General features: G+C 38.6%; 1 protein-coding gene across 1 annotated transcript; it reads left to right on the forward strand.

Annotated features, from left to right (window-relative positions):
* Positions 1-21874: 21874 nt before the first annotated feature.
* Positions 21875-47889, forward strand: LOC136311142 (F-box only protein 21-like). The gene is given in 10 exon segments (XM_066240374.1): positions 21875-21881; positions 26982-27122; positions 29971-30045; positions 32844-33072; positions 43182-43287; positions 45611-45709; positions 45772-46913; positions 46915-47063; positions 47066-47155; positions 47453-47889. Coding segments are annotated over 10 exon segments (2475 nt in total).
* Positions 47890-72089: the final 24200 nt, after the last annotated feature.

Consider the following 72089-nt stretch of genomic DNA (forward strand, 5'->3'; position numbering starts at 1 on the left):
TTTAAGTGATTTAATTAAAATGATAATATAACACATTCTCATGCAAAAAAAAACCCCAGGAAACTAGTATAAAGTGAAAGTGCCTTTCCCCATTTTTACTATTATTACTCTGAATTTTAATAGGTAATTCCAAAGTGCCTTCTAAAAGGTTTGTACCAGTATTCTTTAAATATAGTTACAAACAAAAGTACTTAATAACTTGTTATTCACTTACTCAGGGCCTTTCCATCTTTATTAGCTATTAATCTAATTTAGGTTCACAGCCTTCCTATGAGATCAAGGTATTAATCTTCTAATTTTATAAATCAAAAAAAATTTAAAATGAAGACACTTTAAGTTATTTACCAGTAACTCCATGGTATGCTAGGAACTAAAACTTCCTACCTTGTGGCAACACTGTCTAGCCGCTCGCTTATACACTCAGGCTAGTTGGGAAGGAAAGAAGGTAAAGTCTACAGAAAGTCATTCAATGATATTTAAACATTGAGAACCTGGTAAGCATCAAATCTCATCCAACTATTCCAGTCACCTAATTTTTTCTCAGACTTAGAGTAAAATTCACATTTATGATCAATTTGGTATCCTTTCTAGATTTATATCAATTGGGACTCATTAGGCAACAGTATAGACTAATAAAGGTGCTCACTGGTAAAAGGTATAACACCCTAGAAACAATGCAGTTCCTGTGTTTTAAAAATCCTGGGAAATGCTATTCCTTTAGTTTCACATCTCATCACAAGATCTCTGTGGTACCTAGGTGGTCACTGTGTCTAGTTCTGTATTATTACTTCAGAGACAATCAAGTCCCTCTGGTGTAGAGCAATTATGACTCTGGAAGGCTCAGTCCTGACCTCAACTGTGACAGTCATTCTATAGATTATCCAGAAACTAGATAAAACTTATATGAGGATTAGTTACGGCCCCGCTCTACCATAAAAATCCGATGGCCACAACTGTCTCTCCTAATGTTCCTTAGGCTGTTAAATCAAATTGTGCCCATAGTTCTCACTCAAATGTTTTAAAAGAGGCTCTTACCCTGCTGCTATTACCTCTTATGTTCACACTTGGCCTTCACAGAAGTGACTTAGGATAGGAATTTATAGTACAGGGATACTTTTGAGTAAGAAAAATGGATGTCTTCCTCTTTGTTAAACTAAATAATAACCCTGTCTTAGTAACAGCTTTAGAACTAGGTTGTCAAATCACCATTACATTTAATTCTCTAGATCTAAACCTACAGAACTAAAATTGAATTTATTCAGTTGATGTTTATAGTTTCCTGCAAGGTATTCTTTGGGTGAGAAGTGAAAACATTAGGTAAATATCTTGAAGGCTAAAAACAAATCTGGATATTTGGGGAATATCCAGGCAACAAACTCAAACTCAAATTCAAATTCACTTTGAAGCTGAACTTTGGAGACTATGTAGGCACAACCTCAGTGTCCTCATATGAATATGGAAGAAGCAAGAGAGCGGCTGAGCTTTCATACCAATCTAGTTTACCCCGTGAAATTTTCTCTCTCATTAACAGCTCTGCATTCTCTCATTTTGATGCTTTTAAATCTCTATTATTAAATCCTAATGGTTTCTGATAGTTTCTGAAGGATTGGATTGGGCCGGATTCAAGGTATCAAGTGCAGCTTTGGTTCTTCTTTGTTTAATTGTGTGTTTGGATGAGAAGTAGCTTTCCTAGCAGAACTGGGAATACAGTCAAGAATAGACTAATGTATGAATGAGCAGATGGGAACCTGACCTTGTCTGGATGAGCTAAAAAAAAAATCAGTAGCCTGATATCTCGCCTCCATCTCTATTTTCAGCTTTAACCCTATCCTGTATGGCTTTGGAGAGAGATAGAGCAAGTCTGCAATTTCAGTTCTGTTAATTTATGAAGGAACTTAGGCAGGTTACTCACCCTGAGTGCCAGTTTATTCATCTGAAGGATGAGGACATGACAACGCTTGTGGGAATTACAGAATACATGCATATGCCTAGCGCACAACAGGCATTCACTGTATAATAACTAATTGTAGGACTAGTTAGAAAACAGTAAACATAACCACACTACCAGCTGAAACATAGACGTTTTTCTCACCAATCCGTCCTAGTAGATTATTTCAAGTGGCCAGGACCCATAGAAACATGCAGAACTAGCCTAAAGTTTGTAAGGAAAAGAAAGGGGAAAGTTCATTTAGTTTCACATTTCCTTTCAAAGATATAAGCAAAGGGGAGGACACAAAGCTGCCAGCCTCAGCCATAAGGTAAGTCAGATATCACCGTATCACATGCAGGGCAGGTATATACCACAAGGTGTATGGAGTTAAAGTAGTATAGAGCTCTGAGAAAGAACACATTTCTTTCAGCTGAATTACCAGAAAATATTATATGAAAATGGTAAGTTTAAGAAGGGTGTTGATATACAAAATGATACAGTGACTAGACTAATTCAATTTGACTCAAGCATGGCCTGGATGAAAGGGTCAAGTGTGAGATAAGATGGAAAAAAAAAAAAAAAAAAGGTAGAGTTGGACCATGCTGTTGAAGCATTACAGTAGAAGGCCAGGATAAGGAATTTGAGATTTTTCAGCAAAGGGATAATATGATTTATATGACAGTATAGTTCATATACTGTCATATACTAAGTATATAGTTTTACTAAGACATAGTTTTACTAAGACATAGTTCATCTGGAAGCTTTGTAAAAAGAAAGAATGGAGGAAGAAATGGCAAGTCCAGTTAGGAGATTGAACAGGTGAAAGACTGTACGGTGCTGGTTTAAGGTAAGAGCAATGGAATTAGAGGGGAAGGAGCAGATTCAGGAGTTGGAGGAAACAGAATGTACAGAGATTAGTGAATATGCTATGGATCAGTAAAGAAAGGAGGGTAAGATGGTATAGTCCATTTAGCTTCTTTTATCACCATAAAAATGTATGTTCTGTCTGATTCTCCTTTTATTTACATTAGAATATTAGACTATTTTTAGCTGTATGTTAATTAACTGCATAATAAATGTGTGCTGTTTATTATCATTATTTCACTAGGAAAATAAAGTAAAGTTTAACCCTATATAATGACTTCTCTATTTTATTCTTCCTAAGAGTACTGGACTTTCCTCATTCCTAGAATCTCAGTCCTGCTGCTATTTAAAATTCCCTGGAGAATATTTTTAAAAATTCTAATATATGGGGTCCAGCCCTTGACAAGTGAATCAGAATCTCTTGGAACTGGATTTGGGCATCAGTATTTTCCATTTTACTCTCCCCAGTGATTCCAATGTATAGCTTCAGTTGAGAACTATTGACCTGAACTAGATATACTGTAGTCTCTAAACAAGCAAACATGTGCACATTGCTCTCTGTGTATTCACTGTAAAACTCACCAAGCACATTCTTTTTTTTATTATTAACTTTAATGGGGTGACATTGATAAATCAGGGTATATATGTTCAGAGAAAACAGCTCTAGGTTATTTTGCCATTTGCTTATGCTGCATTCCCATCACCCAAAGTCCAATTGTCTTTTGTCACCTTCTAACTGGTTTTCTTTGTGCCCCTCCCCTCCCCCATCCCCTTCCTCTCCTCCTCCCCAACCCGTAACCCCCACACTCTTGTCCATGTCTCTCAGTCTCATTTTTATGTCCCACCTATGTATGGAATCATATAGTTCTTATTTTCTTCTGATTTACTTATTTCACTCAGTATAATGTTATCAAGGTTCATCTATGTTGTTGTAAATGATCCGATGTCATTGATGGTTCATTCCCAAGTCGCAAACGAGGGGCAGCTCCCCAGAATTGCTTGAAATTCAGCATTCCTTGCTGGTCTTTCCCTACTCCATAGTACTCCACCTGGGGAGAGTAAATAATCTCCCAATTCTTACTGGAAATACAAATATGATAAAAATTAAAAAAAAATCCACCTGAAGATAAAGTAGACACCACTGATAGCACAGAGCAGAAACAGAAAGAACGTGGGTCCTTGGGGAATTGAACTATTCTATCAATCAATCCAGGAACTTAATCAACCACCGGACTTCAGGTTACACGAACCAAGAAATTTTACTTGTATTAAAGCCATGTTGAGTTGGGGTTTCTGTTACAGCTAAAAGAAAATCTTAGTATATTATCACTCTTTTATGCTCTTGAAACAAATGGTTTTAGATCTTATCTGTTGATATCAGACTTCAGGAATGACAAACTGCAAACCCGAAATGTGACATCTTTTAGATGGTATCCAGCAATGATAATCTTGTCTTAGGAGCATAAACACTTGGGCTGTAAGTGCTGCACAGCTTTGAAAACCCAGGCTTTGAAATCGGGAGAGTGACGTCACGGAAATGGCGCCGTGAGCAGCGCGTCCGACAGCTCTCCCCTAAATCACAACAAATTTATCAACTAGAAACAGAAAAATTTATCCTCGGAGCATTCCAGAGTTCCACACAAACTGATAGCGAAAGGACTGTTATCACTTGAATCTGAGAGGAGGGTGTGGAGGAATCTACCACAGGGACGTTCTTTCAAACCGCAAGGAAGTGCGCCTGTGGTGAGTCAGCCCATATACTTGGGAACTGCGAGCCGCCACGAGCCGCCACCGCGAGCCGCCGCGAGCCCCCGCGAACCACCGCCGCGAGCGGCCACCATGAGCCACCGCCGCGAGCCACCGTGAGCAGCCGCGCACGCGCCCGGTCCGGTTGAGCACCGCTGACGTTCCCAGCGGCCGCACACTGCGAGTGGGGGTAGCCGGCCACCGGTGCCTGGAGCGCCCCATTCGCGCGCGTGCCTTGGGCATTCCACGCGCCCAGGGCGCCCTGCTGGCCCACACACCCAGGGGGCTCCATTATCCTGCGCCTGGTGCAGTCCAGCCGCCAACGGCGGGGCGAGGGGGAGAGGCTTGGGAGATTCTCTCCGTGGGCGGGGCACCTCACCCAGCCATTCAAGCTAACAATCAAGCGTTGGGGGAGGGGCGCGCGCAGGCAGTCTAAAATACCTTCGGAAGCACAGCTGCGACCCAATCACTGAAATTAGCTTAACCCATGAAATCTGCGCACCCTTGGTTCTAATTGATAAGATCTCTCTCAATTCAGCGTTCCAAGACAAGAGGCGTGATATTTTTTAGTGCCTCTCGCTAAAGGGGCGGGGGCAACTTCTGATTAATAGAGCCTCCATATTTAGGGATAAACGCTAACAAGAAGGACTTGGCAGATAATAAGGTCTATACTACACTAGTCGTAAGCAGAGACTAGTGCCTCTTCTTCCCTGCAAAAACAGGCTACAAAGTGTGGAAAGCCTGGGTTGAGAGGTCCAACTAAATGATAGGCGCTGAACAGTCACCTTGACAACAATTGACTCCCACCCCCGCCTGATTACACTGGAGGCCCTGACTCTCAGAGCCTTTCCCAAAGCCTTGCACTGAGTGGGGATAGAGTGGGGATTTCCCAGCTCTTTGAGCCTCTTACTCCCCAGGCAGAAGCAGTTGCAGCCTTATAGCTGGATCACCAGGCTGCTAATTCAGAAAGGGGGGACTAGGAGAGAGAATCCAGGAAAGCAAACTCTCTCATCGTTGGACCCTGCAAACGCCAACAAGCCTTTACTTCCAGCAAGACTAAAGCCAATTATATGACATTGCCATAGAATCCCATCAACTGCAAATCCCTACCTAAGAGTGACACAGGGGCAGAGCCTGGGGTACAGAGTCACCGACCAGGAAGAGGGAGAGAAAAGAAAAAGGAAGAAGTTAACCTCTCAAAATCAAGAAAAACCCACAGACTTTACAACTTGATCCACTATTTTTTGTTGTTGTTGTTGTTGTTTGTTTCTTCTATCTTTTTGCCTTTATTTCCTCCACCTCGGTCCTTCTATTCTCTGCCCATCTTATGCTTCCCCTTTCTTGAACTACACTACCCATGAGTGTTGCATTTTATTTTTCTTCTTCATCCTCACCCTCCTTTAAGGTTATACTCCAAAACACTTAACTCTCACTCTCTCCTCTTTTTTTTTTTTTTTTTGTCTTGCTTTATTTTGTTTTTTTCTCTTCCTATTTTATTTCTTCCTTCGTTTTTCTCTTTTTCTTATTTTTTCCTTTCTATTCGTTTTTTCTTTTCTCATTTTACTTTCCTCCCATATAATCCTCAATCACGAACAAATTAGTTAATTTGGGACTCAAGGCTTTTTTTTGGCTTTATTTCTCTTTTTTGCTTTTGTTTTTATTTTTTTTTCTTGTTTGTTTATTTTTGTGGCATTTTGGGTCCTCCCAACCCAAGGTCTCCATTGTATTTAGTCTTCGCTCCACTTAATACAACAGATTTTTACTTATTATTTTTATTTTTTCTTCTTTATTATTCTTTTTTGGTCCTTTTTTCTGGTTCCCTCTTATCCCTCTCATTATATCTCTTAGTTGACCATCACATACAAGCAAATCATCTTATGCTTGTCTAAGATTTTCTTCCTTTTTTTTTTTTTTTTTTTTTTTGCATTTAGTAGGTCCCTACTCCCTTTTTTTTGCCCCTTGAACTCTTCACCCCAAATCAGGCCCTCCATTATAGGCACGATATTTCCCTGAGGAGGGGAGAGGAGGGAAAGAGAAGAGAGAAAAAAAGGGGGAAATAATAAATTATTACTGTTTTTTTTTGTGGGGTGTTTTACCTTTTTTTTTTTTTTTTTTTTACTTTTTACTCTTTATTAATTCTAATTAGTGCTATCAATAAGACCACCCTCAGATGCCAATAAGAAAGAGGAAATCGAATATTATGGATACAAAAGAAAGAGAGGTAACACAAATAGATGTGGAAAAATCTATGGAGAAAAGACTTAACATATTGGAAGCCTTGGAGCTAAATGACAGAGAATTTAAAATAGAAATCTTAAAAATACTCAGAGATATACAAGAAAACACAGAAAGGCAATATAGAGAGATCAGAAAACAACTCAATGAACACAAAGAATATATTACCAAGGAAATTGAAACTATAAAAACAAATCAAACAGAAATGAAAAACTCAATTCACGAGCTGAAAAACGAGGTAACAAGCTTAGATAACAGAACAGCCCAGATTGAAGATAGGATTAGTGAAATAGAAGACAAACAACTTGAGGCACAACAGAGAGAAGAAGAAAGAGACTCAAAAATAATAAAAAACGAGAAAGCCCTACAGGAATTGTCTGACTCCATCAGAAAGAATAACATAAGAATAATAGGTATATCAGAGGGAGAAGAGAAAGAAAATGGAATGGAGAATATACTCAAACAAATAATAGACGAGAACTTCCCAAGCCTGTGGAAGGAACTAAAGCCTCAAATTCAAGAAGCAAACAGAACACCAAGTTTTCTTAACCCCAACAAACCCACTCCAAGGCACATCATAATAAAGATGACACAAACCAATGACAAAGAAAAAATTCTCAAGGCAGCCAGGGAAAAGAAGAGTACAACATATAAAGGAAGGCCTATTAGATTATCATCAGATTTCTCAGCAGAAACTCTACAAGCTAGAAGAGAGTGGACCCCAATATTTAAAGCCCTGAAAGAGAGGAACTTTCAGCCAAGAATACTATACCCATCAAAGCTATCCTTCAAGTATGAAGGAGATATAAAAACATTCACAAATACAGAAAAGATGAGAGAATTTATCAACAGAAAGCCCCCACTCCAGGAAATACTAAAGGGGGTTTTCCAACCAGATTCAAAGAACAAAAGAAAACAACACCACAAGTAACAGCTCCACCAAGAACACAATAAAACCAAACTTAAACTGTGACAACAAAGGAAAAAAAGGGGGGAGAGGATGGAGATTAACAGTAGCAAAGGATGATGAAGTGCAGAAATACTTATAAGATAGGGTACTACAATGAATATGGTAGGTACCCTTTTCATTACTTAATGGTAACCACCCTTAAAAAAACCACCACAAAAACACTTGACTTAAAAAAGGTAGCAACAGAGGAAAGAAGTATGGAACACAAACAAACAAAAACAAATGATAGAAAAACAAAAGAGAAGAATCAAACTAGATACAAAACTAACAGAAAGCAATTTATAAAATGGCAGTAGGGAACCCACAAGTGTCAATAATTACACTAAATGTAAATGGATTAAACTTACCAATAAAAAGACACAGAGTAGCAGAATGGATTAAAAAAGAAAATCCAACTATATGCTGCCTACAAGAAACACATCTAAGCAACAAGGATAAAAACAAATTCAAAGTGAAAGGCTGGAAAACAATACTCCAAGCAAACAACACCCAAAAAAAAGCAGGCGTAGCAATACTCATATCTAATAATGCTGACTACAAGACAGAAAAAGTACTCAGAGACAAAAATGGTCATTTCATAATGATTAAGGGGAAGTTGAATCAAGAAGACATAACAATCCTTAATATATATGCACCAAACCAAGGAGCACCAAAATATATAAGACAGCTAACAAAACAAAAACTAACAAAAATACAATCATACTTGGAGACCTCAATACACCGCTGACGGCTCTAGATCGGTCATCCAAACAGAGAATCAATAAAGATATAGTGGCCTTAAACGAAATACTAGAACACCTGGATATGATAGACATCTACAGGACACTTCATCCCAAAGCGACAGAGTATACATTTTTCTCTAGTGTACATGGAACATTCTCAAGAATTGACCATATGTTGGGCCACAAAGACAATATCAGCAAATTTAGAAAAATTGAAATTGTACCAAGCATATTTTCTGATCATAAAGCCTTGAAACTAGAATTCAACTGCAAAAAAGAGGGGGAAAAACCCACAAAAATGTGGAAACTAAACAACATACTTCTAAAAAATGAATGGGTCAAAGAAGAAATAAGCGCAGAAATCAAAAGATATATACAGACAAATGAAAATGAAAATACGACATATCAGAATCTCTGGGATGCAGCAAAAGCAGTAATAAGAGGAAAGTTCATATCACTTCAGGCCTATATGAACAAACAAGAGAGAACCGAAGTAAACCACTTAACTTCACACCTTAAGGAACTAGAAAAAGAAGAACAAAGACAACCCAAAACCAGCCGAAGAAAGGAGATAATAAAAATCAGAGCAGAAATAAATGAAATAGAGAACAGAAAAACTATAGAAAAAATCAATAAAACAAGGAGCTGGTTCTTTGAAAAGATCAACAAAATTGACAAACCCTTGGCAAGACTCACCAAGGAAAAAAGACACAGGACTCAAATAAATAAAATCCAAAATGAAAGAGGAGAGATCACCACAGACATCATAGATATACAAAGAATTATTGTAGAATACTATGAAAAATTATATGCCACCAAATACAACAATCTAGAAGAAATGGATAAATTCCTAGAACAATACAACCTTCCTAGACTGAGTCATGAAGAAGCAGAAAGCCTAAACAGACCAATCAGCAGGGAGGAAATAGAAAAAACTATTAAAAATCTCCCCAAAAATAAAAGTCCAGGCCCAGACGGTTATACTAGTGAATTCTATCAAACATTCAAAGAAGACTTGGTTCCTATTCTACTCAAAGTCTTCCAAAAAATTGAAGAAGAAGCAATACTTCCAAACACATTTTATGAGGCCAACATAACCCTCATACCAAAACCTGGCAAGGATGGCACAAAGAAAGAAAACTACAGACCAATATCTCTAATGAATACAGATGCTAAAATACTAAACAAAATACTGGCAAACCGAATACAACAACATATTAAAAAAATAATACATCATGATCAAGTGGGATTCATCCCAGAATCTCAAGGATGGTTCAACATACGCAAAACGGTTAACGTAATACACCATATCAACAAAACAAAGAACAAAAACCACATGATCTTATCAATAGATGCAGAAAAGGCTTTTGATAAAATACAACACAATTTTATGTTTAAGACTCTCAACAAAATGGGTATAGAAGGAAAATATCTCAACATGATAAAGGCCATATATGATAAACCATCAGCCAACATCCTATTAAACGGCATAAAACTGAGGACTTTCTACCTTAAATCAGGAACAAGACAGGGTTGTCCACTCTCTCCACTCTTATTCAACGTGGTGCTAGAAGTTCTGGCCAGAGCAATCAGACAAGACAAAGAAATAAAAGGCATCCATATCGGAAAAGAAGAAGTAAAGCTATCACTTTTTGCTGATGATATGATCCTATACATCGAAAACCCAAAGGACTCCACAAAAAGATTATTAGAAACAATAAACCAATACAGTAAGGTCGCAGGATACAAAATTAACATACAAAAGTCCATAGCCTTTCTATATGCCAACAATGAAATATTAGAAAACGAACTCAAAAAAATAATCCCCTTCACGATTGCAACAAAAAAAATAAAATACCTAGGAATAAACATAACAAAGAACGTAAAGGATCTATATAATGAAAATTACAAAGCATTGTTAAGGGAAATCGAAAAAGATACAATGAGATGGAAAAATATTCCTTGTTCTTGGATAGGAAGAATAAATATAATCAAAATGGCCATATTACCCAAAGCAATATACAAATTTAATGCAATTCCCATCAAAATCCCTATGAGATTTTTTAAAGAAATGGAACAAAAAATCATCAGATTTATATGGAACTATAAAAAACCCCGAATAGCCAAAACAATCCTAAGGAAAAAGAATGAAGCTGGGGGCATTACAATACCTGACTTTAAACTATATTATAGGGCCACGATAATCAAAACAGCATGGTATTGGCAAAAAAATAGACACTCAGACCAATGGAACAGAATAGAAAGCCCAGAAATAAAACCACATATATATGGTCAAATAATCTTTGATAAAGGGGCCAACAACACACAATGGAGAAAAGAAAGCCTCTTCAACAAATGGTGTTGGGAAAACTGGAAAGCCACATGCAAAAGAATGAAACTCGACTACAGCCTGTCCCCGTGTACTAAAATTAATTCAAAATGGATCAAAGACCTAAATATAAGACCTGAAACAATAAAGTACATAGAAGAAGACATAGGTACTAAAATCATGGACCTGGGTTTTAAAGAACATTTTATGAACTTGACTCCAATGGCAAGAGAAGTGAAGGCAAAGATAAATGAATGGGACTACATCAGAATTAAAAGTTTTTGCTCAGCAAGGGAAACTGATATCAAAATAGACAGCCAACTATATGGGAACTGATATTTTCAAACGACAGCTCAGATAAGGGCCTAATATCCAAAATTTACAAAGAACTCATAAAACTCAACAACAAACAAACAAGCAATCCAATAAAAAAATGGGAAGAGGACATGAACAGACACTTCTCCCAGGAAGAGATACAAATGGCCAACAGATATATGAAAAGATGCTCAGCTTCATTAGTTATTAGAGAAATGCAAATCAAAACTACAATGAGATACCACCTCACTCCTGTTAGATTAGCTATTATCAACAAGACGGGTAATAGCAAATGTTGGAGAGGCTGTGGAGAAAAAGGAACCCTCATTCACTGTTGGTGGGACTGTAAAGTAGTACAACCATTATGGAGGAAAGTATGGTGGTTCCTCAAAAAACTGCAAATAGAACTACCTTATGACCCAGCAATCCCTCTACTGGGTATATACCCCAAAACCTCAGAAACATTGATACGTGAAGACACATGTAGCCCCATGTTCATTGCAGCACTGTTCACAGTGGCCAAGACATGGAAACAACCAAAAAGCCCTTCAATAGAAGACTGGATAAAGAAGATGTGGCACATATACACTATGGAATACTACTCAGCCATAAGAAATGATGACATCAGATCATTTACAGCAAAATGGTGGGATCTTGATAACATTATAAGGAGTGAAATAAGTAAATCAGAATAAAACAAGAACTACATGATTCCATACATTGGTGGAACATAAAAATGAGACTAAGAGACATGGACAAGAGTGTGGTGGTTACCAAGGGTGGGGGGGGAGGGAGGACATGGGAGGGAGGGAGGGAGAGAGTTAGGGGGAGGGGGAGGGGCACAGAGAACTAGATGGAGGGTGACGGAGGACAATCTGACTTTGGGCGAGGGGTTTGCAACATAATTTGATGACAAAATAACCTAGACATGTTTTCTTTGAATATATGTACCCTGATTTATTAATGTCATCCCATTACCATTAATAAAAATTTATTAAAAAAAAAAAAAAAAGAAATCGGACACATTTCCCAGCTGTATCCTGACTGTGTTCTTTTGTTTTGTTTTTAGCAGCATGAATTACATTGCATGAAATTTTCTTATTGTATTATTTTAATGATTTCAAAGAAGAAAACAGTTTCAAATTTTAGTCTCTGAGTATACCCAGGAAATTTAATCACACCTATAATATTACCAGAAACTAATTTTATCTACTAAACTTTATATGTGGAAAATATACTGAAAATTCATTTCTTCACAAGATCCTTCTTAAGATACAAAAGACATGAAAAAAGGGAAAATAATAATATATATATAATATATGTAAATATAAATGTAGATTTTTATTTATATGTATTATAATATGTATGTATCAGGAAACTCTGAAAGGAAGAAATTATAAACAATGCTTATTTCCAAGGGGAGAAGTAGGGATGGGCAGATGAGGATGTTGGGAGGAGACATATTACTATAAACTTTTTATACTTTCTGGTCTTTGAAATAATGTGATTATATTACCTATTCATAATTATAATCAAAATATCACTTTAATGAAATTAATTAAAATGTTTAAAATATACTTTTTACCAGAAGTACCCCAAAATTAATGATTTTACCAAGAACTCACCAACATGAGAAACCCTTACCATCTTCACTAAATCCTTTATTAGACTTTTAGCTAAAACACTAATAAATGAGAAATTTAAAAGTGTTTCTGTGGGATGTTCTTCTTAGTAATCCAATTCTATTAACACTCAAAACATTAAGCGAGCTATCAATGGCCCTGAAACCACATAGAGGAAACAGTGAATGTCCAAGATGGGATAAAGCAGTTAGAATAAAGGGAGAGGAGACAGGCGTAAAGATGAACAAAGGAGGCTGAGTTGTCGCTCCAGCCCAGAGTGCCTGAAGAACAAGCACACCTAACAACTGGTGTCTTACAAATGGCACATGAGTATTGATTGGTTATAGCTCATTGAAGGTTGTTTACATCACTGTCCTCCAATTTGCCCCAGCTGCCATTTCAAACAAGATCTTGTTCTTTACTTTCTCATCTCTAGGGATAGATAATGGAGTCCAATTCTAATAACAATATTAATAACACCAGTGAACATTTATTGATTGTTTATTATACTCATCTCCTACCAAGTATATATTTCAGGCTTAAGTTAAGCATTTAAGAGGCACTCATAAACACAATCAGATCACTAATAAACTTAATTTTTAAAAAATGTATCCTTGAATAGATTTGTATATAATACTATAACAACACTTGATAATGGTATAAAGCTGTTAAAATAACTTTGGCAACTATGTTAAAATAGGAAAATATATAACATAAACAATTAAATCTAAAAAAGCAGAATGTCAAATAGTATGTAAACTCATAATTATGTAGAAACGTGCATGTGGATGAGGCTCAGAAGGTAATGTACAAATTTTAAGGTAGTTGTATTAGAAAAGTGAGATTTCAGGTGTTTCTTTTTCTTTTCTTAAAATTTCTTTCAATCTTATTTTTACCCCATGTATTATTTTAACATATCAGTCAGCACATATTCAGCTGTATAACAAGATCCAACATATTGGCAAATTTAAAAAGATTACAGTTTATTTCTCTGTCACATTACAGTCATGCAGAGCTGATATGGTAGTTAAACTATGTGCTACCTAGAAATTCTGTTACTAAGAATGGGAGGTGGACTGTTGGGAGTCAACTAGGATATTTTTGCCTCATTATTCCTTACTTTTTCTAAGGGCACAGGAACCAGTTTACAGTTAATTTCAAATCCATATAAACTGCAAGCTGTCCATCTATCCTTATCTAGTAACTAGTTCTTTAAACCAGTGATGCTTTACCTGTTAACCAAGCATACCAGATTAAGTTTTATGTTTTCCCAGACCTCATTTGAATGGCTTCTTATCATTCAGGTCTCTGCTCAAGTGTTGCCTCCTCAGATACACCATTCCTAAACTCCCCTATTTAAAACAGCCTCTCATACAGACACTCTTACCTTGTTTTTGTTTTCACAGTCTATCAGTATTTAAAATTAGTTGTCTTTATGATTTGCCTTCCCCCAATTTAAGTTCCATGAGACAGAGACCTTGTTTGCCTCACTCAGGAAGAAGACAAAAAAAAAGAATGAATAAATGATTGACCAACCTTGTACTAACTCTAGTGTTGAAAGGGCCCAGCAGGGAAACAATAAAAGATACTTGACAATTACTGGATATAGGCCTCTGATGTTGTCTCATTGACCTTAGAAATATTGAGGGAAGCGGAGTAAGATGTTTTGCAAACTAGTGGGAAGATATCTGATTGTTACCTAAACTCATTTAATCTTGAAGGAGTGATTCAAAATGCAAGCATATGCTTCTCAATAGAAATGGTGTATTGCTCAGTTCCATTAAAGCCCTTCATCCAAACTCCTGGCCAGTTTATCTTCCTATAACCTTCAGAGTTCAAGGTCATAATTGGTGGTGTTAAACAGGAACACCCTAACTAGAGCCACAATAAGGAATATCAGAAGTATTATAGGTGAATTGTTATTTCTCTTCCTTCCAGTCTGAGGCACGTACAATATCCTCTGAATTCAAGGGTACATCGCAGGGTGGGTCAATCGGTGGGTGAGGAGAGTAGAAGTGCTGCTGTCTGGAAAGGAGATCTTGTTCTAAATTTAATTGGCTGGCTTTCCGAACAAATTTAGCATTATGTTAATTTTAATAATAGCTCTTAGTGCTTGTCCTGTAGATAAACCGGTAACAACTTCTTTAAATATGGATAGGAAGTAATTCTAAAATATACAAAGCTAAATAAACACAAATGTGAAGAGATAATCTTCCTCCAAATTATCAGTAATCATACCTTAGATCCTACACTTCCTGCTAAGGTGTGAAGGGATGTTAAGGGTTTCAGAGAGTATCTGGCATGTTAATATTGCTAATGGATTCTTGTGCTGAAAGCATATAACATAATTCATTACATATTATATGACTTCCTGGCATGGCACATAGGAGACCACTTGAAAGTCAAATTATTCATGTTATTGCCCCTGGAGCAACATAAAACTTTAGCTTTCATATAATCATTGATTTAAGGAATCTGTTCTTGAGAAAATAATTTTTTAATAAGCTTGAGAATAAAATAGTCACCAGTTTCCTAAACAGAAGGCATTACTTTCCTTGTGAACCAGACCTTCCTCTTGGGTTCCACATTAGTTAATCTTTCCAGGCACCTGGTGGCACCTACTCTCTTTCCCACGTTTCCAATGTCCCTAGAAAGTCTCACAAGTGCCTTCCTCATCTACTTGTAATTAGGTAACAACTAATAGCTTCTTCACTCTTCTCCCTCCCAACAGCATAAACCTGAGTCCCTTTCTTATGGCATTCCAAGTGCTTTCAAACTTGGATTCATTTTACTTCCCACCATTACCTCTCACTACAGACTCCCCAAAGCATAGTTAAAAACGGTCATCATTCATACTGTTTCCAGAGTCTGAATTGCTAAAATATTATCCCTTTCCTTCTATTCCTTCTTCCTGTTTATCTTCTAGTGCTCAACTCAGTGGGCACTCCTTAGTGCGCCTTTATCCAAATGTCATCAGTAGGAACTTCTTCTACCTTGCTCCCATGACATTTTGCTTGTTTATAACAAAATTTTTTAATATTTTATTGTTGTTACTATTATTATTATTATTGCTAAGGCCTTACCATGTACTAGATACTTTGCTTAGCAAGCATTAACTCCCTTAATCATCACCATTATTATTCTCTCTTATAGAGGCTTCTACAAGATTAACCCATTTAAACCCATGCAGTTAGGAAGTGGGGGATTGAAATCCAGACCCTCCAACTCCAGAGAGCATTCTGCCTGATGTTACAATTATTGAATAATATCCAAAACTCTGTCTCTCCATCCAAACTGTTAACTCCTTGAGATGCTGGATCGTGCTTTTGTAGCTCTGCATCTCCAGAGTCTAGAGCTGCTTTGTGCCTCATAGCTGCTCAGATTCTTTAACGAATAAACAAAAAGGAGGATGTGGAAGTTTGAAAACTCTAATAGAGTACATAGTTTCCTGACACCACTCTCTTTGCTACCAGCCACCTTCCCAGCTCCATTGTACAGATTACAAAAGCTGCATATAATCTATAAACAGAAGCTGCCGCCACCACAGAGCTCTGAGACCCGCATTAGCTGAAGTACCCCGAGAAGTGAGGCAGTAGGGGTATCACAGATGAGCAGCCTAACTCAGCCTCATCACTTGAGGGTCAGCTAGAAATATGACCACGGTTTGAGCTAATTTCCACACAACTGGCAACAGTTTAGTTGAAGCTGCATGTATCTCAGCCCTCCAAGCATTACTGCTATAATATTTATTGAGCAATAACAATTGCTAGATGCAATTCAGAATGTTGAATTAGACACCGTCTTTACCCGGGAGACTGGTAATTTAAATTCTACAGACTGACAGAAATATAAGGAGTACCCCTGGATACTGAATTAAGCTCTCAGCAAAGATGCATTAAACTTACTCGGGCTGAGATGATAGCATTTGGTGTGCTGGAGTTGTGACTTGCCATGTAGACCTTAGTGTCCCATACAAGTTAGTACAGCTTCTAAATGTGATTAATGCTCTAACATCGCTTATGATGTGAGATCAAAGATGTAGCCAAGATTGACCCTAGAAAAAGATTGTAACCGAGCTAGAAATATAAATCTCACCTCTCCTAATAGCATCACCTTCTGCACTCTGGTATGTGCCCCTTTATTCCACCAGGCTCTGTCCCCTTTCTGATTTCAGCTAATCTCTGTGAAACATTTAACTGGCAATGGGCCAATTAATGCATTACATTTTAAAGTTAATTTTAATTTTGATCAAAGTAATACATACACATCATTTAAGAAGTAAAACATGACAAAAAGCAGTCCTCCAGCTCACCCTTCCCCAACCCCGAGACCGGTTTCCTTGAGTTGTCCACTTTCAGTTCTTTTAGTTGTTTCTTTTGATGTTTATATCCATTTTATACATAATGTGCTTATAATGTTATTTCTTAGTTTTTGAATTTTAACCATTATCTATTTATTCCTTCTATTGATCATGAAGAATTACCTCTTTTAACACACTACCATACACTCCCCCCCAAAACATGCACATATTTCTCCTTCTCATCTTCCCACCCTATCACATTTTTTAGGTTGAATCCATAATTGAAGTTTACATAATTATGAATTTATTCATATTGCTTGCAGCTCAGTCATGCAGTATAATTATATCTCCTGTACAATTTTTTATTTCCTACGTTTTTTTGGTTGCTTGATTTTCTATATACCTTTCATCAGCACATCCTCAAACTCTCTATTAGGACTGGAAATTCCTCTTGATGTTGTCAAATACATCATGTAATCTGTCTGTGTAATTTGTTGTAGACTTCCTGGTGAACTCCTTTGTCTCTCCATTACAACCCAGACTAACTGTTTTCTAGCCTGTGAACACCTACCAATGTGGGCTCCCCTTCACTGTCATCCTGGGAGTTCCTTTTGTCTCTCTCCTGTGTTACATCCTTAATCTTTTACATTTTCTGCCTTCCTCTTCCTTATTTCACTTATTCATTCCATGGACCATATCCATCCATGTTGGTTTTTTTGAAAAAGAGTATAGGGGCAAGTACTCTGTTGAGACTTCTTATGTCTAAAAACACATTTACCCTCATGTTTAGATACATACAGAATTTTAGTTTGGTAAGCATTTTATCTTTAAAATTTTACAGCATTTCTCCATTGTTTTCTAGTGTTTAATATTTAATAGAAAAAATTAGAGCCAGCATAATCAGTGGCAAAAATAAGCATCAAGATCACATAGCTCTAATTCTAAGCTCAGGAATATACTTCCCCTATAATACCCAACCTCTATTTACTAAAATATGAAGGAATAAAATGAAATGACTTTCAGCAGTACTATTTATAATTAGATAAACAGCTTGTTTGTAGACCTAAAGCTTGAGACAAAGGAGTGATGTTATAATGGTAAAATAATTGATGATATGTACTTAATTGAGGGACAGGACCCCTCAAATCACAGTGTATAGCTTCTATTTATACCCAGTATGTCAAGCTGGTAGCATGCCCTAGAGATTCTTGGGACTCCAGAAATTGAGTATTGAGAAACAATTCTGTATGGGTCTCTCACATTTCTGCACATTTTATAAGCAGAAAAGCTCTGAGCTATCTTTTTTTTAGGATGCATGTATAGCAAACAACCACAGGAAATACAGACAACTTTTTGCTCTGAAGCAAAGAGCAGGTGTTGTTTTCAGCCATGGAAGATAGTGTCTACTTCTGGAAGAAAAGGCAGACATACTTACTGCCCGTTACAAACAACGGGGCTCCCTAAGCTTAGGGTTGCTCACCTATAATACTCCTCATTGCTTGTGCAGTTGTCACCTGATCCTCTTCATTTTGCCCAGCAAGAGTTGAGGCTTAGGGGCCCTGGCCAGTTGGCTCAGCGGTAGAGCGTCGGCCTGGCGTGCGGGGGACCCGGGTTCGATTCCCGGCCAGGGCACACAGGAGAAGCGCCCATTTGCTTCTCTACCCCCACCCTCTCCTTACTCTCTGTCTCTCTCTTCCCCTCCCGCAGCCAAGGCTCCATTGGAGCAAAGATGGCCGGGCGCTGGGGATGGCTCCTTGGCCTCTGCCCCAGGCGCTAGAGTGGCTCTGGTCGAGGCAGAGCAACGCCCCGGAGGGGCAGAGCATTGCCCCCTGGTGGGCAGAGCGTCGCCCCTGGTGGGCGTGCTGGGTGGATCCCGGTCCATTGCATGCGGGAGTCTGTCTGACTGTTCCCGTTTCCAGCTTCAGAAAAATACAAAAAAAAAAAAAAAGAGTTGAGGCTTAGGGAGCCAGTACAAATGCTGATACTACTAGTACTGTATTAACTGTCCTTGGTTTCTGACCTAAGAGTATCATGTCTTCTGTCAGCACAGAAATTGTGGCAGGCTAACTTTTTGGCTTACAAGTAGGATAAAATTTCAGACCCTTTCCAGTACTTGAGAGAGATATATCCAAAAGTATTTAAAAGAAACATTTTAGGGTATATATGAATTATAAAGTTTCCTATTAAATTTTTTTTTGGCTTGGGAATACCAAATTCAAACCCAGTCACAGTATTAGAGTCTGGAACTGAAATATACTTGAAATTTGGCTTCAACAAGTTCAATATTTTTGCATTATGCCTGAAGTGTTACATGTTTCTTATTAGCACTCAATATTTCTATCATTGGGTGTCCTCTATTTCTGCAGAGCTCTTCACAAAGTATTGATCCTCTCATATATGACCATTTGGGAGGCATCAGGAAGAAGGATCCCTTAGAATTGGCTTAAATACCCTAACTTAAACCAAACCATAATACCCAGAATGCCTTTTGAATACATTCATTCCTGCTTTTGGCAGCACCAGCAACACCTTGTACTCTCACTCGTAAAGTGCTTCATGTTTTATATCACTGCAGGTTAAGCTTCATCATCTCATCATGCTTTAACTATCCAGAATGTGTCAAGAAGAAAACACCTGTTTGCCATAATGCAACCCAAAGAGAAAAAATTGGTTCATAACCTAGCATATATGAGAGAAAGTCCTGGAACACTGTCATTCTAAGAAGTCCATTTACTGTGCCGTCACCTCCCAGAGTCAGCCTGGTGTAGAGGCCACCTAAGAAAACGACAGGAAGGTTCCGTGATGGACAAAAACAGCAATGTGATGAAATTCTGCTAGAGCTGTGGTAAAGGGCAAACCGATTATGGAGGTAGGAGGATGCTACTCAAATTCTGGCTCTGCTCTGACCAGTCCTGAGGATGTGGGCACTATTTTTTAACCTTTTCTGAGCTCAACTCCCTTGTCTGAAAACTGGCCGTGGTAACAAACCAACAAGATTGGTTTGAGAATCACAAGATAATATTATGTGAAGTGTCTGGTACATAAAGAAGTCCCAGTGGATACTATACTGCTCACAACAATTAGGGGATATTTTATAGCTTCATAGTCAGTTTGAAATATCCCCTCATTTTTGTGAGCAGTATATTAGTTGAATCTGAATTGCAGATTTGAGCTGGAGCAGTGCTAGGCCTTCCAAATTAAAACGACACAGAATGTCCCCACCCATTCAAAACCTGATTTCTCTGTCTACTTAAAATAGGAGACAATTATTTCCTTACATAAAGTGCTTCTTCTAAAGTTAAGAAAAGTTCACTTCTTTAGAGATTGTTAGAAGGAAGGTGGAGAATAGATACGATACCTGCTCACAGGCAGCCTTAAACGCTGAGGAGGGCTTCGGGGCTTTATTCTGGAGGCGATGAGGGAGTTGTCCATGTCCCTAAACTAGAGAATAGCAGCTGAAGGAGAATTACTCTGATAACAATGAATAAAATGATCGGGTGGCTGTTAAGAGTCCAGTAGGAAAAATCAGTTTGGAGACAATTTAAATTTTTCAGAGCAAAAGCATCAGACATTCAAGTAATGGTGAAGTATTAATGAACCTGATATGAAGTAAAAAAAAAAATGATCTCCTACTGGCTACAAACTGCTCCTGGAAAATAAGTGAAGAGCTTACCCTTCAAATGATAGTGTTTATTATACATTATTAGTCCCAGTAACCATTTCACAAAATGGTTCTTTCAGGTAGTTAAGTTGATATTTTTATATACTGTTCTTAATAATACATATGTATATAAAATGCATCATGATAAAACAGACACTTTTAAGTAAATTTAATTTATTCTAACACTAACTTTTCAGTTTTGAAGGAGCAGGATAGAAAAATTATCTTAAAAGGCTAAGATACAAATTTGAGAGTTCAGTGAGACAAAATCAGAATTTTGGCTTACGCTTTTCACTTTACGAACATATTAATAAGTTTTTTATACAATTAAAATAGAACATGGGCCAAGAAAAAGATTTCTATTACAGGTCTGTGTGAAAGCAGAAGGCTCACCAGCTGCAGGGAATTGTAGCTAACAGTTCAAGTTATACAGAGCATAAGAAATTGTCTCATTATTTGTGTTCTCTTTATGACTGGAAACTCATCTTCTCAAGTATTGCCATGGTTTTCAGCAAGCAAGATCATTTAGGTTTTCTATCTTGGGGGCTATTAAGAAATATTGCGTGGACATTACTGGGTTCGTATGCTTGTTTACCTCTTTCATTTTTCTCTTTGCTGACCAAAGGACATTACAAACCATTATATTCAACTGTGCCATCATTACAGATTTATGAGAGAAATAAATGACTCCTTTGATGAAATTTAAGGATACACAAGCCTTAAGTAGATGCTTTCCTCCAAACCTGATCACTCTCAAACTCCCTCCTCCTTTAAAACTACTAATCCTGAGACAGAGAAAATAATTTTTTAAAGTTTCATATAACCTACCACTACAATATTCATTCTTCAAACAAATTTATAATTGTCTTCAAAATTCATTTTCGTAAGGGCAAGGTAAGTTTAATGGAAATTTTCAGGTGTCTAATGATTGTAAAAAGGGTCTAAAAGTTCATCAGTAGTAAAGCATGCCCCCAAAGTATGACAATTTTAAATCAACTACATATCAAATATTAAAGAATAACTGAATGTTTTTAGCATGGAATTCTCAAACAGAAACTGGGAAGAGTTCAACTTGCCAAAAGATCCAAAGAAACACAGTTTAATTAGGTACTGAGTTATACCAAATGCATAGTTTTAGTAAATCTTCACACAGCCTTGACCAGGTAGTGTAAGGACGCCAATGACTGGTAAGGCAACCAGTCAAGCTGCTAACAAGCCCAAGTCCTCTCAGTACTTGAACAAAGAAGATGAGAGAAACTGAGGTGAAAAGAGAAGAAATGTGGTAGATTGCAAAGGGTAGTTCACAAATCCTCCCATTCCTGCATGTGGGGTGCTGTGCACTGTAACTTTATATTATGTGGATGAGCCTGCACCAGTTTATGAATGGTGACAAACATGTGGCTATCATGAGCCACAGAGCAACCACCAGACATGTGGAGAGCCATCTAGATCTTCTAGCACCAGCTAAGCCAGTTTTGCTCTTTTTTTTTTTTTTTTAGAAATTTGGTATGTAAACAATTTGTAAATTTAAAAGTGAACAGTGTTACTTTGATGCATTTATACATCATAATATGATTGCCATCAAAACAATATTCATCGGATTACATCATTTTAGTACAATATTGTCTATTTTCATTATAACACCCAACCAACCCATAAAACTGTAAGAAATATAGATATTATTGTTTCCATCCATAGCTTTGGACAGTTTGTTATGCAGCAAAAGCTAACTGATACAGAAAGTGGTACTAGGACTAGAGTGTAACAGTAGCTTTGGGACCAGGTAGTAGACAGAGACTGCAAAAGTGGCAAAACAATGTTAGCCAAAATCGGGAAAATGGTACATTAATTACTAGCAGGGCCTGGAAAGTTAGTAAAGAAATTGCTTTAGCCCCCTGGAAAAAAGGGGACTCTGTTATATTGTAGTGAAACAGTGGCAAAACTGCTGTCTATGCTAACTTGGAAGACAGAAAATTTACCTAATAAATTTGTGGACTTGGCTAAGGAGAATTTCAGGCAAAATGTTGAAGGAGTAGTTTTGTTCTTAATTGTACAAGATAAGGTACAAAAAAAAAAAAAAAGAAAAGAAAAGAAAAAAAAGAAAGATGAGCTAAAGAGAGAACTGTGCCTTTTTTTCCTGCAGATTTCATAAGCAATATCAAGGAGCCCAGACTTGAGAGTTTAAAAAATAAAACTATTTTATATCTCTGGTCTCTCTAACCACTAAAAGATTCTTAAAGTAAGAACTGACATCAGCGTAAAGATCCAAATCTAGGGTGTGGCTGAAAGACCCTTTGTTAAACCACCGACTGGGTAAAGGTAGTGCCTAGAATCTTAAGGTCGAATCACAGCAACCTGATAATGCAACTCAAAGCTGAAAGTGACCTCTAAAAGTGTTGGTGATGTGGACTTTAGGGCATAGTATAAGCCCAAACTAGCTTCATAGGAGCCCACAAAGTTTTAATAGACTTGCACTAATAAAATCCTGGCCAGCTTGAACTAAAACAATTCAAAATAAAATGATTCTTCTGGGCCCCCAATTTTCTACATGCAAGGATCAGGCTGAGAAAGCAACCCAGCTACAAACATGAGCTTTTTTTGGTTGAAAAGAAAGGGTATCTCAGAGGGGAAAGAGAGAGCCCAGAGGGCAATTAAACCCCCTTTCTGAGAACCTAAAAGGACAATAAGCCAGGGAGTCAATTCTAGGAAGAAGAATTGGGCCCTGATTTTCCCCCTTTTTTATTGAATTTATTGGGGTGACACTAGTTAACAAAATTATACAGGTTTCAGGTACACAACTCTACAACACATCATCTATACCCTGTATTGTGTGTCCATCACCCCAAGTCAAGTCTCCGTCCATCACCAATTATTCTCCCAATAGCCTCCTCCATCTTCACCCACCCTTCTTTCCCCAGAAATCACCACTGTTGTCCATGAACTCAAGAACTGGGCCCTGATGAGGAAACAGCCCTGATCTGCTTCTTGATTAGGGAAAAAACAGCAACATATGCCAGGCTAAACTTCAGAATTGTTATGAACAATTTCTTTTAGGTGTTAGAAAAAGTTTACTATTCTGATTGCTACTTCCCTAAGAGCTTTAGGCTATTAAAGTACTCCAGGGTTGAGGGCTTGCTTCCCTAGTGATTGAAGCTAGAACCACACACACACAAAAAAAGTCCATCCAACATGGCAGTTATATTCTTTCTTGAATTGTAAGAAGGTGGTAACTTTGCACATTAGTAACTATGTCAGCTTACCCATTTTATTAGTAACCTTCCATTTCTAAATGATAAGAAAAACTTTGATAAAAATCTTGCCAGTTTCATTCCTTTGAATTACAGTTTTTTCTTCCCTGATGAAATCTATATGTGCTAGGATTTGGACTGCAATCCTTGTGGAAACATGATGTAAGAACATGCAGAATTAGGGTAACAATTAGAGACAGAGAGGCAACCTAGGGTGAAAGCCCTGAGTGGACGAGAGTCCAAGGGTCTCTCAGACCCCATATAGAAACGGTGCATGAAGGAAACAGCAAAACAGCAGGATAAGATTAAGCAACAAGAAATCTTTAGGCTCTCAGAACAGAGTTTAGGAGTCAGCATGTTCCTTGTTCTTTACTTTATCCCCTGAAAACTTATTTTTTTCTGCTTTCTGGAGTTATTTGTACTTGTTAATAAATATCTGAGTAAGGCTAGAAATGTGGTTTCAGTCCTTCGATCCACTGACCAGGACTGTTGCCTCCCCTCGGCCCGTTGGTGCATTTCATCTTGTCTCCAAGTAGTTTTCTGTGGTCGCGACACATCCTTATCTGGTTTTCTTACTTTATCTTCTATGTTGAATAAAAAGTGATTTGTGTTGGTAGTTTTGGGGAGAAAATAACAGGCTCTCTAAAATTCATGTTTATTAACTGTAAACAAAAATGTCACAGTTCTTCCTAGAATTGTACCCACCTAATTTTTTTTAAGTCACTTCCACTTTACATTTCTAAGGGCCATTGAGAAAGCAGTAGCAAATCATGTTAATCTGGTCAGATATGAGAGCACAAATTCAGGCCTAGTAGTGTCCTTGTCAATGAGATTAAGGATACAAGAAGTCAGGAAGGTGGGACTTCAAATAGGAGTGTTCATTATAGTTACTACGTTCTTGTCTCAGTATTTTATGTAGGGAATGAGGCCAGATAACTCCAAGAACTGGACCTGAGAAGCTACATGCAGGGACTCTCATCCACATCCAGATCAGGTATATATCAAACTTCAATTCTTATACCTTAGGATAAAATTATTGGGTTTGGGGGACTTCTAATCTGAGTGAGTACATTTTATAAATAAGAAAAATGTGAATGATCAGTGGCTACAGGCAGATTAATAAACTGTAAAAAAAAAATGGCTACATATTCTTCCCATCCATAAATGCAGTCCTTTTGCCATGTAAATTTATAGGCAGCCCATCAAGAAGTGACATCTATAGCCTGCCTCTCAAATCTGAATTTGACCATGTGACCTGCTTTAGCCAATAGTATGGACATATGCATGTACATGTCCATGTCCAGTAGCACATGGACAAGCATGATATAAACAGAGGCTTAAAAAGTGCTCCCAAATAGTTATAGCAATCTTGAAAAAGAAGAACAAAATTGGAGGAATCACGCTACCTGATATCAAACTGTACTACAAGTCCATAGTAATCAAAACAACATGGTATTGGTATAAAAACAGACATAGAAATCAATGGAACAGAACAGAGAGCCCAGAAATAAACCCATACCTTTATTGTCAAATAATATGCAAAAAGGATGCAATAACATAAAATGGGGTAAAGATTGTTTATTCAATAAATGGTGTTGGGAAAATTAGACAGATATATGTAAAGAAATGAAATTAAAACACCTTTTTATACCATACATAAGAATAAACTCAAAATGGACTAAAGATTTATATGTAAGACTCAAAACCATAAAAATCCTATAAGAAAACATAGACAGTAAAATCTTGGACATTTCTTGTAGCAATATTTTTCTCTGATATGTCTCCTTGGGCAAGGGAAACAAGAGAAAAAATAAACAATGGTACTACATTAAACTAAAATGTTTTTGCACAGCAAAAGAAACCATCAATAAAATAAAAAGACAACCCGCTGAATGGGAGAACATATTTGCCGATAATATATCTAATAAAATACATTTGGATATTTTGCAATATCCAAAGTTTATAAAGAACAATTCAATATCAAAAAAACAAACAATCCAATTTAAAAATATGTAAAGGACCTGAATAGACACTTCTTCAAAGAGGACATGCAGATGGCCAATAGACACATGAAAAGATGCTCAACAGCAGTAATCATCAGAGAAATGCAAATTAAAACATCAATGAGATATCACCTCACACCAGTCAGAATGGCGCTCATCAACAGAACAACACAGAATAAGTGCTGGTGAGGATGTGGAGAAAAGGGAACCCTCCTGCACTGCTGATGGGAATGCAGACTGGTGCAGCCACTGTGGAAAATAGTATGGAGCCTCCTCAAAAAATTAAAAATGGAACTGCCTTACGACCCAGTGATTCCACTTCTGGGAATATAGCCAAAGAAATTCAAAACAATGGTTCGAAAGAATATGTGCACCCTATGTTCACTGCAGTGTTATTTACAATAGCCAAGATTTGGAAACAGCCCAAGGGCCCATCAGTCAATGAGTGAATAAGAAAGCTGTGGTACATTTTCACAATGGAATACTATACAGCTTGAAAAAGAAAGAAATCTTACCTTTTGTGACAACATGGATGGACCTGGAGAGTATTATGCTAAGTGAAATAAGCCAGTCAAAGACAAATACCATATGATTTCACTTATATGTGGAATCCAATGAGCAAAGTAAACCAACAAACAAAATTAAAACAGACTTAGATACAGAGAACAGACTGACAGCTGTCAGAGGGTTGAGAGGCTGGGTGAAAAGGGTAAAGGGGTTAAGCAAAAAACAAAACAAACCACACACACACAAACTCACAGACACAGACCACAGTGTGGTGACTACCAGAGGAAAAGGCTGGGGGCAGAGGGACAGGGAGGAGAGGGTAAGAGGAGGATAAATGTTGACAGAAGACTTGAATTTGGGTGGTGAACACACAACACAATATACAGATGGAGTGTTATAGAATTGCACGCCAGAAACCTATATAATTTTATTAGCCAATGTCACCTCAGTAAATTCAAAAAAAATTTTTTTAAGTGCTTGTATATTGGGGCTTGCCCTCTGCTGCTGCTTGCAATCTCTCTGCCACCAGGTGAAAGAGCGCGGACCAGCCTGCTGAAGGATGAGCTACCTGGCTCCCCAGTCAGGGGAGGGACGCTCTCCTGGACCATATCCCTGCTGGCCAATCTCATACAGACCACAAGACCTCCCAATCCCCACACAACCATCAGAAGTAACTGATGTTTAATCCGCTAAGTTTGGGTATGGCGTTTACCCAGAAACACTCAATGGATATAGGGGCTCTTCCTAAAAAATGTTTATTATTTCAAAAGATTGCAGCAAGAGCAGAAAAGATAAAGGAACCTGAAACCCAGAGCAAGATTTGACAGAAAAGTTTCTTTAAAACAGGAAAGAGTAAAGCAAAAGGCAAATTAGAGAGTGGAAAACAAAAGGAAATATAATTGAATTGACACAGCCAGAATTTCATTTTTAGAGGAATGACTAGAGTCCATGTGGGAATCAATACAGTTCATGCAGCAGGAGTTTCACATGCTACAGTAATGGACAACTGGAATCTTCACCCCAATCTAAGGAGAGCAGGTCATCCAGCCATGTGTATGCACTGTTCTAGAATTCTAAGGCAGGAAAATTACTTAATATTTTTAATTTTTTTTCAGCTAGAGGGGTAGAAATAAAAACTATTGTGGCATTTTAAACAACAGAAGATTAATCAGATTATGCGATTTCCCTGAGTCTTCCAATCAATCAAGAATATATTTTAGCCTGACCTGTGGCAGCGCAGTGGATAAAGTGTCAACCTGGAACCCTGAGGTTGCTGGTTCAAAACCCTGGGCTTGCCGGGTCAGGGCACATATGGGAGTTGATGCTTCCTGCTCCTCCCCACTACTCACTCTCTCTCTCATTCACTCTCTCTTCTCTCTAAAGTGAATAAATAAAATCTAAAAAATATATTTTTTAATTAATAGATTACATTCAACAGGCCTCAGGACCTTTCTATTGTACTTGCTCTTCTGTCTCTCTGGAACACTTTCTAAGCCTCAAATATGACCTTTACATGCTCGTGTCTTCCTGACCACCCGTTTAAAATTGTAAACCGCTTCCTTTTTCCTTCCCTGCTTAATTTTTTCCATGCTTAAGACCTTCTAATGTCCTATGTTACTTACTTGCTTGGTTTATTATCTCTCTCCCCACACGAGAAGGTAAGTTTCACAAAAGTAGGGATTTGTCTCTGTTTTTCTCATTGTTATTTCCTAAAACCCCCAAAGAGTGACAGGCTTATAATAGGGCCTCCAGAAATAAATATTCTTTGAATAAAAAAATAAATTATTTTGTCATTTCATTTTTCTTTGGCACCATATTAGCAGACACTTGTGGTTTTGACTGCCAAAACAAAACAAAAAACAATGTGACCTGCATGTGGTATCCTGTTTACAGCGAAAGTGAACACTTCTACCAAAAAGAGGTAAAACTTCTATAGGAATTGAGCCACTTGCTCAGAGCCTCCTGCAAAGCTCCTAAACTGAGCAGCGTGTGCATGAAGCATGAGATTCTATTACCCCTTAGTAGCTATAACTACAATATTATGGCTGGTCATAAAATTACCAAGCCCTTTTTAATTTGTCCGTTGACTAAATCTATAACCTCCATGGTAGTAAATTCCACAGGTTGGCTACACCTTGGGTGAAGAAATATTTTCCTTATGCCTTCTTTATTCGAAATTTATATCAGCCATTAATTTTACAGAAGGAGTGACCCTTGTCTTAATAGTTGGAAGACACAAAATTAAGCAAATTGAGCCTGCAATAAGGATGTCACATTAGTCATTTTGTGTGGTCATGTTCCATTTATCATGTGAACATGTGGCTGTGTTAGAAGAGAATGAAAAGCTAATTGTTTTCCTTTCAGGTTTTCACCTTCATGGGTAGATAGAAAGGAAATGTCAGGAGAAAGATAGAGAGAACAGGAAAACAAACAAACAAGAAACATATGAGACTGTCCAGATCCTGTTCTGCTATCGTTCTATTGGATTTTTTTTAATTGCTATGGTTTAAGATAATAAGATAAAGGAAATTAATTCAATCTGTTTTAAAGCTGACTTCTTCCCGGGTGACCATAACAAGCATTTGACTACTTCTATCCCTGAGGTTAAAAGCAAATGAAAGAAGAAGGATTTGCTCTTGACAGAATCTTATTCTTAAGGCTAAGGTTGTCTCTAAAACCTGCTAACAAAGTATTTTCTAATATAATTACTGCATGGGATTTGGGGTGTGTGTCATTTTTCACATGCTGTAGTCCATTTCATTGAAATGTGTAAGGTCAGCTAATAACAGGCAGTTTGCTGCCCGCTGCATGATGAATCAGGTTGGGGACCTCAGTAGGATTAAGCCTTGGCACGAACAAGGATTGTTTGTTTGTTTGCTTGCTTGTCTGTTTGTTTAGTTTTGTAATTCAGAAGACCTTACCTCACAGTATTAATTACAAAATTTTTAAGAACACAAGATTCCCCATTATTTAAGGTTAGACTTCCACTGAATTCTTTTAGGGGTAATAGTTTTAACACAAAACAAGAAATGGTAGATACAAGAATATGAAAAAAATGAACCATCTTGTCACCTGAGTTTTTAGGGAATGAAATATGTGCATACTGATAAACAATTAACATTGTAAATTATAACATTATTTATTAATATCTACATATGTTGGCACACATGCATTAAAAAAAATTATTACAGCTGGGAAGGACTTTGAAATCCCACAGTACAATCTGAACATTTTACAGAAGAAGAAATGAGCTTCTCAGAAGTGAAGTGATGTGTTCAAGGTAATAGAGCTACTTAGTAGAAGGCAGAAAGGTGTGGCAGTCATGCTGACTTTCATCAACCACCAAAGATTCTGTCTGAGTCATACATCTTGAAAGGGGAGGACCTTCTCACATGTGACCAAAGGCAGGTCAGTTAAAGATTTTATTCCAGGCCTTGTTTGCTCAAGCCCAGAATAACTGCTGCTCTCTCTCCAGACCTGGAGCACTAGAAAGACCACTTCCCCCTGGACATGATCAGTGGGAGCAGCAACTTACAGACTTGAAGGGAAGAGTGGCAGTGGTGCTCCGCCCTTCGCGGTGCCCCTGCGGAAAGGTGAGTAGAGCAACTACAGTCTTTTCAGTGGTGTACCTGCCATTCAAGGCCTACGATAACCCTGATGAGTACATGCATCTAATACGTACAAAAACATTATTTCACAAAACATATGATTCCAGTTTTCTTTATTTATGGCACATAATTATAACTTTAGTTCACATATTGTGGGCCTGGCCAGAGACATAAAATCATGCCTGTATTGCTTCTATTATTACAAATTCTCTATTCTTTAGAGATTTTCTTATGCTTTGTGTGTCATTCTGTCACGTGGAGTATGTTGTAATGAGTATATTTATGAGTCCAGCCATTGGGAGTGGGAACTGATGTATTATGTAGCCTTGCACCTCATGTGCAGCTGAATTATAACGCAGACCTTAACAGCCAAGAAGTCTGTGTTCAGAGAAAAAAAAGAATTTCCAAACATAAACCATGTTCTTGGCACTAGCCTCGAATACTGGACATTCATAACCCACAAATGCCCAGACTATAAATTCGCAAGTTGCATTAATATGGCAGTAAAAGTCACTCTTCTGAAAGCTGCACTTGTAAAATATTTATAAATTCACATGGTTGTTCCTGGCAAATAACTACATCTGTCAGCTCTGTCTTTTTGCTCCCAACACAGCAGGGTTGGTGTCCTGCGTAATTCACAATATGTTCATAAGATATTATTTTGGAAAAATCAAGATGCAAGATATTTTGTTCTAAGGGGAAATATATCTGCCCCTTCAGTGGTTTGGTGTTACTATTTGATCTCCTGAGATTTTTTTTCTCATCAAGTCTTTATCTCTGAACAAGTTTTCATTTTATGGATCTTATCTAGTTTCCAAATTAGCAAGCTAACTCCTGTGGGGTTTTCTTTAAAATCCCACATTAATATGTACAACACAGTGTACTTTTTCCGTCCCAAGGTCAATATATATCAATGTCACATGGTGATGGAATTTTCTATGTATATTGTTATCTCCCTGTAGTATTTAGAAGACCTTTTAGATAGGGGGTTTTCTAGAGAGACCTGTCTAGATAGTAGTTTATTTTTAAGATAAGAGAAAAATAAAAAGAGAAAAGACAACAGATTGCATTTTCATACAGATGTATGCCATCTATGATTATTCTCTTCAGCCTACCGTTTCTGAAAAACACAAAGAGACAAACAAAAAAATGTCCTCTAAAATCATACCTACTAAGAGGCTGAGTACTTGACAACAAAATGTGCTGTTGTGCAAAATGGTGGGATCTTGATAACATGATACGAAGCGAAATAAGTAAATCAGAAAAAACCAGTAACTGCATTATTCCATACGTAGGTGGGACATAAAAGTGAAACTAAGAGACATTGATAAGAGTGTGGTGGTTACGGGGGGAGGGGGGAGAGGGAGAGGGAAAGGGGGAGGGGGAGGGGCACAAAGAAAACTAGATAGAAGGTGACAGAGGACAATCTGACTTTGGGTGATGGGTATGCAACATGAGTGAATGACAAGATAACCTGGAGTTATCTTTGAATATATGTATCCTGATTTGTTGATGTCACCCCATTAAAAATAAAATTATTAAAAAAAATGTGCTGTTGTGTCTATGCTTATACAATTTTTATCTAACTTCTCCTTTCCTCTTCCCCCATAAAAATGATTTCTTTATAACTGAAATATATTTGTTGCCGGGGAGGGGGCATGGGAGAAGTAAAGGCGGGTGAGGGGCTATAAATGGGTACAGACAGGGGTGAACACACAGTGCAGTGTACAGATGTGTTGTAGAACAGTGCACCTGGAGCCTGTATGATTCCGTTAACCAGTGTCATCCCAATAAATTAATAAAAAGGAAATATATTTGTTATACAGATAAAGCAGTTGAAGGTGATATCAAATATATAAAACACCAAATAGTGCTATGGTCCTTAATTTTTTTTCTGGGTAATGCATCCCTTTGAGAATCTGATGAAAATTTTAGAGCTTTTTCTCCAGAAAAATGTGAATATATGTATACACACAACACACACTTTTGCATACAAATTTTGATGTTTACAGACCACCAATACCATTTCATAGACCACCACAGAGAAAGGGGAAAGAAAGTGTATCAGGAATCTAGAGTAAAATTATCAGTGAAATTAAGTTTGGAACGTAGCTCTAAATGTAGCCAAAGCAAAATAGAAAATTCAATGGGTTGTACAGATCTCAATGTTTATCTTTTTTTTTTTTTTTTTTTTTTTTTTTTCCAAAGCTGGAAATGGGGAGGCAATCAGACAGACTCCCGCATGGGCCCGACCAGGATCCACCAGGCATGCCCACCAGGGGGCGATGCTCTGCCCCTCTGGGGCATCACTCTGTTGCATCCAGAGCCATTCTAGCACCTGAGGCAGAGGCCACAGAGCCATCCTCACTGCCCGGGCCATCTTTGCTCCAATGGAGCCTCAGCTGCAGGAGGGGAAGAGAAAGACAGAGAGGAAGGAGAGGGGGAGGGGTGGAGAAGCAGATGGGCGCTTCTCCTGTGTGCCCTGGCCAAGAATCGAACCCGGGACTCCTGCACACCAGGCCAACGCTCTACCACTGAGCCAACCAGCCAGGGCCCAGATCTCAATGTTTAATAGAGGAACACACATCAGGTTCTCGGGAAACACATTTTAGGAGAAAATTTCAGGTGGATGGACATCTAATTAATTATTAAATATTCAATAAACGATGTCTTTAACAATAGTTCTGCGAATGTACAAAACTATTTTTCACATGACCATTTTTACATTGTCTCCTTAATAAATTCTGAGGATATCCTTATTAAATAGTAATTTTTATGAGCAGTTACACCAACTGAGCCTAGGCAATCCGGCCGCTGCATCCCCCCTGACATCACAGTAAATGATTTTCCTCCAGAGAAAGCTCCAATATTCATAAGGCATCATGTGCTTGCCGTGGCCTTCTCTGGACGACAGAAACGCCGCAGCAGCCGGGGGCCTCCTGAGAAACTGTGCAGACTCGCTCACCCACACACCTGCAGGCAGAGCCTCCTGGGGAAAGGAGGTGACTCTAAGTAAGGAACCAAGAAATACATGAGTTTAAGAGACAGAACTAAACACTACAAATAGATTAGAGTGGGACTGAAGTCTTGCCTGACCTGATTTCTACACGCTGTGGAGAATCCTATAGGGTATGAGTTAAACTTTTTTCGGCCATAAAGTTTATCAGTCAGGTATACCACTTGGGAATAAGAGAAAACTGATTCCATGCTAACTAGTCCATCATTGAGGAAATAACTGGAAACCCAAAGCTCAGAATGAGTATTATTAAATCACTAGACAGAAATGGATTGTTTGATTATATTGACCCATCAAATGCTATTCTGGCAATTAGCAGTCCAAGTCATATACACATACATTAAAAAAAAACAAAACTGTTGTGTAAGCTTATTCAAAGCATTATAGAATGATGCCTTACCAAGCCAGAAGAGCAAAATTCCTGAAGATGCTCAAGACAAAAAGATCTAAAATTATTTGTCTCAAAAATGTCAAAATAGCCATTGCTTCCCTCCATAAATGGAGGGATGAGATTTGGGATTTACTTGGTGGGATTCAGTTCATTTTGCACTTGGAATAGTGTACAAAAAGGGTTCCTGACATTTCGGCTTGGAAGAACTGGGCTGAATATTTATACCGTTGCCTGGGACACATTCAGCGGCTAGAATACTTTAAGAATGGCAACCTTTCTCCAGAACTTTCTTTTGAGTGACATCTGGGGCGCATTAAGTTTCTGTTCAGTCCCGGCTTTAGCTACAGATGTGGAGGTGTAAATGTGCTTTCCAGGAACTGTAGATTATATGGTCATGATGTAGGCCACTTTTATTAGGAGCTCAAGTACCACATTTCCAGAAATATAAAGAATGACAGCGAGGAAAAAAAGCCTTTAGAGCTTAAATTACAACCACATCTAATGAACTCTGAGGTGTTTTTCACTTACTAGGGTATTGCTTTTCAACTCCTGTAGCTTAAATGAATCTAGTGATCATAACAGTAAATATGGGTTCCGAAGGTATCCCAAGAGGTATCATTAGTCACATATTACATCCTTTTCTAATTTGTACACTTTCCATGTTTCAGAGTTTCACAGGACTGCTGAAGCCTCCAGAATTTCATGTTTCCCTCAGCAGTCTACAATAACCCTTAGTCTGAATGACATGTATTATTTCCTCAGCAAACATGTGATGTGGGAAGCTTAGTAAAAGATTTATTATAAGAAATGGCTCGATGTTTTATTTCCTCCCTTAATTGAATACATTATTGCCCTGTGTTTAGAAATGCTGTGTTGATGTATTACACCTCAGAACAACTATGCACATGCCATCTGCAGCAGGAAGGTTTATTAGACTACAAATCAGGATACAGATGTTGGAGGAAAAGCTATGTATGCTAAGTCATAATACATTACAACACATTTTAAATCTATAAATCATGGTGGTCTGGCAGGTTTTTACTTTTAAAAAATTAGATATTGGTACTTATGAAAATGAAGAAACTAGAAGCCCTCTCTTTCATCATGCATGTGATAGGTAAAGTGATAATCCACAGAGGTGGTCGCTCTGTCCCTGTAGACAGGAAAAAGGACTAAGTAACTTCAAAAGAAAAATCTCACCTTCTTATGCCTTAATGCTAGTGTAAAAGATCTATATTTAAAGTAACACTCCAAAGCGAACAAGCAGATAAATCTTCTGGGAGTGTAAATGATCACATCTTTATCGATCTATTTCACAAATTTAAATCTCACCTTCTTATTCCCTAATACTAGTGTAAAAGATCCATATTTAAAGTAGCACTCAAAAGCAAACGAGCAGATAAATCTTCTGGGAGTGCAAATGATCACATCTTTATCAATCTATTTCACAAATTTAAATTTTCATCCATTTATTCAAAGAGCATTTATTGAGTACCTGTTACTTGCTAGGTGATACTGTGCTCTAGGGTTTTATTAAAATGAGACTCACTTGTATTTTGCTGCAAGAGCAGGTGTTGAACTTTCCTTTCTTTCTCCAACTATGTCAAGTTCAGGCCTACTAATGGAAAGACTGCCTCCAGAAAGTTTGCAAGACTACACCAACTATTTCATTGGTCACAAGGATTAACAGATGAAGGCTGGCCGGTGCAGCTGAGAGGATTGCTTTTCTGAGAGATGACGTGTTACTCTTCCATTAGATTCTCAAAACTATAACTCAATTGTCTCTATCTTAAATAAGTAAAATCTAGGATGCTCACACTTTCAAGAGGGATTAGTGTTCTGTAGATTTATTGATCTCCTGCACTCTTCGTAAAGCATCTGGGGGAATCATTAACAACGCTTTATTCTGATCTACTTGCCTGTCATCCAAGGCTCTTCTGGCTATCTACACGTGTGCTTTATTCACCATGCTTATTCTATAGATAAGGGCCTAGTGTTATTGGCTTTTACAGTTGGGAGGCTTAAGATTTTTAAAATTTAGACTCGATATACCTTTCAAATAGAGCGTAGATTTTCAAGACAAAGAAATCTGTTCTCCCTGGAAATATTCAGAAAAGAGTCTGCCTTTGGTTGAGTAACACAGGCAAGAGCAATTATTTAAAAACCACTGTAAAAATGCATATATCACCAAGAAAATAAAAATATCTTTATTTCCTGTTAAGCAGAGTCAAACAGATGATTATTATTAACCATATATCACATTTGTGTAACAGTTAAGTTGCAAGGCGCTGTCATATACACTGCACTGTCTCATTTGCCATAGGAAGGAGGGTATATAGTCACTCACTCCTCAAATGTGTCACAAATGCCTACTAGGTGCCAGCATCACACTAAGGTGAAGAATACACATTCTCAGCAAGCTTACTTGCCAGTTGAAAAGTAAAATGTAAGCAATTTAGATCATTGTAACATGTTATAATGTAGACATGATGAAACACTTAAGCAGCACAGGGTTACTGGTATCATACCCTCATTTTCCAGAAATGGAAACTGATTCATAGTATTAATATTAGTAGTACAGGGTAGTTTTAACAATTAAATAAGGAACTGTATCAACATACTTAGTTGAAAGCCAGCCCATAGTAAGGACTCCACAAATGTAATTACTGAAGAGGTAGCATAGACTAATAGGAACATGGACTTTATGAAACTTCTTGGCTTGATCTTTAGCTTTTATACTTCTTAGCTGTGTGGACTTGGGGCAGTTGTATGATCAATCTAGACCTGTTTCCCCAGGGCTAAGGTAGGAATAACAATTTAAACCGCTTCCTAAGGTTGTTTTTGTGAAATGGTTTTTGTTGTGAAGATTAATTTGACATACAGATCAAAAAAGGTTATCCATGATAAAGATCAAAGCTGGGCTAAAAGTCACACCAAATTTGTAGTTGATGTCTCATAAAGCAGAGATATGTGGCCCTAACTCGTAGAAAGCCCCTAAGTTTCACTATGGAGAGGAGAACCCCCCTGCAAAGAGTCCAAGGTAGGAGAAGGCAGCAAAGAATATTTGGCATCTTGAGAATTAGGGGGGAAATGGTCTAAATGGAGCAGGCCCCAAAGAGAGGGAGAACATGGAAACTGGTGGGGGTTGGGTAATGGGGCTTGGGCAGGGGTTAGAGTGGCCAAACTGGCGGGAACCGGTTTTGAGAAGGAGAGATACATCATCCACACACTTGTACTTTTTCTGGCACTGAGTAAGAGATAATCTTTCCAATAAGTCTGATCCATATTTTGCTAAGTGGGGCATTCTTTTTTGGTAAATAATTCCTAAAATGATATGAATAGAACTTAACTAAGCAAGAATAACCAAAGTAGTCCAATAATGCCCTTTGAACAAATTTAGTAGAAACACATGCTCTTTTCTCTCATTTGGGTTCCACAGGAAACCGTTGGACATGAAATAGGAGCTGATATTGCTCTATAATATGTCTCATGAGACTGAGAGGGTTTTTTTTTTGAATGAGTGATTTCAATGTTTTTTTCTGTACATGATGAGATAGGAAGTGGCTGAAGAGAGAGTCCATATATGATCTTGCAAGTGAACATGATCTAAAAACATGAATAGTAAGAGCCATAGAATAGAACTAAGAGAATTCCATTATCTCCTAAGCAGTAGCTATGATAATAAACTCCTCAAAACACCTTGTTATGTTACTTTTGAAGTCTTTCTTGGTAATTGAGCAATAAAGAATTATGGAGTTCTGAAGCTAAAAGGAAGATCAAATAATTAAATCCAATCTCCTCATTTTAAACTTGACAGAACTAAGGTCTTCAAACGATTCCTGACTTGACGGTATTTAACAGCCAGTTATAGTAAGGGCACTCCTGTCTTAATTCAGAAATAAGAGAACAATAACTGAAACTTTTATTGAACATTTACAATGAGTGGGTCAAGCACTAGTTGTTTTATATGTATTATTTATTTCTTCTCTTACAATAACCTTGTCTGAAGAGTCCTATTATAAGGAAAGTCTCCATTCTGTCTAGAAGGAAATATGAGCCTGAGAGAGGTTAACTCACCTTCGGTCACACAGCTAGAAGAGCCAGAAGTTAATAAAAACTCTAGGTCTGCATAAACTCAAAGCACAAGCCCTGAGTTACTGATGTTGCTTGTGAAGACTCGGTGGAAAGGATGCTTGGGCTCTAGTGCCAACTTTCTTGATAACCTGAAACATGGTTTTGGAAAGTCACGACCTCTCTGGTTCTCTGGTCCCAATACTAGAAAGAGGAATCATTTCCATCCTGTTAGTCCCACAGCAAAATTGTGCGAATGAAATGAGACACTAGAGTTATTTTTTTAAAGATTTCTTATTTATTCCTTTTAGAGAGTAGAGAGAGAGAAGGGGGGAGGAGCAGGAACCATCAACTCCCATATGTGCCTTGACTGGGCAAGCCCTGGGTTTCAAACTGGCGACCTCGGCATTCCAGGGCGACACTTTATCCACTGCGCCACTGCAGGCTAGGCTAGAGTTATTTTTAAAGTATTTTACAAATGTAAGGAGATGACTACAACTAGAGGATTAATTAAACAGTGGGGTACAAAGAGACATTTCTCACTCTACAAGCAAAAAAGTATGCGGCTGCTTTAATAGCAGAAAATCAATCTACTCCCTGTTACCATCTTCACTCACTAGTGGGCAGAGGCAGAGTAAGGTCAGTTGAGGCCCTGGATGCAGAAGAAAATATTGGGCCCCTTAATTAAAAAGAGAGAGACAGAGACAGTAAAAATACACGTTAACCATATTTTTAAATATATAAAAAAATTATGTACTATTAATGTTAAAATTATACCATTGAAACCAAACTTGGCGTCATTAGAAAAAAGTGTAAAGTTGGGGTTTTGCGGGGCCTTTCAGAAGTCGGGGCCCAGGGCACGCACCAGGTGCACCCATTGTCATAGCCACCTCTGCTAGTGAGTATGGAAATGTGAGCTGTGACCCAGTATGAAAGCTGTTGTGAACTGAGGACGGAAAGCTTCGTTCTCTGGATAACTGAGCTGCCCCATGACCGAGTTCAGAAGTAGGCTTCAGTTTATCCACAGGGCAAATAGCTCAGGGGCACTGCATATCACCGACTCTCCCTGCAGTAGAGTTTCTCAACCGCAGCGCCACTGACATTCTGTCATAGGACACTGTCTTGTGCATTTTAAGATGTTGAGCAATATCCTTGACATATACCCACTCAATGCCAGTAGCCCCCCCACACACACATACATTGTGAAAATGAAAAAATATCTCAGATATTGCCAAATGCCCCTCCTGCAATTGAGAACCACTGTAATAGAACTTTAAGATAATTCCATATTAATGCATGTAAACTGAGGAAAAGAAAGAATTAAGCCCATTATTGTGCTAAGAAATGATGAAGAGAAAAAATTATACCCCAAATAGCCAATGACCACATTATCAACTTCCCAGGTGAGACCAATTAATACAAAATGACATTGTCACACAGCAGCAAAATTAATAAATAGAGATCTGAGGAGAAAAAGAGAATAGGAGACACCAACATAAAAGACGGGGGTGATCTTAAAAGATGTATTGAGACAGCACACCATACAACTCACCCATTTAAAATGTACAATTCAACAGTTTTTTTAGTATATTCATAGAGCTGTACAACCATCACTACAATCCACTTTTAAAACAATTTCAGAGAAAGAAGGCATTTTAACCTGTGGTTTCAACGCTGCCAGTTAAATGGATCTCTGTTCTTATACTAGAGAGTACTGGAAGCCTCTCTCCAGAAGTAAACATCCTAACCAGCAATTACAAAGTGGCTGATCAAGACAGAGTAACTGTATATTTTACTCTTTGAGTGGCTAGCTTCCTGTGAAAAAAATATATACATTGTCTTTTATTTTATTACCTCTGGAATAATACTGGTTACATTGTTGGCTAATTTATTACACTTGGGAACATTTGGAGGAAAAAGTTCTTTAAGTTAAAGCACTTGATGTGTAATTACAAATTTCTGCTGTACATCATTATCACTAAGATGACTCATAGCTAGTGTAGCATGTCTAGGCCAGTTCAGATAGTTGGCAGAAATAACAGAATTCTTTTAATAGCCAGCTCCAGTAGGTAAACCTTTGACAAAGGCATTTATTGTTTGTTCTGTTAGCTATCACCAGTCTTTGCATACTTGGATGCATAAGCTTACAAAATGAAAATTTTTATTCTAAGGTATGTACTATATTTTGCATATGAAACAAACATTGTTTAAGTATATGTGGGGAATTCAAATGAATTTCCTCCATAAGGAAAATAAATCTGCAAACAAGGGTCTAATTTGAGATTGCATAGAGAAAAGGCAAACACATATCTCTGATATGTTGCTCAGTCCTGTCCCCTGCCCCACCTCCATTCAAATCCCCTCATCAACAAAAAGTTGTCACAGTACTTAAACATGAGAGAGTAAGAATGGTTTTTCAACAAAAGATGAAGTGCTAAAAAATTTCTCTTTAAAATTACAGGTTATTTGTTTATTTCTTAAATCAATAAGCCAGCAAAAACAGAACTATATTTGATCTGGCAAAATCTCCTGTGCTTTCAAATTCAATAAAAGGGAAAAGGAAAAGAAAAAAAAATTCTTTCATAGTCTTATGCAAAGCAAGATCACTCATTAGATGATGTTTGTTTATATATGACGATGACAGTGTTTAGATCGGTTCATTGCTCGGCATTGGAAGGGCAATGTTCCGGAGTCTTCCTCCAGTTCAATCCTTAAACAACACTCCTTTTAGTTTTCAGTGCACTGACTTGAGTCAAACCATGTCATGAATTACTTTTGTATGAGGGCTGCCATAAAAAAAATTACTGCAGAATGCTCCACTGGCAGTTAGAGCCAGTACAAGCTAATGCAAGCAAGTTACACAAGTTAAAATAAACAGCAGGGAATTGGGTGTGAAAAAATATTAATCAGGTATATCCATCTGACTGCTCTAACTTTAAAACATCTGCAGAGTAAAGCCGGTTTTGTCAAGGTCACTTGCTGTTTAGAAAGGCTTTTCAACTTCAACAAAAATATCCAAGAAACAAAATAAGGGTAAGAAAAAGAACATTCAAATAGGCGTGTTTCATTTTATGCCACTTGTAAGAAGCAAGATTTTCCATCTAACATGTGACTCCCATGTCTTATTCCTCTCTCTCTCTCTCTCTCTCTCTCTCTCTCTCTACTGTTCTGATAAGTTCTAGGGCTCAGACAAACAAGATATTTAGAAAATGCCCACCTATACCATCAACATTTCTTAGAAAGCTAATGTGGCTGTCACTGGAGGAGGTCTCAAGAACCTGCTTGTCCCCCAGACAGTTATACTAAAAGCATTCCTTGGAATCTGAAGATTCTCCCATAGCATTAAATTGGGGCTTTATGTCTTCAGAAAACCCTTGTTAAATGTACATATTCTGGGCCCTGGCCGGTTGGCTCAGAGAGTCGGCCTGGCATACAGGAGTCCCGGGTTTGATTCCCGGCCAGGGCACACAGGAGAAGCACCCATTTGCTTCTCTACCCCTCCCCCTCTCCTTCCTCTCTGTCTCTGTCTTCCCCTCCTGCAGCCAAGGCTCCATTGGAGCAAAAGTTTGCCCGGGCACTGAGAATGGCTCTGTGGCCTCTGCCTCAGGTGCTAGAATGGCTCTGATTGTGACAGAGCGACGCCCCAGAGGGGCAGAGCATCGCCCCCTGGTGGGCATGCTGGGTGGATCCCGGTCAGGCGCATGCGGGAGTCTGTCTGATTGCCTCCCCGTTTCGAACTTCAGAAAAATACCAAAAAAAGGAAAAAAAAGTACATATTCTGTATGTAAAGATTAACACCACATGCTAAGTATTTGGATCCTCCCTCTCAATCTCCATTTTTCTCACCTTCTATTTGGAGAAATCAGATAGCTAAACACATTTCTTTAGAGCACTGACTCTGGAGTCAAAACCTGGACTCCTCACTTATCTAGTTTGTGACTCTGGTCAGTTTATACTTACATAGTAGCCTTTTTCAGGACACTATGAGAAATGCTATCAAAGTGACAGACACAGAAATTGAGCTTATTGGAAATGGAAGAGCAAAATGATGGACTGCTAGTTCCTAACCAGGGAGTTGGAGCAGTTCACAGTTTCTGCAGCCCTCGTCTGGGAAGGTCAACAGAGTTTCTCAACTATAAAATAAGGGTGTTATTAATAGTACCTACTTCAAAGGGCTTTTAGCAGGATTAAACGTGATAAAGAATATAAAGTACTCAGCACATGCCTGGCACACGATAGGAGCCTGATAGATGTTAGCCACTTTTGTTCTTTGGTCCTTATGAGGCTCTGGCAGCAGGGAGAGATAATGAAAAAAGAGGCAGGAGACCACCCAAGGCAGTAGGGTGTGTACTGGCTGAAGAATTCTTTATCTCTAGTTGACGAAAAGAAAAAAAAGAACCACTAGGACTCTGCAATGAGTACATCAGAGCAAAAGATTACCCAGGGACACCCTTCCAGCTAAAGGTGGCAAAGTCCTGCAGATCTTGTTGAACCACGTTTCCGGGAGTCCCGCTGTCCCCAGTCTGGATATGCAGCCACTTTTGGATCCATTGTCACATGAGCCAGATACTGAGCCTTGTATAAGCTATAGCTTTTCTCTCTGCCCTAGTGACAAAACTCCAACCTGTATTCAGGTTGTTGGCAGAGAGAGTCGGGTGTCAGGAAGGTTAGGTCCCTATCTCAGTCACAGAAAATGAGCTGAATTAGGTCTAAATCAGCCATAGTTATCACCTTGCCCTTCTTCAGGGGTTGGCCAAAGAGTAGACTTGTGACCCAATTCTGGTCAAAGAAACATAGTGGACTCATACTTAGGCTCTTTTCCTAAATAAAAAGTAAGACTCCACAAGGAGAATGTTTCCATCTGTCCTCCTTCTTTCTGTCCTAAACATGGATGCAGTAGTTACCACCACAGCAGCTATATTCTGGGCAGGAAAATGGCAAAGAAGTTGGCCCTGAGATCATTAGCTTGAGACAGGCAACTGCCTACCTCCTGACTTCATGTAACAAATAGGAAATTCCATTTCTTTATGCCTCTACAGATGAATGTTCTATTTCTTACAGTCAAGTGTATTTCAATACAGTGCTTTGTCTGCTTATTTCTTATCACTGCCTGAACCATCTGAGAGATGGGGCAAAGCCATTTTTTCTACTTCATTTGAACAGAGGTTTTTAATAATCAACCAGAAGAAACCAGGCTGTTGATCTGCTGCTCTAATATAAAAGGAAGCAATCTTGTCCTTTAATAAGAATTTTGCATCCAACTGGTTTATAAGTTGAAAACCCAGTTTAATCAGAAAGGTAAAGCCAAAGAGTCGCTTCCTGCTTGCTTTTCATTTCTCTGTCTGCAGCATTTAGCTTCACAGAGACATGAAGAGATGCCACTCCATCATTTCTGACAGGACCACACTTGTGATGCACAAATCTGCTGAAATTTTGTAACTCCTTGGGTTCCTTGAGCAAGGTGCAGTGAGCCACTTGCCTGTTTATGGCCTCTTCTCTGTATCATCAGCCACCACCCTAACCTCTGCCCTCTCAGACATCAGTTGCCACAAGCAATCATCATCATTGTTATTCTAATGTCTTACATAGAAATGCTGTTTGACAATATTGCAGAGTGTTTCTATAAATATTCTCTTCCTGTAGGCTTACAACTCCGCCACTTACCAGCATTATTATCCCCATAAAAAGTACCGCAGAATGTTATTCAGCAGTGAAAAGGAATGAAGGAGCATTCCTGGAAGATGGCAGAGTAGGAAGCACCAGAAATCTGTCTCCTTACCTAGACAACAATTATACTGGCACAATATGCCTGACATAACTATTTTGGAACTCTGGAGTCTACTGAAGGCTTGCAACATCCAGAGGAAGACTAGAATCATTTTGATGGTAAATTGTAATTCATTTCAGTCAGTTTCAGCTCTTTGCACAGTTGAATCTACCCATGTGCCATATTTCAGTCTAGTAGCAGGCAGCTATGTATATGTTACTGGAGCAGATAGCCCACTGCTTATAGGATTCGGTGTGGGCAAAAGGACTTTGTCTTCAAAATACCACAGATCTGTGCTCTAATCACTAATTGCTGATTCTGATCACAGAGGTGCACCAAAGAGGTGGTGACCATTGCGGTTACACTTTCCCTCACTGTTGCAAGACCCTCCTCCCTCCCTCTGGCTGAAGTGACTTACTGGGAAATTTAAAGGGCCAATGCCCTCCCTTCCTTCAGTTTTCTCTTTTTTCCTCTTTGGGAGTCAAATATTAAAGAGTGGGACATTCAAAAGCAACTGTATATATTGGAAGAAATTAGGAAGTCACTATACATGTCCAAGAAAAATTGTAGACTCAAAAAAGACCTGAGACAACCTTAAGTTTGTATCTTAGGCTTATACTTCCCACTAAGATAGCCAACAACAATCTAAAAACAAACAAACAAACAAAACCCAGCAAGCCCTGAGAAAGGGGGAGAATCTGATTTCCGAGTTACCACATTATTATATTTAAATATTATATTTAAATATTCAGTTTTTAACAACAACAACAAAAAACACACACGGTATACAAAGAAACAAGAAAGTACGGACCATTCAAAGGACCAAAGTAAACCAACAGAAATGATCTCTGAGAAAAAACTTGATGGTGGCTCTGCTACACAAAGACTTTTAAATAGCTATCTTAGAGATACTCAAAAAACTAAAGGAAAATGTGGGGGAAATCAAGAAAACAATATATGAACAAAATGGAAATATCAATAAAAATGTAGAAAATGCAAAAAGAAATTTTAGAGCTAAAGAGTATAACTGAAATAAAAAATTCAATTCACTAGAGGGATTTGAGTAGGTAGAATAATCAACAAAGTTAAAGATAAGACAATGAGAATTATAAAATCTGAGGATCAGAAAAAAAATGAAGAAAAGTGAACAGAGGTTAAGAAACATCAACAAGCACAACAACATACATATTGTGGAAGTCTCAGAAGATAAGGGAGAGAGAGACAGAGAGAGAGGAAGGAAAAAAAGACAGAGAGAATATTTGAAGAAATAATGGACAACTTCCCAAATTTAATGAAAGACATGAATATCAATATCCAAGAAATTCAATGAACTCCAAGTAGAAAAAATTCAAAAAGTCCCACATGAGATACACTATAACAGACTGTCAAAAGACAAATAATTTCTAAAGCAGCAAAAAAGAATCAATACTCATCAGATAAAAGGGATCCTCAATAAGATTACCAGCAGATTTCTCATCAGAAACTTTGGAAGCCAAAAAGCAGTGGGCTAAAAACTCCAAGTGCTGAACAACAAACAAAACCTGTCAACCAAGCTGCCTTCAAAAAAAGGAGAAAATTAATATATCCCCAGATAAACAAAGGCTGAAGACATTACCATTAGAAGTATCCTAAAAGAAAGGCTAAAGAGAGTCCAGCAGGTTGAAACAAAAAGACACTAGACAGTAACTGAAAGCTGTATGAAGAAATAAAGATCTCAATAAAGATAAACCCATGGGCAATTATAAAAGCTGGTATTATTGTAACAATAGTATGTAACTCCACTTTTTGTTTTCTACATGAATTAAGAAACAAACACAATTACGTTTCTGGATGCACAATCCATAAAGATGCAACTTTGTGACATCAACAACTGAAAGGGGTGGTGACAAACTTGTTAAGAGCAGAATCTGTATGTTAGTGAACTTGAGCTGCTATAAATTCAAATTAGAAGATTAAACTTAGGGTGTCAAATGTAACCCCATGGTAGACATACACACACACATACACAAACACAAATAAGAATATACACAAAAGGAAATGAGAAAGGAATTTAAACATCTCACTACAAAAAAGATCAACTAAACACAAAAGAAGACAGTGATAAGGAAATGAGGGACAAAAAGCTATAAAGCATACTGAAAACAAATAGTAAAATCACAGAAAGCTCTTCATATCAGTAATTCCTTTAAATATAAAAAGATTAAAATTCTCCAGCCAAAAGACAGAGATCGGCAAAATAGATTTTTTTAAAAATGATCCAACCGATGACTTAATCAATCATGGTTTGGTAACGAATCCTCCATAGAAACCTAAAAGAAGCGAGTTCCGAGAGCTTCCGGTTGGTGAACACGTGGAGGGCCTGGGAGAGCGGTGCCCCTGGGGAGGCGCGGAAGCTCTGTGCCCTGTGCGTCTCTTCCATCTGGCTGTGCCTGGGTTATGTCCTCCTCTCATAAACCTGGAACCTAGTGGCCTTCCCTTACGAAACACTACAGCCCCACCGACTACGTCAATTGGTTGGAGGAGTATAAAGTTCGGCAAAAAGCTGGGTCAGAAGCCCGGAAGATTGTCGCCTCCTTTTCTCAACGATTCTTTTCTGAGCACGTCCCTTGTAATGGTTTTAGTGACATTGAAAATCTTGAGGGACCAGAGATATTTTTTGAGGATGAACTGGTGTGTATCCTGAATATGGAAGGAAGGAAAGCTTTGACCTGGAAATACTACGCCAAAAAGATCCTTTACTACCTACGGCAACAGAAAATTTTAAATAATCTCAAGACTTTCCTCCAGCATTCAGATGACTACGAATCGTACCTGGAAGGTGCCGTGTTCATTGACCAGTACTGCAACCCTCTCTCAGAAGTCAACCTCAAGGATATCCAGGCCCAGATCGGCAGCATCGCAGAGCTTGTGCGCAAGACGCTCCGGGGCGTCAACAGCTGCCACCCCAGCTCGTCCTTCAAGGCAGGCGAATCCTCCATGATAATGGAGATAGAACTCCAGAGCCAGGTGCTGGATGCCGTGAACTATGTCCTTTACGACCAGCTGAAGTTCAAGGGGAACCGAATGGATTACTATAATGCCCTAAACTTATATATGCATCAGGTTTTGATCCGCAGAACAGGGACCCCAATCAGCATGTCTCTGCTCTACATGACAATTGCCCGGCAGTTGGGGGTCCCCCTGGAACCTGTCAACTTTCCAAGTCACTTCTTACTAAGGCGGTGCCAAGGCGCCGAAGGGGCCACGCTGGACATCTTTGACTACATCTACATTGATGCCTGTGGGAAGGGCAGGCAGCTGACGGTGAAGGAGTGTGAACACTTGATCGGCCAGCACATGACGGCGGCGCTGTGCGACGTGGTCAATGCCAAGAAGGTGCTCCAGCGAATGGTGGGAAACCTTTGAAGCCTGGGAAAGCGGGAAGGCATCCACCAGTCCTATCAGCTTCCGCGAGACTCACTGGACCTGTATTTGGCGACGTACCCGGACCGGGTGCGGCTCCTCCTCCGCCAAGCCAGGCTCCACTTCCACCTGGGAATCTGGCCAGAGAAGGTGCTTGACGTCCTCCAGCACATCCAGACCCTGGGCCCCGGGCAGCACGGGGCTGTGGTTATTGGTGCAGCACACTCTGGAGCACAGTGAGCGCAAAAAGGAGGACGTGGGCGTGGAGGTGAAACTCCGCTCCGCCGAGAAGCACAGGGATGTTCGCTACTCCATTGGGCTCCTTATGAAGCACAAGAGGTATGGCTGTAACTGTGTGACGTGAATGTCCACCGCCTGCCTCATGGCCACCACCAGCCTTTCTATAACGTTCTGGGGGAGGATGGTTCTTGCAGATACGCAGCCCAAGGTCGGAGGACCGTGGTGACTCTCTGGTTTGCCAGTCCCTGGGAGACCGCTGGAGCATCGCTGGAGAACAGGAAAGTACTCCTGTTGGTGCGGAGCTGCTGGGGGCCCTGCGCCACCACCCCTCTGTCCTCGGTTGCCACCTGCTGCCTCTTTCCTGTCAGCCCCTCCACACTCCATAGCCCCGTCTTCCCTTTAACTCCACCTCAGACGCTACTGAACACGGCTGCTAGGAGGTTCTCTGGATAAAAGATGCCTCAGGAAAGTCCATCTTCACGAGAATGTGCCTCTTTATCAACAGAAAACTTGGAGTATAATGTGGAGCCTCAAGAAATCTCGCACCCGGATGTCGGACGCTGTTTCTCCGAGTTCGCGGGCACGCACTACATCCCGAACGCGGAGCCCAAGCTCCGCTACCCGGAGGATCTGGGGTCTGAGTACGAGACGGTGCAGAACATGTATACTGCAGACAGAGAGCCCGGAGTAGCGTCCAGGCGAGGACACTGTACCTTTGCTGCTAGAGAACAGGACTCCAGAAGTCTCCACAGATCCCTCCGGACTCGTCCCAGCGGGAAGCCCCTCAGCCCGGGGTGCTGGGTGCGGCCTGTGAGTTCGGCAGCCTGCACTCGCCTCCAGCCGCAGAGACCATGTTGCTCTCCGCCGACACTAGTGCAGTCTCTGGGGGCACTGTGTCCAGTGGCACGGCTCGTCTGCTCGTCCTGTGGTGACAGTTTATGACATTCTGTCTTCATGAGGTTTCACCGTCAACACTCTTCTCATCTTTTTTCTTTTTTTTTTGTTCACTCTTCATTCTGTCTGTCTTACATTTGTCTCTGAACATTTCCTTTGCTGGGAAGGTGGGGTTATAAGTTTGCAACAGTTTCTTTCTGATCTTTCCGGGGTGTGCGCAGTCCCGAGTCAGGCTGTGGGCCTTTGGAGCCTGAATTCAGTTGCTTACTCAGAGTTGACACTAAGTGGGTCCTGCCGCATCTGAGAGATTAACAAACTAATGCTAATCAGAATCATTTGCATTTATTTTTTCTAATATGTGAAACAGATTTTTGGGCTTCTTTTTCTGTATTTGAAGTAGGAGAATGAGTTTTTCTCCTAGATTTACGCTCCTATCTCTATGACTCATTAGTTTTCACTTTATTACATGAGATTCTTTGAGAAAGTGCATAGTAATGGCCTTGGTGGTGGGTTTTTCCATGTTTACTATTACCCCTTTAAAGAACTTTTTTTTCATTTTAAAACTATACTATCACAAATAGATCTTAAATCAGTGATGAGTTCTCTTTAGAGTAGAAAGTACAATCTGATGTTAAAATGTTTGCTTTTTGAAATTATACGGCCTGACCTGTGGTGGCGCAGTGGATAAAGCGTCGACCTGGAAATGCTGAGGTCGCCGGTTCAACCCTGGGCTTGCCTGGTCAAGGCACATATGGGAGTTAATGCTTCCTGCTCCTCCCCCTTCTCTCTCTCTCTCTCTCTCTCTTATCTCCCTCTCTCTCTTCTTTCTAAAATGAATAAATAAAACAAACAAACAAAGAAATTATACTTTAGGGTCTCCAAAGACCTAAAATTGAGATTTCACGTTTATAACCAGAAGTAATGAACCTTAAAAATGAAAAAAAGAAAAGAAAGGAGGTCTCCCGGGCCCCCCCCCCATCATCCCTGAGACACCGTCAGGTCCTTTCTGAACGTGGCGGGGCAGAGAGAAACAGAAGAATGCTAAGGTGGGTGGGAAGGACGAGGAGTGGGGTCTGCTTTCTCGGGTCGGGTCGCTGTGGCTGTGAAGGCTCCAGATCCCGTGGGGCAGGTCCCCCCCCTGACTCGGACCCACTGGCTTCCTTCCCATGTGACTGAGCAGTGAAAGCCGCCCCATACCCCCGTGTGCAGCTCTGGGACACCCCCCCCCCCAGCCTGCCGGGTCTCTAGCAGGGTCGTCTTGCAGTTCACCTGTCCAGGTAACCCACGTCTGGGGCCAGGGCCTCATTGCTCTGTGAGTTTGAAAGAACCCACGTTGATCTAGTGAACGAGGCTTTAGGGGGCGGGGACCCAGGCCCTCCCCTCTGCTTGTGTTCATCTGCATGCAGTATTTTCACACCACATCTGATGCCTGCCTCCCGTTGATTCTTTAGAAACCCTGGGATGACCGAGCTTTAGGGACTCCACCCTAAGACACTTAGTAGCGAGGTAAGCTGTCATTAGAGAGAAGTGGAGAGGGGGCCAGCCCGCTGCTTCCAGCCTGAATTGGTTGTCGCCCAGTGTCCACGTTCCTCGTCAAAGCTCAAGTCCAACAATTTGGGTTTGCCTTTGAAATTGTGATCACTCACAGCGCCCAGCCTGCCTGACATGGGGGTTTTACACTACTTGCTTTAAAGGGGAAAATGAGGAAGTGGGGGGTCAATACTGATGAGGTACATTACTAAGAAACGTCAGAGTGTGCTGAGAACCCTGATTGTGGGCTGTCTGGTTTGATGTCCTTTTTTCATAGAGTAATGTCAAAGCCAAGAAAGATGGTTTTCCCTTTACTGACCTGGTGTAAATATGTACCTAGACTGCTTTTAAATATTTCTTCATGAATGCTTCACTTGGTTCCAGGAGGCCTCTGTCACCTGTGTAACTTGGTATTTGGGCACTTTATATTTTTCTAAAAACGTGTTTTGGAACCTGTACTCTAATAAATCATAACTTAAAAAAAAAAAGATCCAACCATATGCTACTTACAAGAGACAATGGAGTTCTTGTTTAATGGTATAGCGCAGTGGTTCTTAAAGTGTGCGCCAGGGTGTACTGGTGCACCCTAGAAGATTTCCAGGTGTGCCCTATGGCATTCCAGAGAAATATGTGCCTGTTGGGGACCAAAAAACCAACAGGGATTTTGGAGTTTGGATTTTTGGGGGACAGAGGTGTGGGGAATTGGCTGTAAGCTGACAGTCTGCCCAACCCCCCACCTCACTTGCTTGATTAGGTTGCAAAAGGCTGTTAAACTGTGGTGCTACATTGTTTACACTACCCCCCATGTTCCCTGGAAAGACTGGAGGCAAGTTTCTTCTATCCTTTGGTGTCAAGTTAAGATGACATGTATGGTGGGGGTTTTCTGCACTTGGTAAAATTCTTGGATTGCCTTGGAAACATGATCAAAGATCTCATTGATTTGCTAATGGCCCACTCTGCCCTATATATAAAGCAAGATGCGGTTTTTGGGCACGCTTTGTTCTTGTCAACAGCAATTACAGAGCCCCCCCGACCCCATATTTTCTTAATGCTATGTATGTTCTTAATTCCTCACTGTTCCCACTTGGGACCTGGAATTACTAGCTGCACTGGTTTGCGGCATGTTCCCAGATATAAAAATAAATATAGTTACTCTGTTATACCATTTCACTATGGAAATACCATTCTTTTTGTTAACATATCATTATTATATTTATTATTAACACCATCATTATATTATTTTTAGATAAATACACCCAAATAAAATTAATAGATTTCTCAGAAAGAAGTGTGATATTGAAGAATCTGATTCTGGAAGTGAGCAAAAGTTAAGTGTAAATAAAATAGGACTTGAAGGTTGACGGGCAGAATTTAATTTATAGCATTTTCCATCACTTAACACGATTGGATTAGAAACCCATTCATGGAAGCTTCAAGTGATTTTGGTTTAACATTAACAGAAGAAGAACTGGCAGCTATATCCACTGATCGTGGATTGGTGATTAAACATAAGGAATTGTCTCTTGAAGCCTTTTGGATTTCTATAAAAGAAGATTATGTGTCAATATCTAAAAAAGCTTTGAACATTTTACTACAATTTTCAACATCCTATTTATGTGAATTAAGATTTTCTACCCTCAACACAAATAAGAGTAAAAAGAGAGGAATTCTTCAATGTATTGATGAGGAAATGAGAGTTTCCTCTTAAATATATGCCCAAATATTGAAGAAATTGCTAGAACACATCAGGCTCATGTTTCTGATAAACACAAGAATGAAAAAACTTAACACATTTGCACTGGAACCTGCTGAATTTACTAAATCTTACTATGAATGTATCTATATACATAAAAAGATAACTTTTGTCATTTTTTTATTTTTAACCCCCCTTTTTTATAAATTCTAAAAAATATAAAAAAATGTACCATAAAAATGTTTTTTAATGTCAGAATAAATATTGCCGTATTTATTTTGTTTAATTACCATAAAAGCATGTTTGGACTTTATACTTTTTCTTTAATATTTGACTTAATTATTATAACATATTTCTCAGAAATTTGTATATAGTGTGCCTACAATTATTTGTAGGATTTTAAATGCGCTTTGACTTCAAACAGTTTGAGAACCACTGGTATAGCATTTCAGTTTTGCAAGATAAAAAGAGTTTCTGTAGATGGGTGGTGGTGATGGATGTTTGCACAATATTAATGTACTAAATATTATTGAAATGTACACTTAAAATAGTTAAGATAGCAAGTTTATGTGCATTTTGCCAAAAGAAATGAATTAAGGAAAAAATGAATGAAGTATTAATACATAATATGGCAACATAGATAAGAGCTGACAAATTATGCTAAGTTAAAAATGTCAGACACAGCTCATATGATTTCGTTCATATGAAATGTCCAGAATAGGGAAATTCATTGAGACAGAAGATAAATTAGTGCTTATTGGGGCTAAGGGAGGGAGAATGGAGAATGACTGCTCATGGGCACCAAGTTTCTTTAGGGGGTACCAAAAATGTCATAAGACTGGAGAGGAGTGACAGTTACACAACTCTGTGACTATACTGAATACCACTCATTGCACACATTAAAAGGATAAATTTTCTGGTATGTGACTTATATCTCAACAGAGCTTTTACTGTCACACCTGAACCTGTACCCCAATGAAGTCAATTAAAAAATAAATAAAATAAAATAGTTCATAAGCTTTCAAAACAAACAAAACCTTTTCCTTTCACAATGTTTTTAGTGCTAGGAGGCTAATGTAAGGTGAAGCTGAGATGGAAACTTAGGTCTTGAGCTTCCTCCCCCAGTGGTCTTCCCACTACCAGTCACCCACTTCCTCCCCCAGTGGTCTTTCCACTACTCAATCACCAACTTCCTCCCCCAGTGGTCTTCCCACTACTCAATCACCCACTTCCTCCCCCAGTGGTCTTCCCACTACCAGTCACCCAGCTTCCTCCCCCAGTGGTCTGCCCACTACTCAATCACCCAGCTTCCTCCCCCAGTGGTCTGCCCACTACCAATCACCCAGCTTCCTCCCCCAGTGGTCTGCCCACTACCAATCACCCAGCTTCCTCCCTCAGTGGTCTGCCCACTACCAATCACCCAGCTTCCTCCCTCAGTGGTCTTCCCACTACTCAATCACCCAGCTTCCTCCCTCAGTGGTCTTCCCACTACTCAATCACCCAGCTTCCTCCCACAGTGGTCTGCCCACTACCAATCACCCAGCTTCCTCCCCCAGTGGTCTGCCCACTACTCAATCACCCAGCTTCCTCCCCCAGTGGTCTGCCCACTACCAGTCACCCAGCTTCCTCCCCCAGTGGTCTGCCCACTACCAGTCACCCAGCTTCCTCCCCCAGTGGTCTGCCCACTAACAGTCACCCAGCTTCCTCCCCCAGTGGTCTTCCCACTACCAGTCACCCAGCTTCCTCCCCCAGTGGTCTTCTCACTACCAGTCACCCAGCTTCCTCCCCCAGTGGTCTGCCCACTACCAATCACCCAGCTTCCTCCCCCAGTGGTCTGCCCACTACCAATCACCCAGCTTCCTCCCCCAGTGGTCTGCCTACTACTCAATCACCCAGCTTCCTCCCCCAGTGGTCTGCCCACTACTCAATCACCCAGCTTCCTCCCCCAGTGGTCTGCCCACTACCAATCACCCAGCTTCCTCCCCCAGTGGTCTGCCCACTACCAATCACCCAGCTTCCTCCCCCAGTGGTCTGCCCACTACTCAATCACCCAGCTTCCTCCCCTAGTGGTCTGCCCACTACCAATCACCCAGCTTCCTCCCCTAGTGGTCTGCCCACTACCAATCACCCAGCTTCCTCCCCCAGTGGTCTGCCCACTACCAATCACCCAGCTTCCTCCCCCAGTGGTCTGCCCACTACCAATCACCCAGCTTCCTCCCCCAGTGGTCTGCCCACTACTCAATCACCCGTTCCTGGCTACTCCCAGGCGCTCACCTGCCCCGTCATCTCTCAGACACACTAAGAGGTATAAAGGTAGCAGAAAATGACTTTACCCACCAATGGGACCTATTTAAGTCAGAGACAAACTCTGCCCCCTAGAACTGCTGCCTCTGCCTTGGCTTTGTCTAAGACTGCATTTTCCTCATAAATTACAGTAATACAAATAGAAAATACAAAATTTTTCATCTTGTCTATGCACTAAAACAAAAATGTTTCACGTGGCCTTTAATATATTCTGAGAGATAACAGCAATCTGATTTATAAATTTTTTACTTTCTCACCATTTAAACAACATCGCTTTCATTTTTTTTCTCTTACTGCTGAACAGTTAAATTTTCTTACAAAATATAAATGTCATTGCAATCTTCTCGAAATTCCATCATTAGGTTTTGAAAACTCTTCTGTCTGGTTTTAGAAGTAAATCCTCCTGAAGCCATAATCAGATATGATCTCAGTCTCATAGATTGTGTGAACTCAGACTAAAAAGAAGGGAGATAGGCAGGGGAGACCAAAGAACCCAAGGCTAAATGCTGCAATTTGGCCCAAAAGGCTGTCCCCATGGGAGGATCGTTGATCACAACTATTATCCCCTGAGACCCTAGCATTCCATAAGGTCAAAGTCCCTGCTTTCCTGCCCAGTTCATCTGCTACCTGCTATTTCAGTGGTTTATGATAAAACACCTTTTAAAAATTCTGTCCACCCCTCACTAAAGATCAGAATGTTTCAATGATTTGCCCAATATCACAGTGTAAGTGGCAGAAACAGGATTTGAACACTCACAAAGTTGGTGTTCTTAATTACTGCCAGTATTTTCCCCCACTATATGAATACACTTCCAAGCAGAGTGTAGGAAGTAACCCAAGAATGAGTTGTTTTGGGTATCCCCAGTTACTTGACTTTCTGAATAATATTTCTTAATGCTTTCTCAAACCTGACTTTCAGATACTTTATTTACACCAGGGTGAAAAATTACTAAGTTGCTGGCTTTCCCTGAATACCTCAGTTTAACAGAAACCAATAATTTAAACTAAAACAATCAAGATTTAACCTTAGAATTTCAGTCATTATTGAGGATGGGGGCTAGTCCCAAATATGACTACATTGATTTAGAAGAAATATCTTAAACTTGAAAAATATCAAAGACCCTTCAGCAGACTGAAATATGTTTTCAGCATTAGATTACTGTAATAAAAGTGTGGCTAAAGAGGATTTTTCCAAGATCCTAATTTAAATCAACAGTTCAATGCTATAGAAATGTTTACCTGAAACCTATGTACTCGTATTGATCAATGTCACCCTGTTAAATTTAATTTTCTAAATAAAATTTAAATAAATCAGAAAATGACATAGACCATTTGATGGAATATTTTATCAAAAAATATGAAAAATAGCATTGCTATGCTGCTTCAAAAGGGTAGAAAAAAAGATGGTTGCTAGCTGGTCCTTTATTCCTGATTTAAAGAAAGGGGGGAGACCCGCTTTTTAAATTCTTCTCAGTCTAGTTTTCTTGACAAACCTGTTTGATGAGCATCAGAGACCCGAAGCAGAGCTTCCAGGGAAACGCAGCCATCACTCACGCCTCATTGGATTTCTATGACAGAATGATCACATTCTGCAGAACCTGGCATAAGCACGTCATTATTAAGCCTTGCTGGAGCATTTCTTAACCGATCACGGATGCTGTGGTCCTTGGTGGCTCCTCTCTGCTGGCACCGTTTGTAGTTATTTGACCTTTTCTCAGTGGATAATCCACACAAAAAGCCCTAATTACTTCCCCAGCTTTGACCATCCAGCAGTGTGAATAATCAATGACACTCATTTAGGTATTGCACAATCAGATGCTTATGGTGTTTAAAGAACATTTTTCCATTGACCTGCCACAGCTGTAGGACAATTACAAGCAGCAAAGCTGCTGTTGTAATCACAAGATGACCAAGTGACCTTGTAGGTTGAAAGTTGATGACTGGGACCTTGCCTGGGGCATAGCCATCATATAGAACAGATTTTGGGAAATAAAGGAGGCTTCATTGTGTGCTAAGGTGACATGCTGAGTCCCAAGAGCAACGTTCTGAAATATTGACAAATCAGGAGACTCATATTGGCAGATAAAATTCAGCATCTGTATCCATGGCTTCGGCTACTTCTTCCTATGGTACATACAGTAAACAAATAATATTAGGAAAAGAGCTGAACTCTCTAGCCACACCTCTTCCTACACTTTTTCTTAAGGTAAACATGAAAATGAAATTAAAGCAATAAAGTTTCCTTTCTAAATAGATATATAAAAATTCCTAGAATATCTAATTTTTTTAACATATTCAAATTACTTTGTAACATATACAAATTAATCCTTACCCATTTTCATACCAAACTTTCCCCACAAAGATAACTATGAAAAAGATATGAAACCTGTGGTTTTTAAAAAATTCTGATTAGTTATCAAATTACATATACAGCTGAATTATAAAATAAGTTATAGAAAAATGGAATATGACAACATTTTCAAGAGCGTGCTCCTAGAAACACTACTCCACTGAAAATCCTTTGGAAACAAGGATTTATTGTCAAATAAATTCAGGAAATGCAGCACATAATATCCTCTTGGAGATTTACAATGCACGTTAGCATATCAAAGGTTCTGGAGTGTGTTTCTCAAAACAACTTTGGGTAATACTGTACTAGTATATAGGTCTTTTCTCCCCCTTATTATCATCTTATATGAAAACTGAATTTGTAAATATTGGTCCTTGGCTAAAATGTCAATGAACAGACTGTCAACTTCACTTTTGAATTTTCTTAAAAATTTCCTAAAGTTTTGCACATATTTATTAAAAGGAACACAAAGCAAAATCCGTAAAAAACAAGCAAGAAAATAAATTGGCAGGACAATGAAACAGTGACGTTCTCGGTGGAAAAGGTGAAGGGAAGGCAGTAATCTCTGATCGAGGATATCACAGAAGAGAGTCTGGGCGTGGAAAACGTCCCCAGAAAAGAAAAGGAGGGAAAGATCAGAAGCAATGGCTCAGCTTATCCTCCCCTTTTCTAAACTGGAAGGCTGTCCTGATTTCATCTGGCAAAAGAAGGCAAACCAGCTCATCAGCATGCAATTGATGATCTCCCCAGCCTGCTGTCAGAGGCAGCACTGCCTAAAGACACTGTCAAGAATGAGGAAAAACAGGCAAGACCCAGTGGGTAAGCCAAGAGGGTACAGCCCTGAAAAACGCTTACACTGCGAAAAGATTGCACACTGGATGGTGCGATCTAGATTAATCCCAAGATAGGTAACGCTTTCATATTTAGGGCTCCTGGGATGTGTAACCCACGTCTTTACTGATACTGGAAAAGTCCAATTCATAAGATTTGTAGAGAATGGCTGTTTTAAACATCACCTTCAGTTTCCAGCAGGCATCACTGTGTTTCCCTGTAGTATACAGTGCACTGGGGTGATATTTATCACTCTAATACATGTTTATTGCTTTGTTGGAAACTGAGACCTATATTTTTCTGGGTTCTGCAATATCCCAGGATTAGGGTATATCTGCCCCTTTTTCTTAGTATTTTCTTTCAAAGACCCAGTAACTCTGTGCAACTGGTTCCAGCTTGTAATATGACTGGAAATTTTTCTGGCCTTTGGAATCCACTGATTCCTCTGCAAACATTAATTCTTACATGTTTCCAAACTGTCAAGGATATTAAGTTATTGCTAAGGTCAGTAGCAACAGGCAGAAACATAAGTGGGGGAGGGTTGGGGAGGCAGAGATAGCAGCATCAGGTACATTTACCCATGCAAATTGCTGAGTAAGGAATTTCATTGGCAACTCGGAACAACTCAGCCTCATAATTAAAGGCATACCAGTGAGTGTGGCAAGACTCACTGTGGGGGATGCATTCAGACGGCCTGTTGTCCCTAGTCTCACATTTACCCTTCACTCCCATCATGCCAGTATGTGGCCCTTATATAACTGGCAGCATTTTAAATCCTATTCTAACTAAGCCAGAAAGTTCTAAAACAAATAACTGAGAAGAAAAAGGTTGAGAAAGCAAGCAGATACCAGGAAATAAAATATATGAATATCCAGCTCCATATTGAACCCCTGAATACTAGCAATGTGAAATTCTGAGACCTGAGAGATGAGATATGTACTAGATGCAGCCACTCTTTACTGCTTTGTGGATGAAGAAACTGAGGCACACATAAGTTAAATGACTCAACAAAGATCACAACATGTAGTAGAGTAGACCATAAAGAGCTGATCTAAATTTATTGCTTTGATTCTCACTGTAACATAGTTCTCCTAAAAAAGTTCTCTGTTCAATACAGGGTAAATAAAGATGCTACACATATGTCAGGATAGTTGTAGATACATCAATTAAATCCCATGTCATTCTTTTTAGTGTAAGAAAATACCAGGTTTATATGTATCAGAAAAACACAGAGAAATGCTCAAAGACTTATAAGTGAGAAACATCAACTGAACTGATTTGTGGATAATAAAAAATATTCTTAGCCATTTTAATTCAGTTGAGAAAAGGTGCTTCATTTATAACATCAAAAATTCCAACCCAAAATCAAAAACAGCAGGACTGGTCACGTTGAAAGTATTTGACTTGCATTTGTGTCTCCTTAATGTTGCACCATCCAAGTCCTGGGCATTATTTGGATAATCTGGAGAAGGACACCTAATTTTCTTGTTTCTTTCTTGATTAAACTGCTATATACAAGAAAGCAGCTTCTACATTCATTATATTTCCAAGATTGAGAAAGCAATTCAAAGGAATGTTTTTTAAACTTACAGCAACTTAACACTTCATTATTGCTAATATTTTTATTAAACTATTCAAAGCTTTCTTAACATAAACAAAATTTCCTTTTTCTAATCAGTCAGCCTATCTGAACATTACAGCTTGTTTGACTTTCCCGGAGTCAGGTTGTGTACTCTGGGGTATTTGGCCACTTTCATCAAGTTAACAGAGTTCGGGAAAGGAGCAGTAAGAATGTTTCTGATAATGCAATGGGTTTGTTTACCAAGTATTTCCAAGAAAACATTTTGGTCAGTCACTTGGGTATTTTATATTGAAGATGCCAAAAATCTGAATGTCACAAATATATTCTTGCACATTAGATAAATGCTAAGAACTGAACTAGATAAACTGTATCAAAATATTCATAACATTGTTCCTTATGAAAATGAATTCCAAGTTCCAGTTTAGCTTGCCAGGAACAAATCTCTGCTCAGCCTCTCAGCTGAAATCCATTTCACTACCCAGTAAGGCAGCTCCCAGTAAGAGAGAGCCAGTACCTATCCTAACTAAATTTGAAAATGGAAAGAAATATCTTTAGGCCACATAGTACCCTAAGATAACACAAATTTGTGATCCAGTAGTGGCCTGGGGACAGACTTTCCACACTTCTTGCATGAAAGTGCTGTAGTTAGAAAGAATCAGGCTGCCCTTACTCTTAGGAGTACATGGCAGCCCTGACTACTCCTCTAAGTCACATCATTGCTTCTTTCTGTCCCTACAACATTCAGGTGCTAGGACATCAACCCACTAGCCATACGCTAGGGGTGTGCTAGGGTTAGAAGTCGTAATAGAAATATGCACCTGGGATCATCTTAAAGATGATCTAGTCCAGGGTTATCCAAACCTTTTTAGTTCATAGCACTATGAGTGTCTTAGTAATTTTTTTCACAGTACCTCTAGGCCAAAAGCAATAAATAACAGCCTCATTTATTATGTTGTTAGGCCCAAACATTTAATAAGTATTTATGTCCTAACTACTTAGGAGCTGTTTTATTAAATATACATATTTTTTTAAAAAAAATCATACTTTCGCCTGACCAGGTGGTGGCGCAGTGGATGGAGCGTCGGACTGGGATGCGGAAGGACCCAGGTTCGAGACCCCGAGGTCGCCAGCTTGAGCGCGGGCTCGTCTGGCTTGAGCAAGGAGCTCACCGGCTTGGACCCAAGGTCGCTGGCTCCAGTGGGGGATTGCTCGGTCTGCTGAAGGCCCGCGGTCAGGGCACATATGGGAAAGCAATCAATGAACAACTAAGAAGTCACAACGCGCAACGAGAAACTGATGATTGATGCTTCTCATCTCTCTCCATTACTGTCTGTCTGTCCCTGTCTATCTCTGCCTCTGTAAAAAAAAAAAAAAAAAAAAAAATCATACTTTCTTTAATTCTTAACCACAATTTCTACCCAACGAGATGTGCAGTGCCTCTTTGGCACTGCACATCTCAAACTCTCAGACCTTGGAATCAAATTGAATGCCACCACCCTCTTTTCCTGTTCTACATTGATTTTCATGTAGTACTTATTTTTTATCACAGCCAAGGACAAATATCCGGCTCTGCAAAGATATGACATCAAAAGAAATACAGCGTGAGCTAATGAGTACACTATCTCAAGCTAGTATTTTGCCTGGTATCTAAAAGATGTCAATTATCACTGTATTTTCCTTGAAAACTTCAGCTATCTTACAACTGCCCCGTGAGGTCACTGCAGCACATAATGCACCTTAGCACAGAGTATGGGAAATGTGAGTAATAGCTCGTTTATTACTAAGTGAGACCAGGAACAGTTAAAGAAATTTTCCAAGATTATCCAGCTAATTATAAGCTAAGTCAAAACAAGGTGTGTTTAAAATACTGAGAATTAACCCAAATTTTTAAATTTAACTGAATGCCAAAGGTCTTGAATCTGCGATGTAAACCTAACTCCCAGAACATTCCTGTCTTTGCATTCGCAACTAGATGGTCTTCAACATACTGATAAAGAACAAGGTGCAAAGAGGTAAGGAACTTGCCTAAGAGAACAGAGTTAATTTTAGAAGCAGGAGCAGCACCTTGTCTCTGGTCCTCCTACCTCGAGTTTTCTTTATCACATCACAGTTTCCTTCGTTCCCCAATCTAGAGGGCTTCTTCACTTCTCTCCTCAAATACTACTTTCTTCCTCCTGTTCCTCCTTTTCTTGTTCTTCAGCAGCACTCTAATTCCAGGGGCCGTAGATCTTTACTAGGCCCAGCTCCTACATGTGAGATCTTAGGTACTGTATTGTGATAGAAGCTGTTATCTCCCAGTAGTCATTCCTATCCTTCTTCCTTGCAAAGAAACATGAAATTTTTTATTGGGCCATCTACCATAAGGGTTAGATTTTCCAGACTACTTTGCAACTGGATATAGCCAAATGACTAATTTCTGGCCAATGGGATATAAGTAAAAATAATGCATACAATTTTTGGAAAGTGTCCTTAAAGAGAGTCAATGTGCCTTTCTTCCCCCATCTTTCTACCTGCCAGATAAAATGTGAACATGATGACTGGAGTTCCGGCTGCCATCTTGGGCCATAAGGAGGAAGCCACATGTTGGGGATGGTAGTGCAAGAAAATACAAGGATCTGTGTTCCCATTGATCTTGGGCTTCCTTACATACTCTGGCCTGCTTACCTCTAGACTTCATGTATATAAGAAAGAAATACATTCATATACTATTTAAACTATTGTTATTTGACTGGTTTTTGTTAACAGCAGCTAAACTTAGCCCTAATAAATTCAGACTATCTTCTACTTTAGAACAACTCCTATAGATTTTCACTGTGATACATCTAAAATATGTAAAAACTTAGAACACATAATTCCAGGCACTTGTCAGAAGTATATATAACCATTCACTATTACCCCCTCAAGAGATACCCCCTATTTCTTTACACCCAAAATTTTATAAACCAAATTACATTTCACTAAATATGTTAAAGAGTTAATATATTTTCATAAGAAAAAAATTCTCACATAAAATTGGTCCCATTTAAAATGACAAATTGAACACTTTCATTCACCTCTACTCCCACCTCCAAACCCACTAACAAGGGTAGAAATTTTAAGACAAATCTACAAAAGAACAACAATGAGAGAGGAGGGAGAAGTCACAGAATTTTGGAAGTTAGAAAGCAGATGAACAAGCAATAAAACTCGGAAATGCTGACTCCTACACTGGAAGTAGGGATGGCTAAGAAGCAATCCTATTAGTTTCTAAGAATTTCCAAAAGGCCCAGAAATTGATATCACAAGTAGTTATAAAAATGAAGGGGTGAGCCCTGGCCGGTTGGCTCAGTGGTAGAGCGTCGGCCTGGCATGCAGGAGTCCCAGGTTCGATTCCCGGCCAGGGCACACAGGAGAAGCTCCCATCTGCTTCTCCACACTTCCCCCTCTCCTTCCTCTCTGTCTCTCTCTTCCCCTCCCACAGCCGAGGCTCCATTGGAGCAGAGTTGGCCCCGGGCACCGAAGATGGCTCCATGGCTTCTGCCTCAGGCACTAGAATGGCCCTGGTTGCAACAGAGCAATGCCCCAGATGGGCAGAGCATCGCCCCCTGGTGGGCATGCCGGGTGGATCCCAGTCGGGTGCATGCGGGAGTCTGTCTGACTGCCTCCCCGTTTCCAACTTCAGAAAAATACAAAAAACAATTTAAAAAATGAAGGGGTGAATGTAAAGCTATTCCTTGCTCAATTCCATGAAGCTGGACACTAGTCCCTTCCCAATCTCAGTAGAACACTGGAGATTTATTACTCCCAGAATTTGGCAGTCAGATTTATATCTTCTAAGAAGTAATTGTATGGGGGGGAATATTACTAGCCCAAGATAACAAACCTAAAGAATCAGAGTGGGATGTTCCCCTACAATAGACCACAGAGATCAACCAACAATAAAGCTCAAAGTGATCAGGCTCTACTCACACACTCAGAGCTTTCATTCAGCTTTTTAATCTCACCATTTTTTTAGAGTTATTTGTTTGTTTGTTTGTTGTTGTTGTTTTTTTATTCATTTTAGAAAGGAGAGAGAGAGAGAGAAGGGGAGAGGAGCAGGAAGCATCAACTCTCATATGTACCTTGACCAGGCAAGCCCAGGGTTTCGAACCGGTGACCTCAGCATTTCCAGGTCGACGCTTTATCCACTGCGCCACCACAGGTCAGGCCTAACCTCACCATTTTTAATACCAATACACATCGAAGATAATGGAAAAAACCTCTAACATGAAAGTTAACTACCAAAACAAAGAAAAAAAATTGAGTTGGCAATGTATAGAGCAGAAAAGTTCCAAAACACAAACAAGGATGTTACCACATCTGTGAAAAAGGAATAGGAGGCTCTTTTTAAAAAAGCAAAATCATTAAAAATCAAGAGAAGATTATTTCATGACACATGAAAATTATATGAAATCCAAGTTTTTGCATGCACAAACCACGTTTTTCAGGAATACAGTCACGTTCATTTTGTATTGTCTATGGCTGCTTTTGTGCTCTCATGGCAGAGTTGAGTCAATGACCCAAGATCATGTGACCTGTATTATCTAGCACGTTATGGAAAAGTTTGCCTTGCCCTGGAGGCTGATAAAGGAACATCCTAAAATAATAACTATATATATGCAAATGGCCCAAACCAGAAGAAATAGGAAAGCCAAAAAAATAAAATGAATGAATTGCTGAAATGTTTGAATATACTGAAAGGAGATTTGTACAACTTGGTAAGGATTGGGGGATAAATTGGCTATAAATTCACAGAAAACTAAATAAATAGGAAATAAAAGCATTATTCAAATAAATTATGTTTCACAGTGGTACAGGAAGAAAAATTATTATAGTATACTACATGATTCAATTGTAAATAGCATTTATGTAGTCATAATAATGTTAGCACTGAATATCAAACAAAATTACAACACAATTACATGAAGAAAATGAAGAAAGTAGAAATGTAGCAGGAAAGAATGAGAATTCATGGCAATAAGAGTAAAAGAAAGATAAATTCTTATTTTCCACAGGGGGCCATCAATAAATAGTGCCTAAAAATAATAGGTCAAGAAGTATCAGTATCAGAATACTTAATGACAGAGAGGTAAATCCCAAGAGAAACATCCACAAATGTTAAAAGTGACTTCCTCCAGAAATTGCGAAATGGACTTGTGGCAGTGGAAGAGGGGACAGACCTGCTCTTTTGCAAAGTAAAGCATGAAGAACTATTTAATTTTTAAACTAGGTACACATATAACCTTGATTTAAATATAAACCAAGTGTGATTTTTCAACCCCAAAAAAGAAATTTTCTCTCATAGATTTATAATTGTTAGGCAGGCCTTACCATTGTTTTTTGAATAATGTATGTGAACACACCAGATTTGAGAATGTTAAGCTCTTTGAGAAATCCATACCTTATTTTATGTAAAAGTGAAGAGATTTTTAAAAACTGATTATTTTTAAAGTACTCAAAATTCCTTCACAGTGTTCTACTCTGTTTAGATAATTACTACTGAGAACTTATATAAATACTAAGCACTTCACTTGATCACAGGAAACTACTTCAAAGATCTAATGGAAGGGTGTTTACATTATGAAAGATATGATAAGATAGCTAATGTAAGAATAAGTTATCTTATTAAATAGGTCTTCCAAGAAGTGCATGTACTAAATACTTCTGGGTTCTAGCTAAAAAACATAAATAAACGTAAAATGAACACATTAATGTTACAATTATAAAAATAAAACAATGAAAATATTCCTACTAATTAGACACTCAGTACATCCCAAATATACTATATTTTTCAGTATTATCTTTCCGAGTCTCTCAACACTGGCACATATTTTCTAAATGTCCTAAAATTTGTACAAATTTTACACATGGCTTCTATTTGAAGATTTATACTGATATTTGACAGCCAGTTTAAAGCTGGCTTAATTTGCAATTTTATTCCTTAACACACTTACATTGGTATTCTCTGTTTTTCAGTTTTAACACTCTTCACTCAAATGATGATCAGTTTGTGGCAACTAGCGTTTTAGCCAGGGAAATAGCTTACAAACTAGTCTTTTTTACATCAACTTTCTAATGAGAAAAGTTTTTTTCTATTTTGTTTAATACTAACTCAATTTTTAAATTGTGCCTTGAATTAATTTAGAAAATAATGTTGAAAAATCAGAATGGTTAGGAGTATTTACCTGCATCCCTAATTAGACTAGAATGGCTTTCTAAGAAGACTGCAGGCACTCTACCTGCTCTAAGTGAAATGTAGCAATTGCTTCTCAAATCACCATCATGAGAGCATTATGCAATTTTATCTGTCTCTATTCTACTTCTGCTTTATGTTGTTCTTATGTGGGAGCTCTACTGGAGTGTGTTTCCTACCACCGCCAAAGCCAGATAAAATCATTTAGCTACTACATCAAATTGGGGAATTATACATATAAATTGTCTGTTGCTGTCTACATACTATGTCTGAGAAGATAAAAGCATTTTTCTCTTTTTAGAGAGAACACTCCCAATGCCTTCTTTGCTTCACATATAAATAAATTATCTTTTAAGGGACCAGGTGCAATGGGCAAAGAACTGGCTGTCTTCCCAATCCAGCTTTGAGTTTTGATTTCTAAATGTACTTGTCGAGTTAGGAATCACAGAAATGCAGACTTTAGAGTTTAAAGACACAAAGTCAAGTATTGTTTCCTTGTACCTTTTGCCTTAGGGGAGAGAAGAGGGTGGGGGTGTCTTTTTTTTTAATGAACTTAATTGCTTTTCCTGTGGATCCTTCTGCCTGGACAGGTGGCTGAGAGTCCTCCACGTCCCCACTGATCCATATCAGTGTGAACATTAGAGGACCCTAGAATTTGGCAGTCAGGTTAGATATCCAGGCAGCTCTCCAGCTTTGGTTCAGATGCAGCATGAACATGCATCCATTGGAAGCATTTGTGTGACATGATTAAATTATTAATATCCAGCAGAACACCTGTGCAGTAGTGGCCCATTCCTCTCAAACCTATTTGGAGCCAAGCCCTGAATGTGTAGATTCACACTGGAATGGAACCTTTGGGTAGAGTTAACATTCTGTAAGTATTTCCTCATTGATACAGTTTTGAACTCTGAAAGGCCTGAAGAAGAGTACTGTTGGTAGGACAAAAAAATTCTAACTAGGAGATAACAAGCAGGAAGGCTGGTTGGGGTATTGCTCAGAAAGAGAAAGTGAAACTACTCTTTAGTGCAGTTTGTACACTTGCCACCATTGGTCCTTCTATATAATCTATACCCAGGTTGCTATAACCCAATGAAAAAAGGCTTCTCAGATTCTGTTCTATTTAGGGAAAGCAATGCAATTCCATGCATTTCTGATGGATAAAACTAAGGTCTATCTCCTAAGGTGCCTAACAGCACAATATGTTAGAGTACTATTAGTATCTTTTTAGACATTGATCAAGCTGGAAGTTGAAAAAGACATAGAGCTTTTGCATTTGTTGTTCCTTGACCTAGAATGTTCTTCATACAGCCAGCTTCTCATTCTTCAGGTCTTTGTTGAAAAGTCTCCTTCATAAAGATATCTATCATTCCTTTCCTTTAAATAATAGATTCCCTGAACCTCCATCTCTAGTTAATATCCATCACAGCATTCTGCTTATCTTCTTCATGCAACTATTACAGCCATAATTATTTAATTGTGGACTTGTTTTCTTATTCCTTGTCTCTCTCCCACTCTGGAAGCTTCCCCAATGGAAGCTTCATGAGGTATGTTGTATTTCCACAGTCATAGCAAGTACCTGAAACACAGAAGGTGCTCAATACAATTTATTGATGAATGAGAACTGAGGGTTACAAAGGAATTTTACTGAAATATTTAAAATGTTTTCTATTTGATAAGTATTTCAGTCAGCTTTTACATTATTCAATAATAACAACTATAAAATACAGATCTCAGGACTTAAAAGAAAGAAGTTGTTTCTTGCTCACTTTTTATGTGAGTTGTAGACTGGTTGTCGTTTTGCTCCAATCATCTTTATTCCAAGGCCCAGGTTGAGGCCATGGCCCCTATCTGGGACATGCCCCAGTCATCTCCTCCTGGCAGAGGGAGAAGAACAAGAGCTGTTGGAAACATATGGTGTGTTTTAAACAAAGATTTGGCATATAACACTTCTGCTTACAGAACGATGTTCTCTTATAAGTTACTGGGAAAACAATATAATCAAACACAATAGAATATTGCTCAGAAAACATTACTTACAAATAATTTGTAACCTAACTTCATGTTTCTGTCTATTTGCTTTACTCGCACTGGGTTTCTTGGATTATAGTCTTATCAGAGATCTTCTATACACTAAAAATTTAAACTTGTAGGTGAGTAGAACTCTTATTCTGTTCTCTTGCCTGATTAATAATACCTTTGCAATTCCTGGGTTGTGGCCTGAGAATATGCATGTCTTCATCCATACAGTAAGGCAATTGGCCTCAAATTTCCAAGTGACTCCAGTTCTTCCAGGTCTAACACTGGTCTGAGAAGTTCCTTCCCCAAAAAGAAGTTCTTCCCCAGTCACAGTAAATGACTGGAATGGATGAAAAGAGACGATATCTGGCCTAAATCCTAAGGATGACATTAAGTAAAAAACTTCATCCTATATACAATGCATTAATCTGAAGTTCATTGTTTAGTCATGTATTAGTTAGTATGTATTCAATTTGACTGCTAACTTAGGTATCTTATCACCTTTATTCTCTAATTTCAATATTTATAATAGGCTCCTTTAAAGGTTTTCAACATTACATAGGTAGAATTGTTGGGAATGACTATTTAAAATGAAAGTTGTTTTAATTTTTTAATTTTACTTAGATAATCAACTTTAACAGGGTGACACTGATCAATAAGAGTACATAGGTTTCAGGTAAATATTTCTATAGCATTTGAATTGTTATTATGTTGTATATCCATCATCCAAAGTCAAATCATTTTCTGTCACCTTTATTTGTCCCTCTTTACATCTTTACCCCCACACCTTCCCCATGTCCTCTTCCCGCAGTAACCACTTCACTTTTATCTATGTCCATGAGTCTCAGTTTTATAGCACACCTATGTGTGAAATCATACAGTTCTTAGCTTTTTCTGATTTACTTATTTCACCCAGTATAATGTTCTCAAGGTCCATCCGTGTTGTCATAAATGGCAATATCTCATCATTTCTTAAGGCTGAATAGTATTCCATTGTAGATATGTACCACATCTTCCTTATCCAATCCTCTATAGAGGGACACTTTGGTTGTTTCCATGTCTTGGCTACTGTGAATAATGCTGCAATGAACAAAGGGGTGCATGTGTCTTTATGTACCGATGTCTTTGAGTTTGGGGGACAGATATCCAGTAGGGGGATTGCTGGGCCATACGGTAATACTAATCTTAATTATTTTAGGAACAACCAAACTTTCTTTCATAATTGTTGTACTAATTTGGATTCTCACCAGCAGTGAATGAGGGTTCCTTTTTCTCCACAGCCTCTCCAACACTTGTTGTTACTTGTCTTGTTGATAACAGTCAATCTAACAGGTGTGAGGTGGTATCTCATTGTATTGATTTGCATTTCTCTAATAGCTAATGAAGATGAGCATCTTTTCATATATCTGTTGGACATTTGTATGTCCTCTTAGGAGAAGTGTCTGTTCAGGTCCTCTCCCATTTTTTAATTGTATTGTTTGCTTGTTTGTTGCTGAGCTTTGTGAGAAGATGAAAGTTTTTGATCGACGGTCTTAGCCAAGGTTAAAAAGGAAACTAAACCTTCTGACCTGTGGTGGTACAGTGGATGAGGCCTCGATGTGCAGTGGTGGGGTTGCCAGCCCAAGGCCCTTGGGCTTGCCTCATCAAAGCACATATGACAAGCAACCAATGAACAACTAAAGTGAAACAGTTATTAGTTGATATTTCTTGCTAGCCTCCAATCCACCCCCTTCCTCTGTAAAATCAATAAATAAAATCTTTTTAAAAAGGAAAAAAAAAAAAGAAAGGAAATTAAACCAAAAACAACTCTCAACTGAGAACTATACTGAAATTTTTTGTCCTGTGGGCTTTCTTCAGTCACATGAAATTATACCCTGTAGAATAGTGTGGGTAATATTTTTTACAGTTTACACGAAATTTTCTTTTCAAAACTATTTACAATGTAAATCAGCATAGCAAGACATTATGTACATTTTTGAAAACATGATATATGCATGGATGGAAAAATTTTTTCTTAAATATGTGAATTCTATCTAGTTTGCTCTGTGAGTGTTATTAATCACATCACACAAGTCTCTCCATTTCCATAGATATCTCCCTTTAGGCCCAAGCCAAAGAGTGTGATTACCATCTCACTGAGAATTTCCCTCTGTTTATGCTTCTGGCCTCTTCCCAAATATTATCCTCAGTTGCCTTATCATTTCCTTATAAATCTCATTTTCCACATTTATTTTGTCATTTTTATTATCCACCACTGAGCCTGGGCAAGTCTTCATTTCAGCTTAGACATCAAAGTTTATAGAAGGTAACAAAGGTATGTATCCGGCATATAAAAAAATATGCTCCTTTTCACAAGGTTTTTATATTGAAATTAAAGAGATTTCTTAAGTTTCACATATTCAGATTTGTGTAAATTTCATAGGGAACTATCACTTCACTGTGTTTCATTTCCTCATGAAAGGAAAAAAAACAATAGCCTCTAATTTAAATTAAACAGGTTCAGGTTCATTTTCTGTTCTTTAGAGACAGCTGCACCCATTTTTTATCATTTTAGTACCTGCTATGGTTCAATCAACTTCTCTAACAGTTGTGGAATGTGAAATGTCTACATAAGATTGTGGGAGACGGTTTTTTCTTTCTAGAGTCACTACCAGATACAAACAAGGTGATGTATCCCTGCATACTACTGTTGCTAAACTGTGAGCAAAATAAAGGAAAAAATAAAGACTTATTTAGATAATACATCTAAGATGCTTGTTGAGTGAAATGTCAAGTAGGTTCATGTCTTGCTTTGTCCATCACCAGCCAATCAATGACACTTGAACCTAGATGACCAGGTCAACTTGCTACCACTGCTGCCAAGTAGGAGAGGGAATGCATAGATCACCTCTCAGAATGACAATTACTATGAAGAACTATGGTAATTCCACAAGCCCTGGTCATTGTCCTGCTTAGCAAGAGGCTTCCTATGCTCCCGCAGCTAAATACCAGCTCACTCAGATCTTGACACAAGAGAAACAAAAAGGCCTTTGGGATATCAACTCCCTGATGACTCAAGTCTGATCAGAATTGAATTTCACTCTGTTTAGAACAAGTTTGAAAAAAAAGAAAGAAAAAGGATGAAAGTAAACGAAGCCTTTGAGTGAGCTGTGTTCTTCCTTTTGCATATAAATGATAGGAATACAGTCAATAGACAGACTTTTGCCATCTTCCTCCCACTCCCAACCATCCCAGTGACATTTATTATTTTAGTGACTCAGACTAGAATGTCGTTATAAGAAATAAATCCATCATATTTCTGTTTGTGATCAATACTACATATTTACCACTGATTTGTCATGCTTGCATATGTGTATTTGTTGTAGCCTGTAATCTTTAATTTGCTCTGGAGATTTGGGGATTTCATCAAATTCCCAAGATCAAAAGCCTTAAAATTTTTGTTTCCATTTACATGCAAAGCTTACAAAGTTTTCCAGGGAAAATGGTGACAAGAGCATTCTTCAAAACCTTGTTAATTGTTAACTGTCAAATGCCTTCAGGTGAAATAAAGGTTTTTTTTAAGAGGGGGAGAAAAACATGATGTTAATTTTAAGTTTTCTTAAAACTGAATGGTGAACATGAATACATTTTTTTCTCTTCAGCTCACTTAAAATATAAGTGTTAGTCAAAGCTAAGAGGGCATATGAAAATATCAACTTGTTTTCTCTCTTTAAAAGACAGATGTAGAGGGAGGGGGTGGAGGGAGAGGAATGGATAAAGAGAAATAAAAGGTAACAGGAGGACAATTTGACTTTAGATGATGGGTATACAACATAATTGAATGTCAAAATGATATGGAGATGTTTTCTCTAAATCTATGTACTCTAGTTGACCAATGTCACTCCATTAAAATTAACTGTCTAAATAAAATTTTAAAATAAATAAATAAATAAAAATAAAAGACAAATGTAGAGTTCACTTGTAGGATCATAACTGAAAAAAACTAAGTGGGAAAGCTTGTATTTGAGATACATTATTTTAATTTTTTATTTATTCATTTTTAGAGAGGAGAGGGAGAGACAGAGAGAGAGAAGGGGAGGAGGAGTTGGAAGCATCAACTCCCATATGTGCCTTGACCAGGCAAGCCCAGGGTTTCGAGCTGGTGACCTCAGCATTTCCAGGTTGACGCTTTATCCACTGTGCCACCACAGATCAGGCGAGATACATTATTTTAAATTACTCAAGTCCCTAATAAAATGTTCAGTAACAGCTGTTATTTTTATCATTCCAATGCCATTGAAAAATAATATAAAAAATTAAACTACTGTACATTTATCCCTAAAATTAGCAATAAGCTGAAAGACACAGGTATAAATCACATTTTTAAATCTGCGTGTCCTACTTCAGAAAGACTCAATTCCAATAACACCATCTGAAAAACGAGGTACTATTTCAGCATTTGTGAGCACAAGTTCAAGAATGTTATATAATGCATATGTTTATTAATATATTAACTCAATTATTGTATTTCTATAAAATAAAATTGAATTAGTCATTTAGAAAAAGAAACAAAATTCATTTTAACAGGCTAATAATATTCTAAATAACTATTTTTTTAAAAAACTATTTTGTATAATAAAAGATGATAATTATTATGAAGGACTGTTACACAAACACCTCTCAAAAACTCTCAGACTTTTAAGGCCCTGGCTGAGCAGCACAGTTGGTTAGAGTATGGTCCTAATATGCCAAAGACATGGGTTTGATTCTGAATCAGGGCATATACAAGAATCAACCAATGAATGTATAAATAAGTGGAACAATAAATCGGTGTTTCTCTTTCTCTTGCTCTTCCACTTTCTTTAAAATCAATAAATAAAAGTTTTTTAAAATATTCAGACTTTTTAACCAGGCAAAGACAACACAAAGAAAGAAAATTATAAGCCAATATCCTTGATAAATATAGATGCTAAAATCCTCAACAAAATATTAGCAAACCAGATCCAGCAATATATGAAAAAAATCATACACCATGATCAAATGGGATTTATTCTGGGGAGGCAAGGCTGGTACAATATTCACAAATCAATCAATGTGATTCATCACATAAACAAAAGGAAGGAGAAAAACCACATGATGATTTCAATAGATGTAGAAAAAGCATTTGATAAAATCCAGCACCCATTCATGATCAAAACTCTCAGCAAAGTGGGAATACAGGGAACATACCTCAACATGATAAAGGCCATCTATAACAAACCCACAGCCAATATCATACTCAATGGGAAAAAATTAAAAGCAATCCCCTTAAGATCAGGAACAAGGCAGGGGTGCCCCCTTTCACCACTCTTACTCAACATAGTTCTAGAAGTCCTAGCCACAGCAATCAGACAAGAAGAAATAAAATGCATCCAAATTGAAAAAGAAGAAGTAAAACTATCATTATTTATATTGTATATAGAAAACCCTAAATTCTCAAACAACTACTGGACCTGAGAAATGAATTCAGCAAGGTGGCAGGATATAAAATTAATACTCAGAAATCAGAGGCATTTTTATATACCAACAATGAACTGTCAGAAAGAGAAATTAAGGAAACAATCCCTTTCACTATTGCAACCAAAAAAATAAAGTACCTAGGAGTAAATTTAACCAAAAAGATTAAAGATTTGTACTTGGGAAAATTATAAAACATTGATAAAAGAAATCAAGGAAGATACAAATAAGTGGAAGCATATACCATGCTCATGGT

Source organism: Saccopteryx bilineata, chromosome 7 (assembly GCF_036850765.1).
Source record: "Saccopteryx bilineata isolate mSacBil1 chromosome 7, mSacBil1_pri_phased_curated, whole genome shotgun sequence".
Lineage (NCBI taxonomy): Eukaryota > Metazoa > Chordata > Mammalia > Chiroptera > Emballonuridae > Saccopteryx > Saccopteryx bilineata.